The sequence below is a fragment of the Heterodontus francisci genome, chromosome 16 (assembly GCF_036365525.1).
Source record: "Heterodontus francisci isolate sHetFra1 chromosome 16, sHetFra1.hap1, whole genome shotgun sequence".
Lineage (NCBI taxonomy): Eukaryota > Metazoa > Chordata > Chondrichthyes > Heterodontiformes > Heterodontidae > Heterodontus > Heterodontus francisci.
Genome location: NC_090386.1, coordinates 9082623 through 9154711, shown reverse-complemented (window position 1 = coordinate 9154711; position 72089 = coordinate 9082623).

The window sequence follows — 72089 nt, the reverse complement described above, 5'->3', positions numbered from 1 at the left end:
CCTGTTTCCGGGGTAACTGACTGCCCTGTTTCCAGGATAACTGATCACCCTGTTTCCGGGGTAACTGACCACCCTGTTTCCAGGGTCACTGACCACCCTGTTTCCAGGATAACTGACTCCCCTGTTTCCAGGGTAACTGACTGCCCTGTTTCCGGGGTAACTGACCGCCCTGTTTCCAGGATAACTGACCTACCTGTTTCCGGGGTAACTGACCGCCCTGTTTCCAGGATAACTGACTGCCCTGTTTCCAGGTTAACTGACTGCCCTGTTTCCAGTGTAACTGACTGCCCGATTTCCAGGGGAACTGACTGCCCTGTTTCCTGGGTAGTTGACTGCCCTGCTTCCGGGGTAACTGACTGCCCTGTTTCCAGGTTAACTGACTGCCCAGTTTCCAGGGTAACTGATCACCCTTTTTCCGGGATAACTGACTGCCCTGTTTCCGGGATGACTGACTGCCCTGTTTCCAGGGTAACTGATCACCCAGTTTCCGGGATAACTGACTCCCCTGTTTCCAGGGTAACTGACTGCCCAGCTTCCAGGGTAACTGACTGCCCTGTTTCCGGGGTAACTGACTGCCCTGTTTCCAGGGTAACTGATCACCCTGATATCGGGATAAATGACTGCCCTGTTTCCGGGATAACTGACTGCCCTGTTTCCGGATAACTGACTGCCCTGTTTCCAGGATAACTGACCTACCTGTTTCCGGGGTAACTGACCTACCTGTTTCCGGGGTAACTGACTGCCCTGTTTCCAGGATAACTGATCACTCTGTTTCCGGGGTAACTGACCACCCTGTGTCCGGGGTAACTGACTAATCTGTTTCCAGGGTTACTGACCGCCCTGTTTCTGGGATAACTGATCACCCTGTTTCCGGGGTAACTGAGTAATCTGTTTCCAGGGTTACTGACTGCCCTGTTTCCAGGGTAACTGACTGCCCAGTTTCCAGCGTAACTGACTGCCCAGTTTCCAGGGTAACTGACTGCCCTGTTTCCGGGGTAACTGACTGCCCAGTTTCCAGGGTAACTGATCACCCTGTTTCCGGGATAACTGACTACCCTGTTTCCAGGGTAACTGACTGCCCAGTTTCCAGGGAAACTGACTGCCCTGTTTCCGGGGTAACTGACTGCACAGTTTCCAAAGTAACTGATCACCCTGTTTCCAGGGTAACTGTCTGCCCTGTTTCCAGGATAACTGATAACTCTGTTTCCGGGGTAACTGACCACCCTGTGTCCGGGATAACTGACTGCCCTGTTTCCAGGGTAACTGACTGCCCTGTTTCCGGGGTAACTGACTGCCCTGTTTCCAGGATAACTGATAACTCTGTTTCCGGGGTAACTGACCACCCTGTGTCCGGGGTAACTGACTAATCTGTTTCCAGGGTTACTGACCGCCCTGTTTCCAGGGTAACTGAGTGCCCTGTTTCCGGGGTAACTGACCGCCCTGTTTCCAGGATAACTGATCACCCTATTCCAGGGTAACTGACCATCCTGTTTCCAGGGTAACTGACTGCCCTGTTTCCAGGGTAACTGACCGCCCTGTTTCAGGGATAACTGCGTGCCCTGTTTCCAGGTTAAAAAACTGCCCTGTTTCCGGGGTAACTGACCGCCCTTTTTCCAGGATAACTGATCACCCTGTTTCCAGGGTAACTGAGTAATCTGTTTCCAGGGTTACTGACTGCCCTGTTTCCGGGGTAACTGACTGCCCAGTTTCCAGCCTAACTGACTGCCCTGTTTCCAGGGTAACTGACTGCCCTGTTTCCGGGGTAACTGACTGCCCAGTTACCAGGGTAACTGACTGCCCTGTTTCCGGGGTAACTGACTGCCCAGTTTCCAGGGTAACTGATCACCCTGTTTCCGGGATAACTGACTACCCTGTTTCCAGGGTAACTGACTGCCCAGTTTCCAGGGAAACTGACTGCCCTGTTTCCGGGGTAACTGACTGCCCAGTTTCCAGGGTAACTGATCACCCTGTTTCCGGGATAACTGACTGCCCTGTTTCCGGGATAACTGACTGCCTGTTTCCAGGGTAACTGACTGTCCTGTTTCCGGGGTAACTGATTGCCCTGTTTCCAGCGTAACTGATCACCCTGTTTCCGGGATAACTGACTGCCCTGTTTCCGGGATAACTGACTGCCCTGTTTCCAGGGTAACTGACTGCCCTGTTTCCGGGGTAACTGACTGCCCTGTTTACAGGATAACTGATCACTCTGTTTCCGGGGTCACTGACTACCCTGTGTCCGGGGTAACTGACTAATCTGTTTCCAGGGTTACTGACCGCCCTGTTTCTGGGGTAACTGAGTGCCCTGTTTCCGGGGTAACTGACCGCCCTGTTTCCAGGATAACTGATCACCCTGTTTCCAGGGTAACTGACCATCCTGTTTCCAGGGTAACTGACTGCCCAGTTTCCAGGGTAACTGACTGCCCTGTTTCCGGGGTAACAGATCTCCCTGTTTCCGGTGTAACTGACCGCCCTGTTTCCAGGATAACTGAACGCCCCATTTTCCAGGGTAACTGACTGCCCTGTTTCCGGGGTAACTGACTGCCCTGTTTCCAGGGTAACAGATCACCCTGTTTCCGGGATAACTGACTGCCCTGTTTCCGGGATAACTGACTGCCCTGTTTCCAGGGTAACTGACTGCCCTGTTTCCGGGCTAACTGACTGCCCTGTTTCCAGGCTAACTGACTGCCCTGTTTCCAGGATAACTGATCACCCTGTTTCCGGGGTAACTGACCACCCTGTTTCCAGGGTCACTGACCACCCTGTTTCCAGGATAACTGACTCCCCTGTTTCCAGGGTAACTGACTGCCCTGTTTCCGGGGTAACTGACCGCCCTGTTTCCAGGATAACTGACCTACCTGTTTCCGGGGTAACTGACCGCCCTGTTTCCAGGATAACTGACTGCCCTGTTTCCAGGTTAACTGACTGCCCTGTTTCCAGTGTAACTGACTGCCCTATTTCCAGGGGAACTGACTGCCCTGTTTCCTGGGTAGTTGACTGCCCTGCTTCCGGGGTAACTGACTGCCCTGTTTCCAGGTTAACTGACTGCCCAGTTTCCAGGGTAACTGATCACCCTTTTTCCGGGATAACTGACTGCCCTGTTTCCGGGATGACTGACTGCCCTGTTTCCAGGGTAACTGATCACCCAGTTTCCGGGATAACTGACTCCCCTGTTTCCAGGGTAACTGACTGCCCAGCTTCCAGGGTAACTGACTGCCCTGTTTCCGGGGTAACTGACTGCCCTGTTTCCAGGGTAACTGACTGCCCAGTTTCCAGGGTGACTGATCCCCCTGTTTCCGGGATAACTGACTGCCCTGTTTGCGGGAGAAATGACTGCCCTGTTTCCAGGGTAACTGACTGCCCTGTTTCCGGGGTAACTGACTGCCCTGTTTCCAGGGTAACTGATCACCCTGTTATCGGGATAAATGACTGCCCTGTTTCCGGGATAACTGACTGCCCTGTTTCCAGGATAACTGACTGCCCTGTTTCCGGATAACTGACTGCCCTGTTTCCAGGATAACTGATCACCCTGTTTCCGGGATAACTGACCTACCTGTTTCCGGGGTAACTGACTGCCCTGTTTCCAGGATAACTGATCACTCTGTTTCCGGGGTAACTGACCACCCTGTGTCCGGGGTAACTGACTAATCTGTTTCCAGGGTTACTGACCACCCTGTTTCTGGGATAACTGATCACCCTGTTTCCGGGGTAACTGAGTAATCTGTTTCCAGGGTTACTGACTGCCCTGTTTCCAGGGTAACTGACTGCCCAGTTTCCAGCGTAACTGACTGCCCTGTTTCCAGGGTAACTGACTGCCCTGTTTCCGGGGTAACTGACTGCCCAGTTTCCAGGGTAACTGACTGCCCTGTTTCCGGGGTAACTGACTGCCCAGTTTCCAGGGTAACTGATCACCCTGTTTCCGGGATAACTGACTACCCTGTTTCCAGGGTAACTGACTGCCCAGTTTCCAGGGAAACTGACTGCCCTGTTTCCGGGGTAACTGACTGCACAGTTTCCAAAGTAACTGATCACCCTGTTTCCGGGATAACTGACTGCCCTGTTTCCGGGATAACTGACTGCCTGTTTCCAGGGTAACTGACTGCCCTGTTTCCGGGGTAACTGATTGCCCTGTTTCCAGCGTAACTGATCACCCTGTTTCCGGGATAACTGACTGCCCTGTGTCCGGGGTAACTGACTAATCTGTTTCCAGGGTTACTGACCGCCCTGTTTCCAGGGTAACTGAGTGCCCTGTTTCCGGGGTAACTGACCGCCCTGTTTCCAGGATAACTGATCACCCTATTCCAGGGTAACTGACCATCCTGTTTCCAGGGTAACTGACTGCCCTGTTTCCAGGGTAACTGACCGCCCTGTTTCAGGGATAACTGCGTGCCCTGTTTCCAGGTTAAAAAACTGCCCTGTTTCCGGGGTAACTGACCGCCCTTTTTCCAGGATAACTGATCACCCTGTTTCCAGGGTAACTGAGTAATCTGTTTCCAGGGTTACTGACTGCCCTGTTTCCGGGGTAACTGACTGCCCAGTTTCCAGCCTAACTGACTGCCCTGTTTCCAGGGTAACTGACTGCCCTGTTTCCGGGGTAACTGACTGCCCAGTTACCAGGGTAACTGACTGCCCTGTTTCCGGGGTAACTGACTGCCCAGTTTCCAGGGTACATGATCACCCTGTTTCCGGGATAACTGACTACCCTGTTTCCAGGGTAACTGACTGCCCAGTTTCCAGGGAAACTGACTGCCCTGTTTCCGGGGTAACTGACTGCCCAGTTTCCAGGGTAACTGATCACCCTGTTTCCGGGATAACTGACTGCCCTGTTTCCGGGATAACTGACTGCCTGTTTCCAGGGTAACTGACTGCCCTGTTTCCGGGGTAACTGATTGCCCTGTTTCCAGCGTTACTGATCACCCTGTTTCCGGGATAACTGACTGCCCTGTTTCCGGGATAACTGACTGCCCTGTTTCCAGGGTAACTGACTGCCCTGTTTCCGGGGTAACTGACTGCCCTGTTTCCAGGATAACTGATCACTCTGTTTCCGGGGTAACTGACCACCCTGTGTCCGGGGTAACTGACTAATCTGTTTCCAGGGTTACTGACCTCCCTGTTTCTGGGGTAACTGAGTGCCCTGTTTCCGGGGTAACTGACCGCCCTGTTTCCAGGATAACTGATCACCCTGTTTCCAGGGTAACTGACCATCCTGTTTCCAGGGTAACTGACTGCCCAGTTTCCAGGGTAACTGACTGCCCTGTTTCCAGGGTAACAGATCTCCCTGTTTCCGGTGTAACTGACCGCCCTGTTTCCAGGATAACTGAACGTCCCATTTTCCAGGGTAACTGACTGCCCTGTTTCCGGGGTAACTGACTGCCCTGTTTCCAGGGTAACAGATCACCCTGTTTCCGGGATAACTGACTGCCCTGTTTCCGGGATAACTGACTGCCCTGTTTCCAGGGTAACTGACTGCCCTGTTTCCGGGGTAACTGACTGCCCTGTTTCCAGGCTAACTGACTGCCCTGTTTCCAGGATAACTGATCACCCTGTTTCCAGGGTAACTGACTGCCCTGTTTCCGGGGTAACTGACCGCACTGTTTCCAGGATAACTGATCACCCTGTTTCCGGGGTAACTGACCACCCTGTTTCCAGGGTCACTGACCACCCTGTTTCCAGGATAACTGACTCCCCTGTTTCCAGGGTAACTGACTGCCCTGTTTCCGGGGTAACTGACCGCCCTGTTTCCAGGATAACTGACTGCCCTGTTTCCAGGTTAACTGACTGCCCTGTTTCCAGTGTAACTGACTGCCCTATTTCCAGGGGAACTGACTGCCCTGTTTCGGGGGTAAATGATCACCCTGTTTCCGGGGTAACTGACTAACCAGTTTCCAGGGTACATGATCACCCTGTTTCCGGGATAACTGACTACCCTGTTTCCAGGGTAACTGACTGCCCATTTTCCAGGGAAACTGACTGCCCTGTTTCCGGGGTAACTGACTGCCCAGTTTCCAGGGTAACTGATCACCCTGTTTCCGGGATAACTGACTGCCCTGTTTCCGGGATAACTGACTGCCTGTTTCCAGGGTAACTGACTGCCCTGTTTCCGGGGTAACTGATTGCCCTGTTTCCAGCGTTACTGATCACCCTGTTTCCGGGATAACTGACTGCCCTGTTTCCGGGATAACTGACTGCCCTGTTTCCAGGGTAACTGACTGCCCTGTTTCCGGGGTAACTGACTGCCCTGTTTCCAGGATAACTGATCACTCTGTTTCCGGGGTAACTGACCACCCTGTGTCCGGGGTAACTGACTAATCTGTTTCCAGGGTTACTGACCGCCCTGTTTCTGGGGTAACTGAGTGCCCTGTTTCCGGGGTAACTGACCGCCCTGTTTCCAGGATAACTGATCACCCTGTTTCCAGGGTAACTGACCATCCTGTTTCCAGGGTAACTGACTGCCCAGTTTCCAGGGTAACTGACTGCCCTGTTTCCAGGGTAACAGATCTCCCTGTTTCCGGTGTAACTGACCGCCCTGTTTCCAGGATAACTGAACGTCCCATTTTCCAGGGTAACTGACTGCCCTGTTTCCGGGGTAACTGACTGCCCTGTTTCCAGGGTAACAGATCACCCTGTTTCCGGGATAACTGACTGCCCTGTTTCCGGGATAACTGACTGCCCTGTTTCCAGGGTAACTGACTGCCCTGTTTCCGGGGTAACTGACTGCCCTGTTTCCAGGCTAACTGACTGCCCTGTTTCCAGGATAACTGATCACCCTGTTTCCAGGGTAACTGACTGCCCTGTTTCCGGGGTAACTGACCGCACTGTTTCCAGGATAACTGATCACCCTGTTTCCGGGGTAACTGACCACCCTGTTTCCAGGGTCACTGACCACCCTGTTTCCAGGATAACTGACTCCCCTGTTTCCAGGGTAACTGACTGCCCTGTTTCCGGGGTAACTGACCGCCCTGTTTCCAGGATAACTGACCTACCTGTTTCCGGGGTAACTGACCGCCCTGTTTCCAGGATAACTGACTGCCCTGTTTCCAGGTTAACTGACTGCCCTGTTTCCAGTGTAACTGACTGCCCTATTTCCAGGGGAACTGACTGCCCTGTTTCCGGGGTAAATGATCACCCTGTTTCCGGGGTAACTGAGTAACCAGTTTCCAGGGTGACTGACTGCCCTGTTTCCAGGGTAACTGACTGCCCAGTTTCCGGGGTAACTGACTGCCCTGTTTCCTGGGTAGTTGACTGCCCTGCTTCCGGGGTAACTGACTCCCCTGTTTCCAGGGTAACTGACTGCCCTGTTTGCGGGGCAACTGACTGCCCTGTTTCCAGGGTAACTGATTGCCCAGTTTCCAGGGTAACTGATCACCCTGTTTCCAGGATAACTGACTGCCCTGTTTCCGGGGTAACTGACTGCCCTGTTTCCAGGGTAACTGACTGCCCTGTTTCCGGGGTAACTGACTGCCCTGTTTCCAGGGTAACTGATCACCCTGTTTCCGGGATAAATGACTGCCCTGTTTCCGGGATAACTGACTGCCCTGTTTCCAGGGTAACTGACTGCCCTGTTTCCGGGGTAACTGACTGCCCTGTTTCCAGGCTAACTGACTGCCCTGTTTCCAGGATAACTGATCACCCTGTTTCCGGGGTAAATGACTGCCCTGTTTCCGGGGTAACTGACCGCCCTGTTTCCAGGATAACTGATCACCCTGTTTCCGGGGTAACTGACTGCCCTGTTTCCAGGCTAACTGACTGCCCTGTTTCCAGGATAACTGATCACCCTGTTTCCGGGGTAACTGACTGCCCTGTTTCCGGGGTAACTGACCGCCCTGTTTCCAGGATAACTGATCACCCTGTTTCCGGGGTAACTGACCACCCTGTTTCCAGGATAACTGATCACCCTGTTTCCAGGGTCACTGAACACCCTGTTTCCAGGATAACTGACTCCCCTGTTTCCAGCGTAACTGATCACCCTGTTTCCAGGATAACTGACCATCCTATTTCCGGGGTAACTGACTGCCCTGTTTCCAGGGTAACTGACTGCCCAGTTTCCAGAGGAACTGAATAACCTGTTTCCAGGGTAACAGATCACCCTGTTTCCGGGATAACTGACTGCCCTGTTTCCAAGATAACTGACTGCCCTGTTTCCAGGGTAACTGACTGCCCTGTTTCCGGGGTAACTGACTGCCCTGTTTCCAGGCTAACTGACTGCCCTGTTTCCAGGATAACAGATCACCCTGTTTCCGGGGTAACTGACTGCCCTGTTTCCGGGGTAACTGACTGCCCTGTTTCCAGGATAACTGATCACCCTGTTTCCGGGGTAACTGACCACCCTGTTTCCGGGGTAAATGACTGCCCTGTTTCCGGGGTAACTGACCGCCCTGTTTCCAGGATAACTGATCACCCTGTTTCCGGGGTAACTGACTGCCCTGTTTCCAGGCTAACTGACTGCCCTGTTTCCAGGATAACTGATCACCCTGTTTCCGGGGTAACTGACTGCCCTGTTTCCGGGGTAACTGACCGCCCTGTTTCCAGGATAACTGATCACCCTGTTTCCGGGGTAACTGACCGCCCTGTTTCCAGGATAACTGATCACCCTGTTTCCAGGGTCACTGACCACCCTGTTTCCAGGATAACTGACTCCCCTGTTTCCAGCGTAACTGATCACCCTGTTTCCAGGATAACTGACCTACCTATTTCCGGGGTAACTGACTGCCCTGTTTCCAGGGTAACTGACTGCCCAGTTTCCAGAGGAACTGAATAACCTGTTTCCAGGGTAACAGATCACCCTGTTTCCGGGATAACTGACTGCCCTGTTTCCAAGATAACTGACTGCCCTGTTTCCAGGGTAACTGACTGCCCTGTTTCCGGGGTAACTGACTGCCCTGTTTCCAGGCTAACTGACTGCCCTGTTTCCAGGATAACTGATCACCCTGTTTCCGGGGTAACTGACTGCCCTGTTTCCGGGGTAACTGACCGCCCTGTTTCCAGGATAACTGATCACCCTGTTTCCGGGGTAACTGACCACCCTGTTTCCAGGGTCACTGACCACCCTGTTTCCAGGATAACTGACTCCCCTGTTTCCAGGGTAACTGACTGCCCTGTTTCCGGGGTAACTAATCTCCCTGTTTCCGGGGTTACTGACCGCCCTGTTTCCAGGATAACTGACCTACCTATTTCCAGGTTAACTGACTGCCCTGTTTCCAGGGTAACTGACTGCCCTGTTTCCAGGGGAACTGACTGCCCTGTTTCCGGGGTAACAGATCACCCTGTTTCCGGGGTAACTGACTAACCAGTTTCCAGGGTGACTGACTGCCCTGTTTCCAGGGTAACTGACTGCCCAGTTTCCGCGGTAACTGACTGTCCTGTTTCCTGGGTAACTGACTGCCCTGCTTCCGGGGTAACTGACTTCCCTGTTTCCAGGGTAACTGACTGCCCTGTTTCCGGGATAACTGACTGCCCTGTTTCCAGGGTAACTGATAACCCTGTTTCCGGGGTAACTGACTGCCCTGTTTCCAGGGTAACTGACTGCCCTGTTTCCAGGATAACTGATCACCCTGTTTCCGGGGTAACTGACTGCCCTGTTTCCGGGGTAACTGACCGCCCTGTTTCCAGGATAACTGATCTCCCTGTTTCCGGTGTAACTGACCGCCCTGTTTCCAGGATAACTGAACGCCCCATTTTCCAGGGTAACTGACTGCCCTGTTTCCGGGGTAACTGACTGCCCTGTTTCCAGGGTAACAGATCACCCTGTTTCCGGGATAACTGACTGCCCTGTTTCCGGGATAACTGACTGCCCTGTTTCCAGGGTAACTGACTGCCCTGTTTCCGGGCTAACTGACTGCCCTGTTTCCAGGCTAACTGACTGCCCTGTTTCCAGGATAACTGATCACCCTGTTTCCGGGGTAACTGACCACCCTGTTTCCAGGGTCACTGACCACCCTGTTTCCAGGATAACTGACTCCCCTGTTTCCAGGGTAACTGACTGCCCTGTTTCCGGGGTAACTGACCGCCCTGTTTCCAGGATAACTGACCTACCTGTTTCCGGGGTAACTGACCGCCCTGTTTCCAGGATAACTGACTGCCCTGTTTCCAGGTTAACTGACTGCCCTGTTTCCAGTGTAACTGACTGCCCTATTTCCAGGGGAACTGACTGCCCTGTTTCCTGGGTAGTTGACTGCCCTGCTTCCGGGGTAACTGACTGCCCTGTTTCCAGGTTAACTGACTGCCCAGTTTCCAGGGTAACTGATCACCCTTTTTCCGGGATAACTGACTGCCCTGTTTCCGGGATGACTGACTGCCCTGTTTCCAGGGTAACTGATCACCCAGTTTCCGGGATAACTGACTCCCCTGTTTCCAGGGTAACTGACTGCCCAGCTTCCAGGGTAACTGACTGCCCTGTTTCCGGGGTAACTGACTGCCCTGTTTCCAGGGTAACTGACTGCCCAGTTTCCAGGGTGACTGATCCCCCTGTTTCCGGGATAACTGACTGCCCTGTTTGCGGGAGAAATGACTGCCCTGTTTCCAGGATAACTGACTGCCCTGTTTCCAGGGTAACTGACTGCCCTGTTTCCGGGGTAACTGACTGCCCTGTTTCCAGGGTAACTGATCACCCTGTTATCGGGATAAATGACTGCCCTGTTTCCGGGATAACTGACTGCCCTGTTTCCAGGCTAACTGACTGCCCTGTTTCCGGGATAACTGATCACCCTGTTTCCGGGATAACTGACCTACCTGTTTCCGGGGTAACTGACTGCCCTGTTTCCAGGATAACTGATCACTCTGTTTCCGGGGTAACTGACCACCCTGTGTCCGGGGTAACTGACTAATCTGTTTCCAGGGTTACTGACCGCCCTGTTTCTGGGATAACTGATCACCCTGTTTCCGGGGTAACTGAGTAATCTGTTTCCAGGGTTACTGACTGCCCTGTTTCCAGGGTAACTGACTGCCCAGTTTCCAGCGTAACTGACTGCCCTGTTTCCAGGGTAACTGACTGCCCTGTTTCCGGGGTAACTGACTGCCCAGTTTCCAGGGTAACTGACTGCCCTGTTTCCGGGGTAACAGACTGCCCAGTTTCCAGGGTAACTGATCACCCTGTTTCCGGGATAACTGACTACCCTGTTTCCAGGGTAACTGACTGCCCAGTTTCCAGGGAAACTGACTGCCCTGTTTCCGGGGTAACTGACTGCACAGTTTCCAAAGTAACTGATCACCCTGTTTCCGGGATAACAGACTGCCCTGTTTCCGGGATAACTGACTGCCTGTTTCCAGGATAACTGACTCCCCTGTTTCCAGGGTAACTGACTGCCCTGTTTCCGGGGTAACTGACCGCCCTGTTTCCAGGATAACTGACCTACCTGTTTCCGGGGTAACTGACCGCCCTGTTTCCAGGATAACTGACTGCCCTGTTTCCAGGTTAACTGACCGCCCTGTTTCCGGGATAACTGACTGCCCTGTTTCCAGTGTAACTGACTGCCCTATTTCCAGGGGAACTGACTGCCCTGTTTCCTGGGTAGTTGACTGCCCTGCTTCCGGGGTAACTGACTGCCCTGTTTCCAGGTTAACTGACTGCCCAGTTTCCAGGGTAACTGATCACCCTTTTTCCGGGATAACTGACTGCCCTGTTTCCGGGATGACTGACTGCCCTGTTTCCAGGGTAACTGATCACCCAGTTTCCGGGATAACTGACTCCCCTGTTTCCAGGGTAACTGACTGCCCAGCTTCCAGGGTAACTGACTGCCCTGTTTCCGGGGTAACTGACTGCCCTGTTTCCAGGGTAACTGACTGCCCAGTTTCCAGGGTGACTGATCCCCCTGTTTCCGGGATAACTGACTGCCCTGTTTGCGGGAGAAATGACTGCCCTGTTTCCAGGGTAACTGACTGCCCTGTTTCCGGGGTAACTGACTGCCCTGTTTCCAGGGTAACTGATCACCCTGTTATCGGGATAAATGACTGCCCTGTTTCCGGGATAACTGACTGCCCTGTTTCCAGGATAACTGATCACTCTGTTTCCGGGGTAACTGACCACCCTGTGTCCGGGGTAACTGACTGCCCTGTTTCCGGATAACTGACTGCCCTGTTTCCAGGATAACTGACCTACCTGTTTCCGGGGTAACTGACTGCCCTGTTTCCAGGATAACTGATCACCCTGTTTCCGGGATAACTGACCTACCTGTTTCCGGGGTAACTGACTGCCCTGTTTCCAGGATAACTGATCACTCTGTTTCCGGGGTAACTGACCACCCTGTGTCCGGGGTAACTGACTGCCCTGTTTCCAGGATAACTGACCTACCTGTTTCCGGGGTAACTGACTGCCCTGTTTCCAGGATAACTGATCACCCTGTTTCCGGGATAACTGACCTACCTGTTTCCGGGGTAACTGACTGCCCTGTTTCCAGGATAACTGATCACTCTGTTTCCGGGGTAACTGACCACCCTGTGTCCGGGGTAACTGACTAATCTGTTTCCAGGGTTACTGACCACCCTGTTTCTGGGATAACTGATCACCCTGTTTCCGGGGTAACTGAGTAATCTGTTTCCAGGGTTACTGACTGCCCTGTTTCCAGGGTAACTGACTGCCCAGTTTCCAGCGTAACTGACTGCCCTGTTTCCAGGGTAACTGACTGCCCTGTTTCCGGGGTAACTGACTGCCCAGTTTCCAGGGTAACTGACTGCCCTGTTTCCGGGGTAACAGACTGCCCAGTTTCCAGGGTAACTGATCACCCTGTTTCCGGGATAACTGACTACCCTGTTTCCAGGGTAACTGACTGCCCAGTTTCCAGGGAAACTGACTGCCCTGTTTCCGGGGTAACTGACTGCACAGTTTCCAAAGTAACTGATCACCCTGTTTCCGGGATAACTGACTGCCCTGTTTCCGGGATAACTGACTGCCTGTTTCCAGGGTAACTGACTGCCCTGTTTCCGGGGTAACTGATTGCCCTGTTTCCAGCGTAACTGATCACCCTGTTTCCGGGATAACTGACTGCCCTGTGTCCGGGGGAACTGACTAATCTGTTTCCAGGGTTACTGACCGCCCTGTTTCCAGGGTAACTGAGTGCCCTGTTTCCGGGGTAACTGACCGCCCTGTTTCCAGAATAACTGATCACCCTATTCCAGGGTAACTGACCATCCTGTTTCCAGGGTAACTGACTGCCCTGTTTCCAGGGTAACTGACCGCCCTGTTTCAGGGATAACTGCGTGCCCTGTTTCCAGGTTAAAAAACTGCCCTGTTTCCGGGGTAACTGACCGCCCTTTTTCCAGGATAACTGATCACCCTGTTTCCAGGGTAACTGAGTAATCGGTTTCCAGGGTTACTGACTGCCCTGTTTCCGGGGTAACTGACTGCCCAGTTTCCAGCCTAACTGACTGCCCTGTTTCCAGGGTAACTGACTGCCCTGTTTCCGGGGTAACTGACTGCCCAGTTACCAGGGTAACTGACTGCCCTGTTTCCGGGGTAACTGACTGCCCAGTTTCCAGGGTACATGATCACCCTGTTTCCGGGATAACTGACTACCCTGTTTCCAGGGTAACTGACTGCCCAGTTTCCAGGGAAACTGACTGCCCTGTTTCCGGGGTAACTGACTGCCCAGTTTCCAGGGTAACTGATCACCCTGTTTCCGGGATAACTGACTGCCCTGTTTCCGGGATAACTGACTGCCTGTTTCCAGGGTAACTGACTGCCCTGTTTCCGGGGTAACTGATTGCCCTGTTTCCAGCGTTACTGATCACCCTGTTTCCGGGATAACTGACTGCCCTGTTTCCGGGATAACTGACTGCCCTGTTTCCAGGGTAACTGACTGCCCTGTTTCCGGGGTAACTGACTGCCCTGTTTCCAGGATAACTGATCACTCTGTTTCCGTGGTAACTGACCACCCTGTGTCCGGGGTAACTGACTAATCTGTTTCCAGGGTTACTGACCGCCCTGTTTCTGGGGTAACTGAGTGCCCTGTTTCCGGGGTAACTGACCGCCCTGTTTCCAGGATAACTGATCACCCTGTTTCCAGGGTAACTGACCATCCTGTTTCCAGGGTAACTGACTGCCCAGTTTCCAGGGTAACTGACTGCCCTGTTTCCAGGGTAACAGATCTCCCTGTTTCCGGTGTAACTGACCGCCCTGTTTCCAGGATAACTGAACGTCCCATTTTCCAGGGTAACTGACTGCCCTGTTTCCGGGGTAACTGACTGCCCTGTTTCCAGGGTAACAGATCACCCTGTTTCCGGGATAACTGACTGCCCTGTTTCCGGGATAACTGACTGCCCTGTTTCCAGGGTAACTGACTGCCCTGATTCCGGGGTAACTGACTGCCCTGTTTCCAGGCTAACTGACTGCCCTGTTTCCAGGATAACTGATCACCCTGTTTCCAGGGTAACTGACTGCCCTGTTTCCGGGGTAACTGACCGCACTGTTTCCAGGATAACTGATCACCCTGTTTCCGGGGTAACTGACCACCCTGTTTCCAGGGTCACTGACCACCCTGTTTCCAGGATAACTGACTCCCCTGTTTCCAGGGTAACTGACTGCCCTGTTTCCGGGGTAACTGACCGCCCTGTTTCCAGGATAACTGACCTACCTGTTTCCGGGGTAACTGACCGCCCTGTTTCCAGGATAACTGACTGCCCTGTTTCCCGGTTAACTGACTGCCCTGTTTCCAGTGTAACTGACTGCCCTATTTCCAGGGGAACTGACTGCCCTGTTTCCGGGGTAAATGATCACCCTGTTTCCGGGGTAACTGACTAACCAGTTTCCAGGGTGACTGACTGCCCTGTTTCCAGGGTAACTGACTGCCCAGTTTCCGGGGTAACTGACTGCCCTGTTTCCTGGGTAGTTGACTGCCCTGCTTCCGGGGTAACTGACTCCCCTGTTTCCAGGGTAACTGACTGCCCTGTTTGCGGGGCAACTGACTGCCCTGTTTCCAGGGTAACTGATTGCCCAGTTTCCAGGGTAACTGATCACCCTGTTTCCGGGATAACTGACTGCCCTGTTTCCGGGGTAACTGACTGCCCTGTTTCCAGGGTAACTGACTGCCCTGTTTCCGGGGTAACTGACTGCCCTGTTTCCAGGGTAACTGATCACCCTGTTTCCGGGATAAATGACTGCCCTGTTTCCGGGATAACTGACTGCCCTGTTTCCAGGGTAACTGACTGCCCTGTTTCCGGGGTAACTGACTGCCCTGTTTCCAGGCTAACTGACTGCCCTGTTTCCAGGATAACTGATCACCCTGTTTCCGGGGTAAATGACTGCCCTGTTTCCGGGGTAACTGACCGCCCTGTTTCCAGGATCACTGATCACCCTGTTTCCGGGGTAACTGACTGCCCTGTTTCCAGGCTAATTGACTGCCCTGTTTCCAGGATAACTGATCACCCTGTTTCCGGGGTAACTGACTGCCCTGTTTCCGGGGTAACTGACCGCCCTGTTTCCAGGATAACTGATCACCCTGTTTCCGGGGTAACTGACGGCCCTGTTTCCAGGATAACTGATCACCCTGTTTCCAGGGTCACTGACCACCCTGTTTCCAGGATAACTGACTCCCCTGTTTCCAGCGTAACTGATCACCCTGTTTCCAGGATAACTGACCATCCTATTTCCGGGGTAACTGACTGCCCTGTTTCCAGGGTAACTGACTGCCCAGTTTCCAGAGGAACTGAATAACCTGTTTCCAGGGTAACAGATCACCCTGTTTCCGGGATAACTGACTGCCCTGTTTCCAAGATAACTGACTGCCCTGTTTCCAGGGTAACTGACTGCCCTGTTTCCGGGGTAACTGACTGCCCTGTTTCCAGGCTAACTGACTGCCCTGTTTCCAGGATAACAGATCACCCTGTTTCCGGGGTAACTGACTGCCCTGTTTCCGGGGTAACTGACCGCCCTGTTTCCAGGATAACTGATCACCCTGTTTCCGGGGTAACTGACCACCCTGTTTCCGGGGTAACTGACTGCCCTGTTTCCAGGCTAACTGACTGCCCTGTTTCCAGGATAACTGATCACCCTGTTTCCGGGGTAACTGACTGCCCTGTTTCCGGGGTAACTGACCGCCCTGTTTCCAGGATAACTGATCACCCTGTTTCCGGGGTAACTGACCGCCCTGTTAAAAGGATAACTGATCACCCTGTTTCCAGGGTCACTGACAACCCTGTATCCAGGATAACTGACTCCCCTGTTTCCAGCGTAACTGATCACCCTGTTTCCAGGATAACTGACCTACCTATTTCCGGGGTAACTGACTGCCCTGTTTCCAGGGTAACTGACTGCCCAGTTTCCAGAGGAACTGAATAACCTGTTTCCAGGGTAACAGATCACCCTGTTTCCGGGATAACTGACTGCCCTGTTTCCAAGATAACTGACTGCCCTGTTTCCAGGGTAACTGACTGCCCTGTTTCCGGGGTAACTGACTGCCCTGTTTCCAGGCTAACTGACTGCCCTGTTTCCAGGATAACTGATCACCCTGTTTCCGGGGTAACTGACTGACCTGTTTCCGGGGTAACTGACCGCCCTGTTTCCAGGATAACTGATCACCCTGTTTCCGGGGTAACTGACCACCCTGTTTCCAGGGTCACTGACCACCCTGTTTCCAGGATAACTGACTCCCCTGTTTCCAGGGTAACTGACTGCCCTGTTTCCGGGGTAACTAATCTCCCTGTTTCCGGGGTTACTGACCGCCCTGTTTCCAGGATAACTGACCTACCTATTTCCAGGTTAACTGACTGCCCTGTTTCCAGGGTAACTGACTGCCCTGTTTCCAGGGGAACTGACTGCCCTGTTTCCGGGGTAACAGATCACCCTGTTTCCGGGGTAACTGACTAACCAGTTTCCAGGGTGACTGACTGCCCTGTTTCCAGGGTAACTGACTGCCCAGTTTCCGGGGTAACTGACTGTCCTGTTTCCTGGGTAACTGACTGCCCTGCTTCCGGGGTAACTGACTTCCCTGTTTCCAGGGTAAATGACTGCCCTGTTTCCGGGATAACTGACTGCCCTGTTTCCAGGGTAACTGATAACCCTGTTTCCGGGGTAACTGACTGCCCTGTTTCCAGGGTAACTGACTGCCCTGTTTCCAGGATAACTGATCACCCTGTTTCCGGGGTAACTGACTGCCCTGTTTCCGGGGTAACTGACCGCCCTGTTTCCAGGATAACTGATCACCCTGTTTCCGGGGTAACTGACCACCCTGTTTCCAGGGTCACTGACCACCCTGTTTCCAGGATAACTGACCCCCCTGTTTCCAGGGTAACTGACTGCCCTGTTTCCAGGGTAACTGACTGCCCTGTTTCCGGGGTAACTGACTGCCCTGTTTCCAGGATATCTGATCACTCTGTTTCCGGGGTAACTGATCACTCTGTTTCCGGGGTAACTGACCACCCTGTTTCCGGGGTAACTGACTAATCTGTTTCCAGGGTTACTGACAGCCCTGTTTCTGGGGTAACTGACAGCCCTGTTTCCGGGGTAACTGACCGCCCTGTTTCCAGGATAACTGATCACCCTGTTTCCAGTGTAACTGACCATCCTGTTTCCAGGGCAACTGACTGCCCAGTTTCCAGGGTAACTGACTGCCCTGTTTCCGGGGTAACAGATCTGCCTGTTTCCGGGGTAACTGACCGTCCTGTTTCCAGGATAACTGACCGCCCTATTTCCGGGGTAACTGACTGCCCTGTTTCCAGGATAACTGACTGCCCTGTTTCCGGGATAACTGACTGCCCTGTTTGCTGGATAACTGACCACCCTGTTTCCAGGTTAACTGACTGCCCTGTTTCCGGGGTAACTGACTGCCCTGTTTCCAGGGTAACTGACTGCCCAGTTTCCAGAGTAACTGAATACCCTGTTTCCAGGGTAACTGACTGCCCTGTTTCCGGGATAACTGACTGCCCTGTTTCCAGGGTAACTGACTGCCCTGTTTCCGGGGCAACTGACTGCCCAGTTTCCAGGGTAACTGACTGCCCTGTTTCCGGTGTAACAGATCTGCCTGTTTCCGGGGTAACTGACCGCCCTGTTTCCAGGATAACTGACCGCCCTATTTCCGGGATAACTGACTGCCCTGTTTCCAGGGTAACGGACTGCCCTGTTTCCGGGGTAACTGACTGCCCTGTTTCCAGGCTAACTGACTGCCCTGTTTCCAGGATAACTGATCACCCTGTTTCCGGGATAACTGACTCCCCTGTTTCCACGGTAACTGACTGCCCTGTTTCCGGGGTAACTGACCGCCCTGTTTCCAGGATAACTGACTGCCCTGTTTCCAGGTTAACTGACAGCCCTGTTTCCAGGGTAACTGACTGCCCTGTTTCCAGGGGAACTGACTGCCCTGTTTCCGGGGTAAATGATCACCCTGTTTCCGGGGTAACTGACTGCCCATTTTCCGGGGTAACTGACTGCCCTGTTTCCTGTGTAATTGACTGCCCAGTTTCCAGGTTAACTGACTGCCCAGTTTCCAGTTTAACTGATCATCCTTTTTCCGGGATAACTGACTGCCCTGTTTCCGGGATAACTGACTGCCCTGTTTCCAAATAACTGATCACCCTGTTTCCGGGATAACTGACTCCCCTGTTTCCAGGGTAACTGACTGCCCAGTTTCCGGGGTAACTGACTGCCCTGTTTCCTGAGTAACTGACTGCCCTGCTTCCGGGGTAACTGACTGCCCTGTTTCCAGGGTAACTGACTGCCCAGTTTCCAGGGTAACTGATCACCCTTTTTCCGTGATAACTGACTGCCCTGTTTCCGGGATTACTGACTGCCCTGTTTCCGGGGTAACTGATCACCCTGTTTCCGGGGTAACTGTCTAACCAGTTTCCAGGGTGACTGACTGCCCTGTTTCCAGGGTAACTGAGTGCCCAGTTTCCGGGTTAACTGACTGCCCTGTTTCCTGGGTAACTGTCTGCCCTGCTTCCGGGGTAACTGACTGCCCTGTTTCCAGGGTAACTGACTGCCCAGTTTCCAGGGTAACTGATCACCCTTTTTCCGGGATAACTGACTGCCCTGTTTCCGGGATAACTGACTGCCCTGTTTCCAGTGTAACTGATCACCCTGTTTCCGGGATAACTGTCTGCCCTGTTTCCGGGATAACTGACTGCCCAGTTTCCAGGGTAACTGACTGCCCTGTTTCCGGGGTAACTGACTGCCCTGTTTCCAGGGTAACTGACTGCCCAGTTTCCAGGGTAACTGATCACCCTGTTTCCGGGAGAACTGACTGCCCTGTTTCTGGGAGAAATGACTGCCCTGTTTCCAGGGTAACTGACTGCCCTGCTTCCGGGGTAACTGACCGCCCTGTTTCCAGGGTCACTGACCACCCTGTTTCCAGGATAACTGAAAGCCCTATTTCCAGGGTAACTGATCTCCCTGTTTCCGGGGTAACTGATCACCCTGTTTCCGGGTAACTGACTGCCCTGTTTCCGGGGTAACTGACTGCCCTGTTTCCAGGGTAACTGATCTCCCTGTTTCCAGTGCAACGGATCACCATGTTTCCGGGGTAACTGACTGCCCTGTTTCCAGGGCAACTGACCGCCCTGTTTCCGGGGGAACTGACTGCCCAGTTTCCAGGGTAACTGACTGCCCAGTTTCCAGGGGAACTAACTGCCCTGTTTCCGGGGTAACTGACTGCCCAGTTTCCAGGGGAACTGACTGCTCTGTTTCCAGGGTAACTGACAGCCCACCTTCCAGTGTAACTGATCACCCTGTTTCAAGGTTAATTGACTGCCCTGTTTCCAGGGTAACTGACCGCCCTGTTTCCAGGGTAACTGACTGCCCAGTTTCCAGGGTAAATTATCACCCTGTTTCCGGGATAACTAACTGCCCTGTTTCCGGGATAACTGACTGCCCTGTTTCCGGGGTAACTGATCACCCTGTTTCCGGGGTAACTGACTGCCCAGTTTCCGGGGTAACTGACATCCCTGTTTCCAGGGTAACTGACTGCCCTGTTTCCGGGATAACTGACTGCCCTGTTTCCAGGGTAACTGATAACCCTGTTTCCGGGATAACTGACTGCCCTGTTTCCAGGGTAACTGACTGCCCAGTTTCCAGAGTAACTGAATAACCTGTTTCCAGGGTAACAGATCACCCTGTTTCCGGGATAACTGACTGCCCTGTTTCCAGGGTAAGTGACTGCCCTGTTTCCAGGGGAACTGACTGCCCTGTTTCCGGGGTAACTGATCACCCTGTTTCCGGGGTAACTGACTAACCAGTTTCCAGGGAGACTGACTGCCCTTTTTCCAGGGTAACTGACTGCCCAGTTTCCGGGGTAACTGACCGACCTGTTTCCTGGGTAACTCACTGCCCTGCTTCCGGGGTAACTGACTGCCCTGTTTCCAGGTTAACTGACTGCCCTGTTTCCAGCGTAACTGATCTCCCTGTTTCCGGGATAACTGACTCCCCTGTTTCCAGGGTAACTGACTGCCCAGTTTCCAGGGTAACTGACTGCCCTGTTTCCGGGGTAACTGACTGCCCTGTTTCCAGGGTAACGGACTGCCCAGTTTCCAGGGTAACTGATCACCCTGTTTCCGGGATAACTGACTGCCCTGTCTCCGGGAGAAATGACTGCCCTGTTTCCAGGGTAACTGACTGCCCTGTTTCCGGGGTAACTGACTGCCCTATTTCCAGGCTAACTGTCTGCCCTGTTTGCAGGATAACTGATCACCCTGTTTCCGGGGTAACTGACTGCCCTGTTTCAGGGGTAACTGACCGCCCTGTTTCCTGGATAACTGATCACCCTGTTTCCCGGGTAACAGACCACCCTGTTTCCTGGGTCACTGACCACCCTGTTTCCAGGATAACTGAAAGCCCTGTTTCCAGGATAACTGATCTCCCTGTTTCCGGCGTAACTGATCACCCTGTTTCCGGGTAACTGACTGCCCTGTTTCCAGGGTAACTGATCTCCCTGTTTCCAGGGTAACTGATCACCCTGTTTCAGGGGTAACTGACTGCCCTGTTTCCGGGGTAACTGACTGCCCTGTTTCCGGGGTAACTGACTGCCCTGTTTTCAGGATAACTGATCACTCTGTTTCCGGGGTAACTGACCACCCAGTTTCCGGGGCAAATGACTAATCTGTTTCCAGGGTTACTGACCACCCTGTTTCAGGGGTAACTGACTGCCCTGTTTCCAGGGTAACTGACTGCCCTGTTTCCGGGGTAACTGACTGCCCTGTTTCCAGGATAACTGATCACCCTGTTTCCAGTGTAACTGACCATCCTGTTTCCAGGGTAACTGACTGCCCAGTTTCCAGGGTAACTGACTGCCCTGTTTCCGGTGTATATGATCTCCCTGTTTCCAGGTTAACTAACTGCCCTATTTCCGGGATAACTGACTGCCCTGTTTCCGGGATAACTGACTGCCCTGTTTCCAGGGTAACTGACTGCCCTGTTTTCGGGGTAACTGACTGCCCTGTTTCCAGGCTAACTGACTGCCCTGTTTCCAGGATAACTGATCACCCTGTTTCTGGGGTAACTGACTGCCCTGTTTCCGGGGTAACTGACCGCCCTGTTTCCAGGATAACTGATCACCCACCTTCCGGGGGAACTGACTGCCCTGTTTCCAGGATAACTGACTGCTCTGTTTCCAGGTTAACTGACTGCCCTGTTTCCAGTGTAACTAACTGCCCTGTTTCCGGGGTAACTGATCACCCTGTTTCCGGGATAACTGAATACCCTGTTTCCAGGGCAACTGACTGCCCACTTTCCAGCGTAACTGATCACCCTGTATCCGGGATAACTGAATACCCTGTTTGCAGGGCAACTGACCGCCCAGTTTCCAGGGTAACTGACTGCCCTGTTTCCAGGGCAAGTGACCGCCCTGTTTCCAGGGTAACTGACTGCCCAGTTTCAAGGGTAACTGTTCACCCTGTTTCCGGGGTAACGGATCACACTGTTTCCGGGATAACTGACTGCCCTGTTTCCAGGGTAACTGAGTGCCCTGTTTCCAGGGTAAAAAACTGCCCAGTTTCCAGGGTAACTGACTGCCCTGTTTCCAGGGTAACTGACTGCCCAGTTTCCAGCGTAACTGACTGCCCTGTTTCCAGGGTAACTGACTGCCCTGTTTCCGGGGTAACTGACTGCCCAGTTTCCAGGGTAACTGACTGCCCTGTTTCCGGGGTAACTGACTGCCCAGTTTCCAGGGTAACTGATCACCCTGTTTCCGGGATAACTGACTACCCTGTTTCCAGGGTAACTGACTGCCCAGTTTCCAGGGAAACTGACTGCCCTGTTTCCGGGGTAACTGACTGCACAGATTCCAAAGTAACTGATCACCCTGTTTCAGCATAACTGACTGCCCTGTTTCCGAGATAACTGACTGCCTGTTTCCAGGGTAACTGACTGCCCTGTTTCCAGGGGAACTGACTGCCCTGTTTCCGGGGTAACAGATCACCCTGTTTCCGGGGTAACTGACTAACCAGTTTCCAGGGTGACTGACTGCCCTGTTTCCAGGGTAACTGACTGCCCAGTTTCCGGGGTAACTGACTGTCCTGTTTCCTGGGTAACTGACTGCCCTGCTTCCGGGGTAACTGACTTCCCTGTTTCCAGGGTAACTGACTGCCCTGTTTCCGGGATAACTGACTGCCCTGTTTCCAGGGTAACTGATAACCCTGTTTCTGGGGTAACTGACTGCCCTGTTTCCAGGGTAACTGACTGCCCTGTTTCCAGGATAACTGATCACCCTGTTTCCGGGGTAACTGACTGCCCTGTTTCCGGGGTAACTGACCGCCCTGTTTCCAGGATAACTGATCACCCTGTTTCCGGGGTAACTGACCACCCTGTTTCCAGGGTCACTGACCACCCTGTTTCCAGGATAACTGACTCCCCTGTTTCCAGGGTAACTGACTGCCCTGTTTCCAGGGTAACTGACTGCCCTGTTTCCGGGGTAACTGACTGCCCTGTTTCCAGGATATCTGATCACTCTGTTTCCGGGGTAACTGATCACTCTGTTTCCGGGGTAACTGACCACCCTGTTTCCGGGGTAACTGACTAATCTGTTTCCAGGGTTACTGACAGCCCTGTTTCAGGGGTAACTGACTGCCCTGTTTCCGGGGTAACTGACCGCCCTGTTTCCAGGATAACTGATCACCCTGTTTCCAGTGTAACTGACCATCCTGTTTCCAGGGCAACTGACTGCCCAGTTTCCAGGGTAACTGACTGCCCTGTTTCCGGGGTAACAGATCTGCCTGTTTCCGGGGTAACTGACCGCCCTGTTTCCAGGATAACTGACCGCCCTATTTCCGGGGTAACTGACTGCCCTGTTTCCAGGATAACTGACTGCCCTGTTTCCGGGATAACTGACTGCCCTGTTTACTGGATAACTGACCACCCTGTTTCCAGGTTAACTGACTGCCCTGTTTCCGGGGTAACTGACTGCCCTGTTTCCAGGGTAACTGACTGCCCAGTTTCCAGAGTAACTGAATACCCTGTTTCCAGGGTAACTGACTGCCCTGTTTCCGGGATAACTGACTGCCCTGTTTCCAGGGTAACTGACTGCCCTGTTTCCGGGGCAACTGACTGCCCAGTTTCCAGGGTAGCTGACTGCCCTGTTTCCGGGGTAAAAGATCTGCCTGTTTCCGGGGTAACTGACCGCCCTGTTTCCAGGATAACTGACCGCCCTAGTTCCGGGATAACTGACTGCCCTGTTTCCAGGGTAACTGACTGCCCTGTTTCCAGGCTAACTGACTGCCCTGTTTCCAGGATAACTGATCACCCTGTTTCCGGGATAACTGACTCCCCTGTTTCCACGGTAACTGACTGCCCTGTTTCCGGGGTAACTGACCGCCCTGTTTCCAGGATAACTGACTGCCCTGTTTCCAGGTTAACTGACAGCCCTGTTTCCAGGGTAACTGACTGCCCTGTTTCCAGGGGAACTGACTGCCCTGTTTCCGGGGTAAATGATCACCCTGTTTCCGGGGTAACTGACTGCCCATTTTCCGGGGTAACTGACTGCCCTGTTTCCTGTGTAATTGACTGCCCAGTTTCCAGGTTAACTGACTGCCCAGTTTCCAGGGTAACTGATCATCCTTTTTCCGGGATAACTGACTGCCCTGTTTCCGGGATAACTGACTGCCCTGTTTCCAGGGTAACTGATCACCCTGTTTCCGGGATAACTGACTCCCCTGTTTCCAGGGTAACTGACTGCCCAGTTTCCGGGGTAACTGACTGCCCTGTTTCCTGAGTAACTGACTGCCCTGCTTCCGGGTTAACTGACTGCCCTGTTTCCAGGGTAACTGACTGCCCAGTTTCCAGGGTAACTGATCACCCTTTTTCCGTGATAACTGACTGCCCTGTTTCCGGGATTACTGACTGCCCTGTTTCCGGGGTAACTGATCACCCTGTTTCCGGGGTAACTGTCTAACCAGTTTCCAGGGTGACTGACTGCCCTGTTTCCAGGGTAACTGAGTGCCCAGTTTCCGGGTTAACTGACTGCCCTGTTTCCTGGGTAACTGTCTGCCCTGCTTCCGGGGTAACTGACTGCCCTGTTTCCAGGGTAACTGACTGCCCAGTTTCCAGGGTAACTGATCACCCTTTTTCCGGGATAACTGACTGCCCTGTTTCCGGGATAACTGACTGCCCTGTTTCCAGTGTAACTGATCACCCTGTTTCCGGGATAACTGTCTGCCCTGTTTCCGGGATAACTGACTGCCCAGTTTCCAGGGTAACTGACTGCCCTGTTTCCGGGGTAACTGACTGCCCTGTTTCCAGGGTAACTGACTGCCCAGTTTCCAGGGTAACTGATCACCCTGTTTCCGGGAGAACTGACTGCCCTGTTTCTGGGAGAAATGACTGCCCTGTTTCCAGGGTAACTGACTGCCCTGCTTCCGGGGTAACTGACCGCCCTGTTTCCAGGGTCACTGACCACCCTGTTTCCAGGATAACTGAAAGCCCTATTTCCAGGGTAACTGATCTCCCTGTTTCCGGGGTAACTGATCACCCTGTTTCCGGGTAACTGACTGCCCTGTTTCCGGGGTAACTGACTGCCCTGTTTCCAGGGTAACTGATCTCCCTGTTTCCAGTGCAACGGATCACCATGTTTCCGGGGTAACTGACTGCCCTGTTTCCAGGGCAACTGACCGCCCTGTTTCCGGGGGAACTGACTGCCCAGTTTCCAGGGTAACTGACTGCCCAGTTTCCAGGGGAACTAACTGCCCTGTTTCCGGGGTAACTGACTGCCCAGTTTCCAGGGGAACTGACTGCTCTGTTTCCAGGGTAACTGACAGCCCACCTTCCAGTGTAACTGATCACCCTGTTTCAAGGTTAATTGACTGCCCTGTTTCCAGGGTAACTGACCGCCCTGTTTCCAGGGTAACTGACTGCCCAGTTTCCAGGGTAAATTATCACCCTGTTTCCGGGATAACTAACTGCCCTGTTTCCGGGATAACTGACTGCCCTGTTTCCGGGGTAACTGATCACCCTGTTTCCGGGGTAACTGACTGCCCAGTTTCCGGGGTAACTGACATCCCTGTTTCCAGGGTAACTGACTGCCCTGTTTCCGGGATAACTGACTGCCCTGTTTCCAGGGTAACTGATAACCCTGTTTCCGGGATAACTGACTGCCCTGTTTCCAGGGTAACTGACTGCCCAGTTTCCAGAGTAACTGAATAACCTGTTTCCAGGGTAACAGATCACCCTGTTTCCGGGATAACTGACTGCCCTGTTTCCAGGGTAAGTGACTGCCCTGTTTCCAGGGGAACTGACTGCCCTGTTTCCGGGGTAACTGATCACCCTGTTTCCGGGGTAACTGACTAACCAGTTTCCAGGGAGACTGACTGCCCTTTTTCCAGGGTAACTGACTGCCCAGTTTCCGGGGTAACTGACCGACCTGTTTCCTGGGTAACTCACTGCCCTGCTTCCGGGGTAACTGACTGCCCTGTTTCCAGGGTCACTGACCACCCTGTTTCCAGGATAACTGAAAGCCCTATTTCCAGGGTAACTGATCTCCCTGTTTCCGGGGTAACTGATCACCCTGTTTCCGGGTAACTGACTGCCCTGTTTCCGGGGTAACTGACTGCCCTGTTTCCAGGGTAACTGATCTCCCTGTTTCCAGTGCAACGGATCACCATGTTTCCGGGGTAACTGACTGCCCTGTTTCCAGGGCAACTGACCGCCCTGTTTCCGGGGGAACTGACTGCCCAGTTTCCAGGGTAACTGACTGCCCAGTTTCCAGGGGAACTAACTGCCCTGTTTCCGGGGTAACTGACTGCCCAGTTTCCAGGGGAACTGATTGCTCTGTTTCCACGGTAACTGACAGCCCACCTTCCAGTGTAACTGATCACCCTGTTTCCAGGATAATTGACTGCCCTGTTTCCAGGGTAACTGACCGCCCTGTTTCCAGGATAACTGACTGCCCAGTTTCCAGGGTAAATTATCACCCTGTTTCCGGGATAACTGACTGCCCTGTTTCCGGGGTAACTGATCACCCTGTTTCCGGGGTAACTGACTGCCCAGTTTCCGGGGTAACTGACATCCCTGTTTCCAGGGTAACTGACTGCCCTGTTTCCGGGATAACTGACTGCCCTGTTTCCAGGGTAACTGATAACCCTGTTTCCGGGATAACTGACTGCCCTGTTTCCAGGGTAACTGACTGCCCAGTTTCCAGAGTAACTGAATAACCTGTTTCCAGGGTAACAGATCACCCTGTTTCCGGGATAACTGACTGCCCTGTTTCCAGGGTAAGTGACTGCCCTGTTTCCAGGGGAACTGACTGCCCTGTTTCCGGGGTAACTGATCACCCTGTTTCCGGGGTAACTGACTAACCAGTTTCCAGGGAGACTGACTGCCCTTTTTCCAGGGTAACTGACTGCCCAGTTTCCGGGGTAACTGACCGACCTGTTTCCTGGGTAACTCACTGCCCTGCTTCCGGGGTAACTGACTGCCCTGTTTCCAGGTTAACTGACTGCCCTGTTTCCAGCGTAACTGATCTCCCTGTTTCCGGGATAACTGACTCCCCTGTTTCCAGGGTAACTGACTGCCCAGTTTCCAGGGTAACTGACTGCCCTGTTTCCGGGGTAACTGACTGCCCTGTTTCCAGGGTAAAGGACTGCCCAGTTTCCAGGGTAACTGATCACCCTGTTTCCGGGATAACTGACTGCCCTGTCTCCGGGAGAAATGACTGCCCTGTTTCCAGGGTAACTGACTGCCCTGTTTCCGGGGTAACTGACTGCCCTATTTCCAGGCTAACTGTCTGCCCTGTTTGCAGGATAACTGATCACCCTGTTTCCGGGGTAACTGACTGCCCTGTTTCAGGGGTAACTGACCGCCCTGTTTCCTGGATAACTGATCACCCTGTTTCCCGGGTAACAGACCACCCTGTTTCCTGGGTCACTGACCACCCTGTTTCCAGGATAACTGAAAGCCCTGTTTCCAGGATAACTGATCTCCCTGTTTCCGGCGTAACTGATCACCCTGTTTCCGGGTAACTGACTGCCCTGTTTCCAGGGTAACTGATCTCCCTGTTTCCAGGGTAACTGATCACCCTGTTTCTGGGGTAACTGACTGCCCTGTTTCCGGGGTAACTGACTGCCCTGTTTCCGGGGTAACTGACTGCCCTGTTTTCAGGATAACTGATCACTCTGTTTCCGGGGTAACTGACCACCCAGTTTCCGGGGCAAATGACTAATCTGTTTCCAGGGTTACTGACCACCCTGTTTCAGGGGTAACTGACTGCCCTGTTTCCAGGGTAACTGACTGCCCTGTTTCCGGGGTAACTGACTGCCCTGTTTCCAGGATAACTGATCACCCTGTTTCCAGTGTAACTGACGATCCTGTTTCCAGGGTAACTGACTGCCCAGTTTCCAGGGTAACTGACTGCCCTGTTTCCGGGGTATGTGATCTCCCTGTTTCCGGGGTAACTGACCGCCCTGTTTCCAGGATAACTAACTGCCCTATTTCCGGGATAACTGACTGCCCTGTTTCCGGGATAACTGACTGCCCTGTTTCCAGGGTAACTGACTGCCCTGTTTTCGGGGTAACTGACTGCCCTGTTTCCAGGCTAACTGACTGCCCTGTTTCCAGGATAACTGATCACCCTGTTTCTGGGGTAACTGACTGCCCTGTTTCCGGGGTAACTGACCGCCCTGTTTCCAGGGTAACTGACTGCCCTGTTTTCAGGATAACTGATCACCCTGTTTCCAGTGTAACTGACCATCCTGTTTCCAGGGCAACTGACTGCCCAGTTTCCAGGGTAACTGACTGCCCTGTTTCCGGGGTAACAGATCTGCCTGTTTCCGGGGTAACTGACCGCCCTGTTTCCAGGATAACTGACCGCCCTATTTCCGGGGTAACTGACTGCCCTGTTTCCAGGATAACTCACTGCCCTGCTTCCGGGGTAACTGACTGCCCTGTTTCCAGGTTAACTGACTGCCCTGTTTCCAGCGTAACTGATCTCCCTGTTTCCGGGATAACTGACTCCCCTGTTTCCAGGGTAACTGACTGCCCAGTTTCCAGGGTAACTGACTGCCCTGTTTCCGGGGTAACTGACTGCCCTGTTTCCAGGGTAAAGGACTGCCCAGTTTCCAGGGTAACTGATCACCCTGTTTCCGGGATAACTGACTGCCCTGTCTCCGGGAGAAATGACTGCCCTGTTTCCAGGGTAACTGACTGCCCTGTTTCCGGGGTAACTGACTGCCCTATTTCCAGGCTAACTGTCTGCCCTGTTTGCAGGATAACTGATCACCCTGTTTCCGGGGTAACTGACTGCCCTGTTTCAGGGGTAACTGACCGCCCTATTTCCTGGATAACTGATCACCCTGTTTCCCGGGTAACAGACCACCCTGTTTCCTGGGTCACTGACCACCCTGTTTCCAGGATAACTGAAAGCCCTGTTTCCAGGATAACTGATCTCCCTGTTTCCGGCGTAACTGATCACCCTGTTTCCGGGTAACTGACTGCCCTGTTTCCAGGGTAACTGATCTCCCTGTTTCCAGGGTAACTGATCACCCTGTTTCAGGGGTAACTGACTGCCCTGTTTCCGGGGTAACTGACTGCCCTGTTTCCGGGGTAACTGACTGCCCTGTTTTCAGGATAACTGATCACTCTGTTTCCGGGGTAACTGACCACCCAGTTTCCGGGGCAAATGACTAATCTGTTTCCAGGGTTACTGACCACCCTGTTTCAGGGGTAACTGACTGCCCTGTTTCCAGGGTAACTGACTGCCCTGTTTCCGGGGTAACTGACTGCCCTGTTTCCAGGATAACTGATCACCCTGTTTCCAGTGTAACTGACGATCCTGTTTCCAGGGTAACTGACTGCCCAGTTTCCAGGGTAACTGACTGCCCTGTTTCCGGGGTATATGATCTCCCTGTTTCCGGGGTAACTGACCGCCCTGTTTCCAGGATAACTAACTGCCCTATTTCCGGGATAACTGACTGCCCTGTTTCCGGGATAACTGACTGCCCTGTTTCCAGGGTAACTGACTGCCCTGTTTTCGGGGTAACTGACTGCCCTGTTTCCAGGCTAACTGACTGCCCTGTTTCCAGGATAACTGATCACCCTGTTTCTGGGGTAACTGACTGCCCTGTTTCCGGGGTAACTGACCGCCCTGTTTCCAGGGTAACTGACTGCCCTGTTTTCAGGATAACTGATCACCCTGTTTCCAGTGTAACTGACCATCCTGTTTCCAGGGCAACTGACTGCCCAGTTTCCAGGGTAACTGACTGCCCTGTTTCCGGGGTAACAGATCTGCCTGTTTCCGGGGTAACTGACCGCCCTGTTTCCAGGATAACTGACCGCCCTATTTCCGGGGTAACTGACTGCCCTGTTTCCAGGATAACTGACTGCCCTGTTTCCGGGATAACTGACTGCCCTGTTTACTGGATAACTGACCGCCCTGTTTCCAGGTTAACTGATCACCCTGTTTCAGGGGTAACTGACTGCCCTGTTTCCGGGGTAACTGACTGCCCTGTTTCCGGGGTAACTGACTGCCCTGTTTTCAGGATAACTGATCACTCTGTTTCCGGGGTAACTGACCACCCAGTTTCCGGGGCAAATGACTAATCTGTTTCCAGGGTTACTGACCACCCTGTTTCAGGGGTAACTGACTGCCCTGTTTCCAGGGTAACTGACTGCCCTGTTTCCGGGGTAACTGACTGCCCTGTTTCCAGGATAACTGATCACCCTGTTTCCAGTGTAACTGACCATCCTGTTTCCAGGGTAACTGACTGCCCAGTTTCCAGGGTAACTGACTGCCCTGTTTCCGGGGTATATGATCTCCCTGTTTCCGGGGTAACTGACCGCCCTGTTTCCAGGATAACTAACTGCCCTATTTCCGGGATAACTGACTGCCCTGTTTCCGGGATAACTGACTGCCCTGTTTCCAGGGTAACTGACTGCCCTGTTTTCGGGGTAACTGACTGCCCTGTTTCCAGGCTAACTGACTGCCCTGTTTCCAGGATAACTGATCACCCTGTTTCTGGGGTAACTGACTGCCCTGTTTCCGGGGTAACTGACCGCCCTGTTTCCAGGATAACTGATCACCCACCTTCCGGGGGAACTGACTGCCCTGTTTCCAGGATAACTGACTGCTCTGTTTCCAGGTTAACTGACTGCCCTGTTTCCAGTGTAACTAACTGCCCTGTTTCCGGGGTAACTGATCACCCTGTTTCCGGGATAACTGAATACCCTGTTTCCAGGGCAACTGACTGCCCACTTTCCAGCGTAACTGATCACCCTGTATCCGGGATAACTGAATACCCTGTTTGCAGGGCAACTGACCGCCCAGTTTCCAGGGTAACTGACTGCCCTGTTTCCAGGGCAAGTGACCGCCCTGTTTCCGCGGTAACAGACTGCCCAGTTTCCAGGGTAACTGTTCACCCTGTTTCCGGGGTAACGGATCACACTGTTTCCGGGATAACTGACTGCCCTGTTTCCAGGGTAACTGAGTGCCCTGTTTCCAGGGTAAAAAACTGCCCAGTTTCCAGGGTAACTGACTGCCCTGTTTCCAGGGTAACTGACTGCCCAGTTTCCAGCGTAACTGACTGCCCTGTTTCCAGGGTAACTGACTGCCCTGTTTCCGGGGTAACTGACTGCCCAGTTTCCAGGGTAACTGACTGCCCTGTTTCCGGGGTAACTGACTGCCCAGTTTCCAGGGTAACTGATCACCCTGTTTCCGGGATAACTGACTACTCTGTTTCCAGGGTAACTGACTGCCCAGTTTCCAGGGAAACTGACTGCCCTGTTTCCGAGATAACTGACTGCCTGTTTCCAGGGTAACTGACTGCCCTGTTTCCGGGGTAACTGATTGCCCTGTTTCCAGCGTAACTGATCACCGTCTTTCCGGGATAACTGACTGCCCTGTTTCCGGGATAACTGACTGCCCTGTTTCCAGGGTAACTGACTGCCCTGTTTCCGGGGTAACTGACTGCCCTGTTTCCAGGGTAACTGATCACCCTGTTTCCGGGATAACTGACCACCCTGTGTCCGGGGTAACTGACTAATCTGTTTCCAGGGTTACTGACCGCCCTGTTTCTGGGGTAACTGAGTGCCCTGTTTCCGGGGGAACTGACCGCCCTGTTTCCAGGATAACTGATCACCCTATTCCAGGGTAACTGACCATCCTGTTTCCAGGGTAACTGACTGCCCTGTTTCCAGGGTAACTGACTGCCCTGTTTCCGGGGTATATGATCTCCCTGTTTCCGGGGTAACTGACCGCCCTGTTTCCAGGATAACTGACCGCCCTGTTTCCGGGATAACTGACTGCCCTGTTTACTGGATAACTGACCGCCCTGTTTCCAGGTTAACTAACTGCCCTATTTCCGGGATAACTGACTGCCCTGTTTCCAGGGTAACTGACTGCCCTGTTTCCGGGATAACTGACTGCCCTATTTCCAGGGTAACTGAGAACACTGTTTCCGGGATAACTGACTGCCCTGTTTCCAGGGTAACTGACTGCCCAGTTTCCAGGGTAACTGACTGCCCTGTTTCCGGGGTAACTGACTGCCCTGTTTCCAGGGTAACTGACTGCCCAGTTTCCAGAGTAACTGAATACCCTGTTTCCAGGGTAACTGACTGCCCTGTTTCCGGGGTAACTGACTGCCCTGTTTCCAGGGTAACTGATCACCCTGTTTCCGGGATAACTGACTGCCCTGTTTCCGGGATAACTGACTGCCCTGTTTCCAGGGTAACTGACTGCCCTGTTTCCGGGGTAACTGACTGCCCTGTTTCCAGGCTAACTGACTGCCCTGTTTCCAGGATAACTGATCACCCTGTTTCTGGGGTAACTGACTGCCCTGTTTCCGGGGTAGCTGACCGCCCTGTTTCCAGGATAACTGATCACCCACTTTCAGGGGGAACTGACTGCCCTGTTTCCGGGGTAACTGACTGCCCTGTTTCCAGGATAACTGACTGCTCTGTTTCCAGGTTAACTGACTGCCCTGTTTCCAGTGTAACTAACTGCCCTGTTTCCAGGTTAACTGACTGCCCTGTTTACGGGATAACTGAATACCCTGTTTCCAGGGCAACTGACTGCCCACTTTCCAGGGTAACTGATCACCCTGTATCCGGGATAACTGAATACCCTGTTTGCAGGGCAACTGACAGCCCAGTTTCCAGGGTAACTGACTGCCCTGTTTCCAGGGTAACTGTTCACCCTGTTTCCGGGGTAACGGATCACCCTGTTTCCGGGGTAAATGACGGCCCTGTTTACAGGGTAACTGACCGCCCTGTTTCAGGGATAACTGTGTGCCCTGTATCCAGGGTAAAAAACTGCCCTGTTTCCGGGGTAACTGACCGCCCTGTTTCCAGGATAACTGATCACCCTGTTTCCGGGGTAACTGAGTAATCTGTTTCCAGGGTTACTGACTGCCCTGTTTCCAGGGTAACTGACTGCCCAGTTTCCAGCGTAACTGACTGCCCTGTTTCCAGGGTAACTGACTGCCCTGTTTCCGGGTTAACTGACTGCCCAGTTTCCAGGGTAACTGACTGCCCTGTTTCCGGGGTAACTGACTGCCCAGTTTCCAGGGTAACTGATCACCCTGTTTCCGGGATAACTGACTACACTGTTTCCAGGGTAACTGACTGCCCAGTTTCCAGGGAAACTGACTGCCCTGTTTCCGGGGTAACTGACTGCACAGTTTCCAAAGTAACTGATCACCCTGTTTCCGGGATAACTGACTGCCCTGTTTCCGGGATAACTGACTGCCTGTTTCCAGGGTAACTGACTGCCCTGTTTCCGGGGTAACTGATTGCCCTGTTTCCAGCGTAACTGATCACCCTGTTTCCGGGATAACTGACTGCCCTGTTTCCGGGATAACTGACTGCCCTGTTTCCAGGGTAACTGACTGCCCTGTTTCCGGGGTAATTGACTGCCCTGTTTCCAGGATAACTGATCACTCTGTTTCCGGGGTAACTGACCACCCTGTGTCCGGGGTAACTGACTAATCTGTTTCCAGGGTTACTGACCGCCCTGTTTCTGGGATAACTGATCACCCTGTTTCCGGGGTAACTGAGTAATCTGTTTCCAGGGTTACTGACTGCCCTGTTTCCAGGGTAACTGACTGCCCAGTTTCCAGCGTAACTGACTGCCCTGTTTCCAGGGTAACTGACTGCCCTGTTTCCGGGGTAACTGACTGCCCAGTTTCCAGGGTAACTGACTGCCCTGTTTCCGGGGTAACTGACTGCCCAGTTTCCAGGGTAACTGATCACCCTGTTTCCGGGATAACTGACTACCCTGTTTCCAGGGTAACTGACTGCCCAGTTTCCAGGGAAACTGACTGCCCTGTTTCCGGGGTAACTGACTGCACAGTTTCCAAAGTAACTGATCACCCTGTTTCCGGGATAACTGACTGCCCTGTTTCCGGGATAACTGACTGCTTGTTTCCAGGGTAACTGACTGCCCTGTTTCCGGGGTAACTGATGGCCCTGTTTCCAGCGTAACTGATCACCGTGTTTCCGGGATAACTGACTGCCCTGTTTCCGGGATAACTGACTGCCCTGTTTCCAGGGTAACTGACTGCCCTGTTTCCGGGGTAACTGACTGCCCTGTTTCCAGGATAACTTATCACTCTGTTTCCGGGGTAACTGACCACCCTGTGTCCGGGGTAACTGACTAATCTGTTTCCAGGGTTACTGACCGCCCTGTTTCCAGGGTAACTGAGTGCCCTGTTTCCGGGGTAACTGACTGCCCTGTTTCCAGGGTAACTGATCTCCCTGTTTCCAGTGCAACGGATCACCATGTTTCCGGGGTAACTGACTGCCCTGTTTCCAGGGCAACTGACCGCCCTGTTTCCGGGGGAACTGACTGCCCAGTTTCCAGGGTAACTGACTGCCCAGTTTCCAGGGGAACTAACTGCCCTGTTTCCGGGGTAACTGACTGCCCAGTTTCCAGGGGAACTGATTGCTCTGTTTCCACGGTAACTGACAGCCCACCTTCCAGTGTAACTGATCACCCTGTTTCCAGGATAATTGACTGCCCTGTTTCCAGGGTAACTGACCGCCCTGTTTCCAGGGTAACTGACTGCCCAGTTTCCAGGGTAAATTATCACCCTGTTTCCGGGATAACTAACTGCCCTGTTTCCGGGATAACTGACTGCCCTGTTTCCGGGGTAACTGATCACCCTGTTTCCGGGGTAACTGACTGCCCAGTTTCCGGGGTAACTGACATCCCTGTTTCCAGGGTAACTGACTGCCCTGTTTCCGGGATAACTGACTGCCCTGTTTCCAGGGTAACTGATAACCCTGTTTCCGGGATAACTGACTGCCCTGTTTCCAGGGTAACTGACTGCCCAGTTTCCAGAGTAACTGAATAACCTGTTTCCAGGGTAACAGATCACCCTGTTTCCGGGATAACTGACTGCCCTGTTTCCAGGGTAAGTGACTGCCCTGTTTCCAGGGGAACTGACTGCCCTGTTTCCGGGGTAACTGATCACCCTGTTTCCGGGGTAACTGACTAACCAGTTTCCAGGGAGACTGACTGCCCTTTTTCCAGGGTAACTGACTGCCCAGTTTCCGGGGTAACTGACCGACCTGTTTCCTGGGTAACTCACTGCCCTGCTTCCGGGGTAACTGACTGCCCTGTTTCCAGGTTAACTGACTGCCCTGTTTCCAGCGTAACTGATCTCCCTGTTTCCGGGATAACTGACTCCCCTGTTTCCAGGGTAACTGACTGCCCAGTTTCCAGGGTAACTGACTGCCCTGTTTCCGGGGTAACTGACTGCCCTGTTTCCAGGGTAAAGGACTGCCCAGTTTCCAGGGTAACTGATCACCCTGTTTCCGGGATAACTGACTGCCCTGTCTCCGGGAGAAATGACTGCCCTGTTTCCAGGGTAACTGACTGCCCTGTTTCCGGGGTAACTGACTGCCCTATTTCCAGGCTAACTGTCTGCCCTGTTTGCAGGATAACTGATCACCCTGTTTCCGGGGTAACTGACTGCCCTGTTTCAGGGGTAACTGACCGCCCTGTTTCCTGGATAACTGATCACCCTGTTTCCCGGGTAACAGACCACCCTGTTTCCTGGGTCACTGACCACCCTGTTTCCAGGATAACTGAAAGCCCTGTTTCCAGGATAACTGATCTCCCTGTTTCCGGCGTAACTGATCACCCTGTTTCCGGGTAACTGACTGCCCTGTTTCCAGGGTAACTGATCTCCCTGTTTCCAGGGTAACTGATCACCCTGTTTCAGGGGTAACTGACTGCCCTGTTTCCGGGGTAACTGACTGCCCTGTTTCCGGGGTAACTGACTGCCCTGTTTTCAGGATAACTGATCACTCTGTTTCCGGGGTAACTGACCACCCAGTTTCCGGGGCAAATGACTAATCTGTTTCCAGGGTTACTGACCACCCTGTTTCAGGGGTAACTGACTGCCCTGTTTCCAGGGTAACTGACTGCCCTGTTTCCGGGGTAACTGACTGCCCTGTTTCCAGGATAACTGATCACCCTGTTTCCAGTGTAACTGACGATCCTGTTTCCAGGGTAACTGACTGCCCAGTTTCCAGGGTAACTGACTGCCCTGTTTCCGGGGTATATGATCTCCCTGTTTCCGGGGTAACTGACCGCCCTGTTTCCAGGATAACTAACTGCCCTATTTCCGGGATAACTGACTGCCCTGTTTCCGGGATAACTGACTGCCCTGTTTCCAGGGTAACTGACTGCCCTGTTTTCGGGGTAACTGACTGCCCTGTTTCCAGGCTAACTGACTGCCCTGTTTCCAGGATAACTGATCACCCTGTTTCTGGGGTAACTGACTGCCCTGTTTCCGGGGTAACTGACCGCCCTGTTTCCAGGGTAACTGACTGCCCTGTTTTCAGGATAACTGATCACCCTGTTTCCAGTGTAACTGACCATCCTGTTTCCAGGGCAACTGACTGCCCAGTTTCCAGGGTAACTGACTGCCCTGTTTCCGGGGTAACAGATCTGCCTGTTTCCGGGGTAACTGACCGCCCTGTTTCCAGGATAACTGACCGCCCTATTTCCGGGGTAACTGACTGCCCTGTTTCCAGGATAACTGACTGCCCTGTTTCCGGGATAACTGACTGCCCTGTTTACTGGATAACTGACCGCCCTGTTTCCAGGTTAACTGATCACCCTGTTTCAGGGGTAACTGACTGCCCTGTTTCCGGGGTAACTGACTGCCCTGTTTCCGGGGTAACTGACTGCCCTGTTTTCAGGATAACTGATCACTCTGTTTCCGGGGTAACTGACCACCCAGTTTCCGGGGCAAATGACTAATCTGTTTCCAGGGTTACTGACCACCCTGTTTCAGGGGTAACTGACTGCCCTGTTTCCAGGGTAACTGACTGCCCTGTTTCCGGGGTAACTGACTGCCCTGTTTCCAGGATAACTGATCACCCTGTTTCCAGTGTAACTGACCATCCTGTTTCCAGGGTAACTGACTGCCCAGTTTCCAGGGTAACTGACTGCCCTGTTTCCGGGGTATATGATCTCCCTGTTTCCGGGGTAACTGACCGCCCTGTTTCCAGGATAACTAACTGCCCTATTTCCGGGATAACTGACTGCCCTGTTTCCGGGATAACTGACTGCCCTGTTTCCAGGGTAACTGACTGCCCTGTTTTCGGGGTAACTGACTGCCCTGTTTCCAGGCTAACTGACTGCCCTGTTTCCAGGATAACTGATCACCCTGTTTCTGGGGTAACTGACTGCCCTGTTTCCGGGGTAACTGACCGCCCTGTTTCCAGGATAACTGATCACCCACCTTCCGGGGGAACTGACTGCCCTGTTTCCAGGATAACTGACTGCTCTGTTTCCAGGTTAACTGACTGCCCTGTTTCCAGTGTAACTAACTGCCCTGTTTCCGGGGTAACAGATCACCCTGTTTCCGGGATAACTGAATACCCTGTTTCCAGGGCAACTGACTGCCCACTTTCCAGCGTAACTGATCACCCTGTATCCGGGATAACTGAATACCCTGTTTGCAGGGCAACTGACCGCCCAGTTTCCAGGGTAACTGACTGCCCTGTTTCCAGGGCAAGTGACCGCCCTGTTTCCGCGGTAACAGACTGCCCAGTTTCCAGGGTAACTGTTCACCCTGTTTCCGGGGTAACGGATCACACTGTTTCCGGGATAACTGACTGCCCTGTTTCCAGGGTAACTGAGTGCCCTGTTTCCAGGGTAAAAAACTGCCCAGTTTCCAGGGTAACTGACTGCCCTGTTTCCAGGGTAACTGACTGCCCAGTTTCCAGCGTAACAGACTGCCCTGTTTCCAGGGTAACTGACTGCCCTGTTTCCGGGGTAACTGACTGCCCAGTTTCCAGGGTAACTGACTGCCCTGTTTCCGGGGTAACTGACTGCCCAGTTTCCAGGGTAACTGATCACCCTGTTTCCGGGATAACTGACTACTCTGTTTCCAGGGTAACTGACTGCCCAGTTTCCAGGGAAACTGACTGCCCTGTTTCCGGGGTAACTGACTGCACAGTTTCCAAAGTAACTGATCACCCTGTTTCCGGCATAACTGACTACCCTGTTTCCGAGATAACTGACTGCCTGTTTCCAGGGTAACTGACTGCCCTGTTTCCGGGGTAACTGATTGCCCTGTTTCCAGCGTAACTGATCACCGTCTTTCCGGGATAACTGACTGCCCTGTTTCCGGGATAACTGACTGCCCTGTTTCCAGGGTAACTGACTGCCCTGTTTCCGGGGTAACTGACTGCCCTGTTTCCAGGGTAACTGATCACCCTGTTTCCGGGATAACTGACCACCCTGTGTCCGGGGTAACTGACTAATCTGTTTCCAGGGTTACTGACCGCCCTGTTTCTGGGGTAACTGAGTGCCCTGTTTCCGGGGGAACTGACCGCCCTGTTTCCAGGATAACTGATCACCCTATTCCAGGGTAACTGACCATCCTGTTTCCAGGGTAACTGACTGCCCTGTTTCCAGGGTAACTGACTGCCCTGTTTCCGGGGTATATGATCTCCCTGTTTCCGGGGTAACTGACCGCCCTGTTTCCAGGATAACTGACCGCCCTGTTTCCGGGATAACTGACTGCCCTGTTTACTGGATAACTGACCGCCCTGTTTCCAGGTTAACTAACTGCCCTATTTCCGGGATAACTGACTGCCCTGTTTCCAGGGTAACTGACTGCCCTGTTTCCGGGATAACTGACTGCCCTATTTCCAGGGTAACTGAGAACACTGTTTCCGGGATAACTGACTGCCCTGTTTCCAGGGTAACTGACTGCCCAGTTTCCAGGGTAACTGACTGCCCTGTTTCCGGGGTAACTGACTGCCCTGTTTCCAGGGTAACTGACTGCCCAGTTTCCAGAGTAACTGAATACCCTGTTTCCAGGGTAACTGACTGCCCTGTTTCCGGGGTAACTGACTGCCCTGTTTCCAGGGTAACTGATCACCCTGTTTCCGGGATAACTGACTGCCCTGTTTCCGGGATAACTGACTGCCCTGTTTCCAGGGTAACTGACTGCCCTGTTTCCGGGGTAACTGACTGCCCTGTTTCCAGGCTAACTGACTGCCCTGTTTCCAGGATAACTGATCACCCTGTTTCTGGGGTAACTGACTGCCCTGTTTCCGGGGTAGCTGACCGCCCTGTTTCCAGGATAACTGATCACCCACTTTCAGGGGGAACTGACTGCCCTGTTTCCGGGGTAACTGACTGCCCTGTTTCCAGGATAACTGACTGCTCTGTTTCCAGGTTAACTGACTGCCCTGTTTCCAGTGTAACTAACTGCCCTGTTTCCAGGTTAACTGACTGCCCTGTTTACGGGATAACTGAATACCCTGTTTCCAGGGCAACTGACTGCCCACTTTCCAGGGTAACTGATCACCCTGTATCCGGGATAACTGAATACCCTGTTTGCAGGGCAACTGACAGCCCAGTTTCCAGGGTAACTGACTGCCCTGTTTCCAGGGTAACTGTTCACCCTGTTTCCGGGGTAACGGATCACCCTGTTTCCGGGGTAAATGACGGCCCTGTTTACAGGGTAACTGACCGCCCTGTTTCAGGGATAACTGTGTGCCCTGTATCCAGGGTAAAAAACTGCCCTGTTTCCGGGGTAACTGACCGCCCTGTTTCCAGGATAACTGATCACCCTGTTTCCGGGGTAACTGAGTAATCTGTTTCCAGGGTTACTGACTGCCCTGTTTCCAGGGTAACTGACTGCCCAGTTTCCAGCGTAACTGACTGCCCTGTTTCCAGGGTAACTGACTGCCCTGTTTCCGGGTTAACTGACTGCCCAGTTTCCAGGGTAACTGACTGCCCTGTTTCCGGGGTAACTGACTGCCCAGTTTCCAGGGTAACTGATCACCCTGTTTCCGGGATAACTGACTACACTGTTTCCAGGGTAACTGACTGCCCAGTTTCCAGGGAAACTGACTGCCCTGTTTCCGGGGTAACTGACTGCACAGTTTCCAAAGTAACTGATCACCCTGTTTCCGGGATAACTGACTGCCCTGTTTCCGGGATAACTGACTGCCTGTTTCCAGGGTAACTGACTGCCCTGTTTCCGGGGTAACTGATTGCCCTGTTTCCAGCGTAACTGATCACCCTGTTTCCGGGATAACTGACTGCCCTGTTTCCGGGATAACTGACTGCCCTGTTTCCAGGGTAACTGACTGCCCTGTTTCCGGGGTAATTGACTGCCCTGTTTCCAGGATAACTGATCACTCTGTTTCCGGGGTAACTGACCACCCTGTGTCCGGGGTAACTGACTAATCTGTTTCCAGGGTTACTGACCGCCCTGTTTCTGGGATAACTGATCACCCTGTTTCCGGGGTAACTGAGTAATCTGTTTCCAGGGTTACTGACTGCCCTGTTTCCAGGGTAACTGACTGCCCAGTTTCCAGCGTAACTGACTGCCCTGTTTCCAGGGTAACTGACTGCCCTGTTTCCGGGGTAACTGACTGCCCAGTTTCCAGGGTAACTGACTGCCCTGTTTCCGGGGTAACTGACTGCCCAGTTTCCAGGGTAACTGATCACCCTGTTTCCGGGATAACTGACTACCCTGTTTCCAGGGTAACTGACTGCCCAGTTTCCAGGGAAACTGACTGCCCTGTTTCCGGGGTAACTGACTGCACAGTTTCCAAAGTAACTGATCACCCTGTTTCCGGGATAACTGACTGCCCTGTTTCCGGGATAACTGACTGCTTGTTTCCAGGGTAACTGACTGCCCTGTTTCCGGGGTAACTGATGGCCCTGTTTCCAGCGTAACTGATCACCGTGTTTCCGGGATAACTGACTGCCCTGTTTCCGGGATAACTGACTGCCCTGTTTCCAGGGTAACTGACTGCCCTGTTTCCGGGGTAACTGACTGCCCTGTTTCCAGGATAACTTATCACTCTGTTTCCGGGGTAACTGACCACCCTGTGTCCGGGGTAACTGACTAATCTGTTTCCAGGGTTACTGACCGCCCTGTTTCCAGGGTAACTGAGTGCCCTGTTTCCGGGGTAACTGACCGCCCTGTTTCCAGGATAACTGATCACCCTATTCCAGGGTAACTGACCATCCTGTTTCCAGGGTAACTGACTGCCCTGTTTCCAGGGTAACTGACCGCCCTGTTTCAGGGATAACTGCGTGCCCTGTTTCCAGGTTAAAAAACTGCCCTGTTTCCGGGGTAACTGACCGCCCTTTTTCCAGGATAACTGATCACCCTGTTTCCAGGGTAACTGAGTAATCTGTTTCCAGGGTTACTGACTGCCCTGTTTCCGGGGTAACTGACTGCCCAGTTTCCAGCCTAACTGACTGCCCTGTTTCCAGGGTAACTGACTGCCCTGTTTCCGGGGTAACTGACTGCCCAGTTACCAGGGTAACTGACTGCCCTGTTTCCGGGGTAACTGACTGCCCAGTTTCCAGGGTAACTGATCACCCTGTTTCCGGGATAACTGACTACCCTGTTTCCAGGGTAACTGACTGCCCAGTTTCCAGGGAAACTGACTGCCCTGTTTCCGGGGTAACTGACTGCCCAGTTTCCAGGGTAACTGATCACCCTGTTTCCGGGATAACTGACTGCCCTGTTTCCGGGATAACTGACTGCCTGTTTCCAGGGTAACTGACTGCCCTGTTTCCGGGGTAACTGATTGCCCTGTTTCCAGCGTAACTGATCACCCTGTTTCCGGGATAACTGACTGCCCTGTTTCCGGGATAACTGACTGCCCTGTTTCCAGGGTAACTGACTGCCCTGTTTCCGGGGTAACTGACTGCCCTGTTTCCAGGATAACTGATCACTCTGTTTCCGGGGTAACTGACCACCCTGTGTCCGGGGTAACTGACTAATCTGTTTCCAGGGTTACTGACCGCCCTGTTTCTGGGGTAACTGAGTGCCCTGTTTCCGGGGTAACTGACCGCCCTGTTTCCAGGATAACTGATCACCCTGTTTCCAGGGTAACTGACCATCCTGTTTCCTGGGTAACTGACTGCCCAGTTTCCAGGGTAACTGACTGCCCTGTTTCCGGGGTAACAGATCTCCCTGTTTCCGGTGTAACTGACCGCCCTGTTTCCAGGATAACTGAACGCCCCATTTTCCAGGGTAACTGACTGCCCTGTTTCCGGGGTAACTGACTGCCCTGTTTCCAGGGTAACAGATCACCCTGTTTCCGGGATAACTGACTGCCCTGTTTCCGGGATAACTGACTGCCCTGTTTCCAGGGTAACTGACTGCCCTGTTTCCGGGCTAACTGACTGCCCTGTTTCCAGGCTAACTGACTGCCCTGTTTCCAGGATAACTGATCACCCTGTTTCCGGGGTAACTGACCACCCTGTTTCCAGGGTCACTGACCACCCTGTTTCCAGGATAACTGACTCCCCTGTTTCCAGGGTAACTGACTGCCCTATTTCCAGGGTAACTGACTGCCCTATTTCCAGGGGAACTGACTGCCCTGTTTCCTGGGTAGTTGACTGCCCTGCTTCCGGGATAACTGACTGCCCTGTTTCCAGGTTAACTGACTGCCCAGTTTCCAGGGTAACTGATCACCCTTTTTCCGGGATAACTGACTGCCCTGTTTCCGGGATGACTGACTGCCCTGTTTCCAGGGTAACTGATCACCCAGTTTCCGGGATAACTGACTCCCCTGTTTCCAGGGTAACTGACTGCCCAGCTTCCAGGGTAACTGACTGCCCTGTTTCCGGGGTAACTGACTGCCCTGTTTCCAGGGTAACTGACTGCCCAGTTTCCAGGGTGACTGATCCCCCTGTTTCCGGGATAACTGACTGCCCTGTTTGCGGGAGAAATGACTGCCCTGTTTCCAGGGTAACTGACTGCCCTGTTTCCGGGGTAACTGACTGCCCTGTTTCCAGGGTAACTGATCACCCTGTTATCGGGATAAATGACTGCCCTGTTTCCGGGATAACTGACTGCCCTGTTTCCAGGATAACTGACTGCCCTGTTTCCGGGGTAACTGACTGCCCTGTTTCCAGGCTAACTGACTGCCCTGTTTCCAGGATAACTGATCACCCTGTTTCCGGGATAACTGACCTACCAGTTTCCGGGGTAACTGACTGCCCTGTTTCCAGGATAACTGATCACTCTGTTTCCGGGGTAACTGACCACCCTGTGTCCGGGGTAACTGACTAATCTGTTTCCAGGGTTACTGACCGCCCTGTTTCTGGGATAACTGATCACCCTGTTTCCGGGGTAACTGAGTAATCTGTTTCCAGGGTTACTGACTGCCCTGTTTCCAGGGTAACTGACTGCCCAGTTTCCAGCGTAACTGACTGCCCTGTTTCCAGGGTAACTGACTGCCCTGTTTCCGGGGTAACTGACTGCCCAGTTTCCAGGGTAACTGACTGCCCTGTTTCCGGGGTAACTGACTGCCCAGTTTCCAGGGTAACTGATCACCCTGTTTCCGGGATAACTGACTACCCTGTTTCCAGGGTAACTGACTGCCCAGTTTCCAGGGAAACTGACTGCCCTGTTTCTGGGGTAACTGACTGCACAGTTTCCAAAGTAACTGATCACCCTGTTTCCGGGATAACTGACTGCCCTGTTTCCGGGATAACTGACTGCCTGTTTCCAGGGTAACTGACTGCCCTGTTTCCGGGGTAACTGATTGCCCTGTTTCCAGCGTAACTGATCACCCTGTTTCCGGGATAACTGACTGCCCTGTTTCCGGGATAACTGACTGCCCTGTTTCCAGGGTAACTGACTGCCCTGTTTCCGGGGTAACTGACTGCCCTGTTTCCAGGATAACTGATAACTCTGTTTCCGGGGTAACTGACCACCCTGTGTCCGGGGTAACTGACTAATCTGTTTCCAGGGTTACTGACCGCCCTGTTTCCAGGGTAACTGAGTGCCCTGTTTCCGGGGTAACTGACCGCCCTGTTTCCAGGATAACTGATCACCCTATTCCAGGGGAACTGACCATCCTGTTTCCAGGGTAACTGACTGCCCTGTTTCCAGGGTAACTGACCGCCCTGTTTCAGGGATAACTGCGTGCCCTGTTTCCAGGTTAAAAAACTGCCCTGTTTCCGGGGTAACTGACCGCCCTTTTTCCAGGATAACTGATCACCTGTTTCCAGGGTAACTGAGTAATCTGTTTCCAGGGTTACTGACTGCCCTGTTTCCGGGGTAACTGACTGCCCAGTTTCCAGCCTAACTGACTGCCCTGTTTCCAGGGTAACTGACTGCCCTGTTTCCGGGGTAACTGACTGCCCAGTTACCAGGGTAACTGACTGCCCTGTTTCCGGGGTAACTGACTGCCCAGTTTCCAGGGTAACTGATCACCCTGTTTCCGGGATAACTGACTACCCTGTTTCCAGGGTAACTGACTGCTCAGTTTCCATGGAAACTGCCTGCCCTGTTTACGGGGTAACTGTCTGCCCAGTTTCCAGGGTAACTGATCACCCTGTTTCCGGGATAACTGACTGCCCTGTTTCCGGGATAACTGACTGCCTGTTTCCAGGGTAACTGACTGCCCTGTTTCCGGGGTAACTGATTGCCCTGTTTCCAGCGTTACTGATCACCCTGTTTCCGGGATAACTGACTGCCCTGTTTCCGGGATAACTGACTGCCCTGTTTCCAGGGTAACTGACTGCCCTGTTTCCGGGGTAACTGACTGCCTTGTTTCCAGGATAACTGATCACTCTGTTTCCGTGGTAACTGACCACCCTGTGTCCGGGGTAACTGACTAATCTGTTTCCAGGGTTACTGACCGCCCTGTTTCTGGGGTAACTGAGTGCCCTGTTTCCGGGGTAACTGACCGCCCTGTTTCCAGGATAACTGATCACCCTGTTTCCAGGGTAACTGACCATCCTGTTTCCAGGGTAACTGACTGCCCAGTTTCCAGGGTAACTGACTGCCCTGTTTCCAGGGTAACAGATCTCCCTGTTTCCGGTGCAACTGACCGCCCTGTTTCCAGGATAACTGAACGCCCCATTTTCCAGGGTAACTGACTGCCCTGTTTCCGGGGTAACTGACTGCCCTGTTTCCAGGGTAACAGATCACCCTGTTTCCGGGATAACTGACTGCCCTGTTTCCGGGATAACTGACTGCCCTGTTTCCAGGGTAACTGACTGCCCTGTTTCCGGGGTAACTGACTGCCCTGTTTCCAGGCTAACTGACTGCCCTGTTTCCAGGATAACTGATCACCCTGTTTCCAGGGTAACTGACTGCCCTGTTTCCGGGGTAACTGACCGCACTGTTTCCAGGATAAGTGATCACCCTGTTTCCGGGGTAACTGACCACCCTGTTTCCAGGGTCACTGACCACCCTGTTTCCAGGATAACTGACTCCCCTGTTTCCAGGGTAACTGACTGCCCTGTTTCCGGGGTAACTGACCGCCCTGTTTCCAGGATAACTGACCTACCTGTTTCCGGGGTAACTGACCGCCCTGTTTCCAGGATAACTGACTGCCCTGTTTCCAGGTTAACTGACTGCCCTGTTTCCAGTGTAACTGACTGCCCTATTTCCAGGGGAACTGACTGCCCTGTTTCCGGGGTAAATGATCACCCTGTTTCCGGGGTAACTGACTAACCAGTTTCCAGGGTGACTGACTGCCCTGTTTCCAGGGTAACTGACTGCCCAGTTTCCGGGGTAACTGACTGCCCTGTTTCCTGGGTGGTTGACTGCCCTGCTTCCGGGGTAACTGACTGCCCTGTTTCCAGGTTAACTGACTGCCCAGTTTCCAGGGTAACTGATCACCCTTTTTCCGGGATAGCTGACTGCCCTGTTTCCGGGATGACTGACTGCCCTGTTTCCAGGGTAACTGATCACCCAGTTTCCGGGATAACTGACTCCCCTGTTTCCAGGGTAACTGACTGCCCAGCTTCCAGGGTAACTGACTGCCCTGTTTCCGGGGTAACTGACTGCCCTGTTTCCAGGGTAACTGACTGCCCAGTTTCCAGGGTGACTGATCCCCCTGTTTCCAGGATAACTGACTGCCCTGTTTGCGGGAGAAATGACTGCCCTGTTTCCAGGGTAACTGACTGCCCTGTTTCCGGGGTAACTGACTGCCCTGTTTCCAGGGTAACTGATCACCCTGTTATCGGGATAAATGACTGCCCTGTTTCCGGGATAATTGACTGCCCTGTTTCCAGGATAACTGACTGCCCTGTTTCCGGGGGAACTGACTGCCCTGTTTCCAGGCTAACTGACTGCCCTGTTTCCAGGATAACTGATCACCCTGTTTCCGGGATAACTGACTGCCCTGTTTCCGGGGTAACTGACCGCCCTGTTTCCAGGATAACTGATCACCCTGTTTCCGGGGTAACTGACCACCCTGTTTCCAGGGTCACTGACCACCCTGTTTCCAGGATAACTGAAAGCCCTGTTTCCAGGGTAACTGATCTCCCTGTTTCCGGGGTAACTGATCACCCTGTTTCCGGGTAACTGACTGCCCTGTTTCCAGGGTAACTGACCGCCCTGTTTCAGGGATAACTGTGAGCCCTATTTCCAGGGTAAAAAACTGCCCTGTTTCCAGGGTAACTGACCGCCCTGTTTCCAGTATAACTGATCACCCTGTTTCCGGAGTAACTGAGTAATCTGTTTCCAGGGTTACTGACTGCCCTGTTTCCGGGGTAACTGACTGCCCAGTTTCCAGCGTAACTGACTGCCCAGTTTCCAGGGTAACTGACTGCTCTGTTTCCGGGGTAACTGATCACCCTGTTTCCGGGATAACTGAATACCCTGTTTCCAGGGCAACTGACTGCCCAGTTTCCAGGGTAACTGATCACCCTGTTTCTGGGATAACTGACTGCCCTGTTTCCAGGGCAACTGACTGCCCAGTTTCCAGGGTAACTGACTGCCCTGTTTCCGGGGTAACAGATAACCCTGTTTCCGGGGTAACTGACTAACCAGTTTCCAGGGTGACTGACTGCCCTGTTTCCAGGGTAAAAAACTGCCCTGTTTCCGGGGTAACTGACCGCCCTGTTTCCAGGATAACTGATCTCCCTGTTTCCGGGGAAACTGACTGCCCAGTTTCCAGCGTAACTGACTGCCCTGTTTCCAGGGTAACTGACTGCCCTGTTTCTGGGGTAACTGACTGCCCAGTTTGCAGGGTAACTGATCACCCTGTTTCCGGAATAACTGACTACCCTGTTTCCAGGGTAACTGACTGCCCAGTTTCCAGGGAAACTGACTGCCCTGTTTCCGGGGTAACTGACTGCCCAGTTTCCAGGGTAACTGCTCAGCCCGTTTCCGGGATAACTGACTGCCCTGTTTCCGGGATAACTGATCACCCTGTTTCCGGGGTAACTGATTGCCCTGTTTCCAGCGTAACTGATCACCCTGTTTCCGGGCTAACTGACTGCCCTGTTTCCGGGATAACTGACTGCCCTGTTTCCAGGGTAACTGACTGCCCTGTTTCCGGGGTAACTGACTGCCCTGTTTCCAGGATAACTGATCACTCTGTTTCCGGGGTAACTGACCACCCTGTGTCCGGGGTAACTGACTAATCTGTTTCCAGGGTTACTGACCGCCCTGTTTCTGGGGTAACTGAGTGCCCTGTTTCCGGGGTAACTGACCGCCCTGTGTCCAGGATAACTGATCACCCTGTTTCCAGGGTAACTGAACATCCTGTTTCCAGGGTAACTGACTGCCCAGTTTCCAGGGTAAATGACTGCCCTGTTTCCGGGGTAACAGATCTCCCTGTTTCCGGGGTAACAGACCACCCTGTTTCCAGGATAACTGACCGCCCTATTTCCGGGGTAACTGACCGCTCTGCTTCCAGGATAACTGACTGCCCCATTATCCGGGGTAACTGACTGCCCTGTTTCCGGGATAACTGACTGCCCTGTTTACTGGATAACTGACCGCCCTGTTTCCAGGTTAACTGACTGCCCTGTTTCCGGGATAACTGACTGCCCTGTTTCCAGGGTAACTGACTGCCCTGTTTCCGGGATAACTGACTGCCCTATTTCCAGGGTAATTGACTGCCCGGTTTCCAGGGTAACTGACTGCCCTGTATCCGGGGTAACTGACTGCCCTGTTTCCAGAGTAACTGAATACCCTGTTTCCAGGGTAACTGACTGCCCTGTTTCCGGGATAACTGACTGCCCTGTTTCCAGGGTAACTGACTGCCCTGTTTCCGGGGGAACTGACTGCCCTGTTTCCAGGGTAACTGACTGCCCTGTTTCCAGGGCAACGGATCACCATGTTTCCTGGGTAACTGACTGCACTGTTTCCAGGGCAAGTGACCGCCCTGTTTCCGGGGTAACAGACTGCCCAGTTTCCAGGGTAACTGTTCACCCTGTTTCCGGGGTAACGGATCACCCTGTTTCCGGGGTAAATGACGGCCCTGTTTCCTGGGTAACTGACCGCCCTGTTTCAGGGATAACTGTGTGCCCTGTTTCCAGGGTAAAAAACTGCCCTGTTTCCGGGGTAACTGACCGCCCTGTTTCCAGGATAACTGATCACCCTGTTTCCGGGGTAACTGACTGCCCAGTTTCCAGCGTAACTGACTGCCCTGTTTCCAGGGTAACTGACTGCCCTGTTTCCGGGGTAACTGACTGCCCAGTTTCCTGGGTAACTGACTGCCCTGTTTCCGGGGTAACTGACTGCCCAGTTTCCAGGGTAACTGATCACCCCGTTTCCGGGATAACTGACTGCCCTATTTCCGGGATAACTGACTGCCCTGTTTCCAGGGTAACTGACTGCCCCATTATCCGGGGTAACTGACTGCCCTGTTTCCGGGATAACTGACTGCCCTGCTTCCGGGGTAACTGACTGGCCTGTTTCCAGGGTAACTGACTGCCCAGTTTCCAGGGTAACTGATCACCCTTTTTCCGGGATAACTGATCACCCTGTTTCCAGGATAACTGACTCCCCTGTTTCCAGTGTAACTGACTGACCTGTTTCCGGGGTAACTGACCGCCCTGTTTCCAGGATAACTGACTGCCCTGTTTCCAGGTTAACTGACTGCCCTGTTTCCAGGGTAACTGACTGCCCTGTTTCCGGGGTAACTGACCGCCCTGTTTCCAGGATAACAGATCACTCTGTTTCCGGAGTAACTGACCATCCTGTTTCCAGGGTCACTGACCACCCTGTTTCCAGGATAACTGAAAGCCCTGTTTCCAGGGTAACTGACTGCCCTGTTACCGGGAAAACTGTCTGCCCTGTTTCCTGGGTAACTGACTGCCCTGCTTCCGGGGTAACTGACTGGCCTTTTTCCAGGGTAGCTGACTGCCCAGTTTCCAGGGTAACTGATCACCCTTTTTCCGGGATAACTGACTGCCCTGTTTCCGGGATAACTGACTGCCCTGTTTCCAGGGTAACTGATCACCCTGTTTCCAGGGTAACTGACTGCCCTGTTTCCGGGATAACTGACTGCCCTGTTTCCAGGCTAACTGACGGCCCTGTTTCCAGGATAACTGATCACCCTGTTTCCAGGATAACTGACTCCCCTGTTTCCAGTGTAACTGACTGACCTGTTTCCGGGGTAACTGACCGCCCTGTTTCCAGGATAACTGACCTATCTATTTCCGGGGTAACTGACCGCCCTGTTTCCAGGATAACTGACTGCCCTGTTTCCAGGTTAACTGACTGCCCTGTTTCCAGGGTAACTGACTGCCCTGTTTCCGGGGTGACTGACCACCCTGTTTCCAGGATAACAGATCACCCTGTTTCCGGAGTAACTGACCATCCTGTTTCCAGGGTCACTGACCACCCTGTTTCCAGGATAACTGAAAGCCCTGTTTCCAGGGTAACTGACTGCCCTGTTTCCGGGAAAACTGTCTGCCCTGTTTCCTGGGTAACTGACTGCCCTGCTTCCGGGGTAACTGACTGGCTTGTTTCCAGGGTAACTGACTGCCCAGTTTCCAGGGTAACTGATCACCCTTTTTCCGGGATAACTGACTGCCCTGTTTCCGGGATAACTGACTGCCCTGTTTCCAGGGTAACTGATCACCCTGTTTCCGGGATAACTGTCTACCCTGTTTCCGGGATAACTGACTGCCCAGTTTCCAGGGTAACAGACTGCCCTGTTTCCGGGGTAACTGACTGCCCTGTTTCCAGGGTAACTGACTGCCCAGTTTCCAGGGTAACTGATCACCCTGTTTCCGGGAGAACTGACTGCCCTGTTTCCGGGAGAAATGACTGCCCTGTTTCCAGGGTAACTGACTGCCCTGCTTCCGGGGTAACTGACTGCCCTGTTTCCAGGGTAACTGATCACCCTGTTTCCGTGATAACTGACTGCCCTGTTTCCGGGATAACTGACTGCCCTGTTTCCAGGATAACTGACTTACCCTGTTTGCGGGGTAACTGACTGCCCTGTTTCCAGGCTAACTGACTGCCCTGTTTCCAGGATAACTGGTCACCCTGTTTCCGGGGTAACTGACTGCCCTGTTTCCGGGGTAACTGACCGCCCTGTTTCCAGGGTCACTGACCACCCTGTTTCCAGGATAACTGAAAGTGCTGTTTCCAGGGTAACTGATCTCCCCGTTTCCGGGGTAACTGATCACCCTGTTTCCGGGTAACTGACTGCCCTGTTTCCAGCGTAACTGACTGCCCTGCTTCCGGGGTAACTGACTGCCCTGTTTCCAGGCTAACTGACTGCCCTGTTTCCAGGATAACTGATCACCCTGTTTCCGGGGTAACTGACTGCCCTGTTTCCGGGGTAACTGACCGCCCTGTTTCCAGGATAACTGATCACCCTGTTTCCGGGGTAACTGACCACCCTGTTTCCAGGGTCACTGACCACCCTGTTTCCAGGATAACTGAAAGCCCTGTTTCCAGGGTAACTGATCTCCCCGTTTCCGGGTAGCTGAATGCCCTGTTTCCAGGGTAACTGATCTCCCTGTTTCCAGGGTAACTGATCACCCTGTTTCCGGGGTAACTGACTGCCCTGTTTCCAGGGTAACTGACTGCCCTGTTTCCGGGGTAACTGACTGCCCTGTTTCCAGGATAACTGATCACTCTGTTTCCGGCGTAACTGACCACCCTGTTTCCGGGGTAACTGACTAATCTGTTCCCAGGGTTACTGACCGCCCTGTTTCTGGGGTAACTGACTGCCCTGTTTCCGGGGTAACTGACCGCCCTGTTTCCAGGATAACTGATCACCCTGTTTCCAGTGTAACTGACCATCCTGTTTCCAGGGTAACTGACTGCCCTGTTTCCAGGGTAACTGACTACCCTGTTTCCGGGGTAACAGATGTCCCTGTTTCCGGGGTAACTGACCGCCCTGTTTCCAGGATAACTGACCGCCCTATTTCCGGGATAACTGACTGCCCTGTTTACTGGATAACTGACCGCCCTGTTTCCGGGATAACTGACTGCCCTGTTTCCAGGGTAACTGATAACCCCGATTCCGGGATAACTGACTGCGCTGTTTCCAGGGTAACTGACTGCCCTGTTTCCGGGGTAACTGACTGCCCTATTTCCAGGGTAACTGACTGCCCAGTTTCCAGAGTAACTGAACACCCTGTTTCCAGGGTAAGTGACTGCCCTGTTTCCAGGATAACTGACTGCCCTGTTTCCAGGGTAACTGACTGCCCTGTTTCCGGGATAACTGACTACCCTGTTTCCGGGATAACTGACTGCCCTGTTTCCAGGGTAACTGACTGCCCTGTTTCCGGGGTAACTGACTGCCCTGTTTCCAGGCTAACTGACGGCCCTGTTTCCAGGATAACTGATCACCCTGTTTCCAGGATAACTGACTCCCCTGTTTCCAGTGTAACTGACTGACCTGTTTCCGGGGTAACTGACCGCCCTGTTTCCAGGATAACTGACCTATCTATTTCCGGGGTAACTGACCGCCCTGTTTCCAGGATAACTGACTGCCCTGTTTCCAGGTTAACTGACTGCCCTGTTTCCAGGGTAACTGACTGCCCTGTTTCCGGGGTAACTGACCGCCCTGTTTCCAGGATAACAGATCACCCTGTTTTCGGAGTAACTGACCATCCTGTTTCCAGGGTCACTGACCACCCTGTTTCCAGGATAACTGAAAGCCCTGTTTCCAGGGTAACTGACTGCCCTGTTTCCGGGAAAACTGTCTGCCCTGTTTCCTGGGTAACTGACTGCCCTGCTTCCGGGGTAACTGACTGCCCTGTTTCCAGGGTAACTGATCACCCTGTTTCCGGGATAACTGTCTGCCCTGTTTCCGGGATAACTGACTGCCCAGTTTCCAGGGTAACAGACTGCCCTGTTTCCGGGGTAACTGACTGCCCTGTTACCAGGGTAACTGACTGCCCAGTTTCCAGGGTAGCTGATCACCCTGTTTCCGGGAGAACTGACTGCCCTGTTGCCAGGAGAAATGACTGCCCTGTTTCCAGGGTAACTGACTGCCCTGCTTCCGGGGTAACTGACTGCCCTGTTTCCAGGGTAACTGACTGCCCAGTTTCCAGGGTAACTGATCACCCTTTTTCCGTGATAACTGACTGCCCTGTTTCCGGGATAACTGACTGCCCTGTTTCCAGGGTAACTGATCACCCTGTTTCCGGGATAACTGTCTGCCCTGTTTCCGGGATAACTGACTGCCCAGTTTCCAGGGTAACAGACTGCCCTGTTTCCGGGGTAACTGACTGCCCTATTTCCAGGGTAACTGACTGCACAGTTTCCAGGGTAACTGATCACCCTTTTTCCGGGAGAACTGACTGCCCTGTTTCCGGGAGAAATGACTGCCCTGTTTCCAGGGTAACTGACTGCCCTGCTTCCGGGGTAACTGACTGCCCTGTTTCCAGGGTAACTGATCACCCTGTTTCCGGGATAACTGACTGCACTGTTTCCGGGATAACTGACTGCCCTGTTTCCAGGGTAACTGACTTACCCTGTTTGCGGGGTAACTGACTGCCCTGTTTCCAGGCTAACTGACTGCCCTGTTTCCAGGATAACTGGTCACCCTGTTTCCGGGGTAACTGACTGCCCTGTTTCCGGGGTAACTGACCGCCCTGTTTCCAGGGTCACTGACCACCCTGTTTCCGGGATAACTGACTGCCCTGTTTCCGGGATAACTGATCACCCTGTTTCCGGGGTAACTGATTGCCCTGTTTCCAGCGTAACTGATCACCCTGTTTCCGGGCTAACTGACTGCCCTGTTTCCGGGATAACTGACTGCCCTGTTTCCAGGGTAACTGACTGCCCTGTTTCCGGGGTAACTGACTGCCCTGTTTCCAGGATAACTGATCACTCTGTTTCCGGGGTAACTGACCACCCTGTGTCCGGGGTAACTGACTAATCTGTTTCCAGGGTTACTGACCGCCCTGTTTCTGGGGTAACTGAGTGCCCTGTTTCCGGGGTAACTGACCGCCCTGTGTCCAGGATAACTGATCACCCTGTTTCCAGGGTAACTGACCATCCTGTTTCCAGGGTAACTGACTGCCCAGTTTCCAGGGTAAACGACTGCCCTGTTTCCGGGGTAACAGATCTCCCTGTTTCCGGGGTAACAGACCGCCCTGTTTCCAGGATAACTGACCGCCCTATTTCCGGGGTAACTGACCGCTCTGCTTCCAGGATAACTGACTGCCCCATTATCCGGGGTAACTGACTGCCCTGTTTCCGGGATAACTGACTGCCCTGTTTACTGGATAACTGACCGCCCTGTTTCCAGGTTAACTGACTGCCCTGTTTCCGGGATAACTGACTGCCCTGTTTCCAGGGTAACTGACTGCCCTGTTTCCGGGATAACTGACTGCCCTGTTTCCAGGGTAATTGACTGCCCGGTTTCCAGGGTAACTGACTGCCCTGTATCCGGGGTAACTGACTGCCCTGTTTCCAGGGTAACTGACTGCCCTGTTTCCGGGGGAACTGACTGCCCTGTTTCCAGGGTAACTGACTGCCCTGTTTCCAGGGCAACGGATCACCATGTTTCCTGGGTAACTGACTGCACTGTTTCCAGGGCAAGTGACCGCCCTGTTTCCGGGGTAACAGACTGCCCAGTTTCCAGGGTAACTGTTCACCCTGTTTCCGGGGTAACGGATCACCCTGTTTCCGGGGTAAATGACGGCCCTGTTTCCTGGGTAACTGACCGCCCTGTTTCAGGGATAACTGTGTGCCCTGTTTCCAGGGTAAAAAACTGCCCTGTTTCTGGGGTAACTGACCGCCCTGTTTCCAGGATAACTGATCACCCTGTTTCCGGGGTAACTGACTGCCCAGTTTCCAGCGTAACTGACTGCCCTGTTTCCAGGGTAACTGACTGCCCTGTTTCCGGGGTAACTGACTGCCCAGTTTCCAGGGTAACTGACTGCCCTGTTTCCGGGGTAACTGACTGCCCAGTTTCCAGGGTAACTGATCACCCTGTTTCCGGGATAACTGACTACCCTGTTTCCAGGGTAACTGACTGCCCAGTTTCCAGGGAAACTGACTGCCCTGTTTCCGGGGTAACTGACTGCCCAGTTTCCAGGGTAACTGATCAGCCCGTTTCCGGGATAACTGACTGCCCTATTTCCGGGATAACTGACTGCCCTGTTTCCAGGGGAACTGACTGCCCCATTATCCGGGGTAACTGACTGCCCTGTTTCCGGGATAACTGACTGCCCTGCTTCCGGGGTAACTGACTGGCCTGTTTCCAGGGTAACTGACTGCCCAGTTTCCAGGGTAACTGATCACCCTTTTTCCGGGATAACTGATCACCCTGTTTCCAGGATAACTGACTCCCCTGTTTCCAGTGTAACTGACTGACCTGTTTCCGGGGTAACTGACCGCCCTGTTTCCAGGATAACTGACTGCCCTGTTTCCAGGTTAACTGACTGCCCTGTTTCCAGGGTAACTGACTGCCCTGTTTCCGGGGTAACTGACCATCCTGTTTCCAGGGTCACTGACCACCCTGTTTCCAAGATAACTGAAAGCCCTGTTTCCAGGGTAACTGACTGCCCTGTTTCCGGGAAAACTGTCTGCCCTGTTTCCTGGGTAACTGACTGCCCTGCTTCCGGGGTAACTGACTGGCCTGTTTCCAGGGTAACTGACTGCCCAGTTTCCAGGGTAACTGATCACCCTGTTTCAGGGATAACTGACTGCCATGTTTCCGGGATAACTGACTGCCCTCTTTCCAGGGTAACTGATCACCCTGTTTCCAGGGTAACTGACTGCCATGTTTCCGGGATAACTGACTGCCCTGTTTCCAGGCTAACTGACGGCCCTGTTTCCAGGATAACTGATCACCCTGTTTCCAGGATAACTGACTCCCCTGTTTCCAGTGTAACTGACTGACCTGTTTCCGGGGTAACTGACCGCCCTGTTTCCAGGATAACTGACCTATCTATTTCCGGGGTAACTGACCGCCCTGTTTCCAGGATAACTGACTGCCCTGTTTCCAGGTTAACTGACTGCCCTGTTTCCAGGGTAACTGACTGCCCTGTTTCCGGGGTAACTGACCGCCCTGTTTCCAGGATAACAGATCACCCTGCTTCCGGAGTAACTGACCATCCTGTTTCCAGGGTCACTGACCACCCTGTTTCCAGGATAACTGAAAGCCCAGTTTCCAGGGTAACTGATCACCCTTTTTCCGGGATAACTGACTGCCCTGTTTCCGGGATAACTGACTGCCCTGTTTCCAGGGTAACTGATCACCCTGTTTCCGGGTTAACTGTCTGCCCTGTTTCCGGGATAACTGACTGCCCAGTTTCCAGGGTAACAGCCTGCCCTGTTTCCGGGGTAACTGACTGCCCTGTTTCCAGGGTAACTGACTGCCCAGTTTCCAGGGTAACTGATCACCCTGTTTCCGGGAGAACTGACTGCCCTGTTTCCGGGAGAAATGACAGCCCTGTTTCCAGGGTAACTGACTGCCCTGCTTCCGGGGTAACTGACTGCCCTGTTTCCAGGGTAACTGATCACCCTGTTTCCGGGATAACTGACTGCCCTGTTTCCGGGATAACTGACTGCCCTGTTTCCAGGGTAACTGACTTACCCTGTTTGCGGGGTAACTGACTGCCCTGTTTCCAGGCTAACTGACTGCCCTGTTTCCAGGATAACTGGTCACCCTGTTTCCGGGGTAACTGACTGCCCTGTTTCCGGGGTAACTGACCGCCCTGTTTCCAGGGTCACTGACCACCCTGTTTCCAGGGTAACTGACTGCCCTGTTTCCAGGGTAACTGACTACCCTGTTTCCGGGGTAACAGATGTCCCTGTTTCCGGGGTAACTGACCGCCCTGTTTCCAGGATAACTGACCGCCCTATTTCCGGGATAACTGACTGCCCTGTTTCCAGGGTAACTGATAACCCCGATTCCGGGATAACTGACTGCGCTGTTTCCAGGGTAACTGACTGCCCAGTTTCCAGGGTAACTGACTGCCCTGTTTCCGGGGTAACTGACTGCCCTATTTCCAGGGTAACTGACTGCCCAGTTTCCAGAGTAACTGAACACCCTGTTTCCAGGGTAACTGACTGCCCTGTTTCCGGGATAGCTGACTGCCCTGTTTCCAGGGTAACTGACTGCCCTGTTTCCGGGATAACTGACTACCCTGTTTCCGGGATAACTGACTGCCCTGTTTCCAGGGTAACTGACTGCCCTGTTTCCGGGGTAACTGACTGCCCTGTTTCCAGGCTAACTGACGGCCCTGTTTCCAGGATAACTGATCACCCTGTTTCCAGGATAACTGACTCCCCTGTTTCCAGTGTAACTGACTGACCTGTTTCCGGGGTAACTGACCGCCCTGTTTCCAGTATAACTGACCTATCTATTTCCGGGGTAACTGACCGCCCTGTTTCCAGGATAACTGACTGCCCTGTTTCCAGGTTAACTGACTGCCCTGTTTCCAGGGTAACTGACTGCCCTGTTTCCGGGGTAACTGACCGCCCTGTTTCCAGGATAACAGATCACCCTGTTTCCGGAGTAACTGACCATCCTGTTTCCAGGGTCACTGGCCACCCTGTTTCCAGGATAACTGAAAGCCCTGTTTCCAGGGTAACTGACTGCCCTGTTTCCGGGAAAACTGTCTGCCCTGTTTCCTGGGTAACTGACTGCCCTGCTTCCAGGGTAACTGACTGCCCTGTTTCCAGGGTAACTGATCACCCTGTTTCCGGGATAGCTGTCTGCCCTGTTTCCGGGATAACTGACTGCCCAGTTTCCAGGGTAACAGACTGCCCTGTTTCCGGGGTAACTGACTGCCCTGTTTCCAGGGTAACTGACTGCCCAGTTTCCAGGGTAGCTGATCACCCTGTTTCCGGGAGAACTGACTGCCCTGTTTCCGGGAGAAATGACTGCCCTGTTTCCAGGGTAACTGACTGCCCTGCTTCCGGGGTAACTGACTGCCCTGTTTCCAGGGTAACTGACTGCCCAGTTTCCAGGGTAACTGATCACCCTTTTTCCGGGATAACTGACTGCCCTGTTTCCGGGATAACTGACTGCCCTGTCTCCAGGGTAACTGATCACCCTGTTTCCGGGATAACTGTCTGCCCTGTTTCCGGGATAACTGACTGCCCAGTTTCCAGGGTAACAGACTGCCCTGTTTCCGGGGTAACTGACTGCCCTGTTTCCGGGAGAACTGACTGCCCTGTTTCCGGGAGAAATGACTGCCCTGTTTCCAGGGTAACTGACTGCCCTGCTTCCGGGGTAACTGACTGCCCTGTTTCCAGGGTAACTGATCACCCTGTTTCCGGGATAACTGACTGCACTGTTTCCGGGATAACTGACTGCCCTGTTTCCAGGGTAACTGACTTACCCTGTTTGCGGGGTAACTGACTGCCCTGTTTCCAGGCTAACTGACTGCCCTGTTTCCAGGATAACTGGTCACCCTGTTTCCGGGGTAACTGACTGCCCTGTTTCCGGGGTAACTGAACGCCCTGTTTCCAGGGTCACTGACCACCCTGTTTCCAGGATAACTGAAAGTGCTGTTTCCAGGGTAACTGATCTCCCTGTTTCCGGGGTAAATGATCACCCTGTTTCCGGGATAACTGTCTGCCCTGTTTCCGGGATAACTGACTGCCCAGTTTCCAGGGTAACAGACCGCCCTGTTTCCAGGATAACTGACCGCCCTATTTCCGGGGTAACTGACCGCTCTGCTTCCAGGATAACTGACTGCCCCATTATCCGGGGTAACTGACTGCCCTGTTTCCGGGATAACTGACTGCCCTGTTTACTGGATAACTGACCGCCCTGTTTCCAGGTTAACTGACTGCCCTGTTTCCGGGATAACTGACTGCCCTGTTTCCAGGGTAACTGACTGCCCTGTTTCCGGGATAACTGACTGCCCTGTTTCCAGGGTAATTGACTGCCCGGTTTCCAGGGTAACTGACTGCCCTGTATCCGGGGTAACTGACTGCCCTGTTTCCAGAGTAACTGAATACCCTGTTTCCAGGGTAACTGACTGCCCTGTTTCCGGGATAACTGACTGCCCTGTTTCCAGGGTAACTGACTGCCCTGTTTCCGGGGGAACTGACTGCCCTGTTTCCAGGGTAACTGACTGCCCTGTTTCCAGGGCAACGGATCACCATGTTTCCTGGGTAACTGACTGCACTGTTTCCAGGGCAAGTGACCGCCCTGTTTCCGGGGTAACAGACTGCCCAGTTTCCAGGGTAACTGTTCACCCTGTTTCCGGGGTAACGGATCACCCTGTTTCCGGGGTAAATGACGGCCCTGTTTCCTGGGTAACTGACCGCCCTGTTTCAGGGATAACTGTGTGCCCTGTTTCCAGGGTAAAAAACTGCCCTGTTTCCGGGGTAACTGACCGCCCTGTTTCCAGGATAACTGATCACCCTGTTTCCGGGGTAACTGACTGCCCAGTTTCCAGCGTAACTGACTGCCCTGTTTCCAGGGTAACTGACTGCCCTGTTTCCGGGGTAACTGACTGCCCAGTTTCCAGGGTAACTGACTGCCCTGTTTCCGGGGTAACTGACTGCCCAGTTTCCAGGGTAACTGATCACCCTGTTTCCGGGATAACTGACTACCCTGTTTCCAGGGTAACTGACTGCCCAGTATCCAGGGAAACTGACTGCCCTGTTTCCGGGGTAACTGACTGCCCATTTTCCAGGGTAACTGATCAGCCCGTTTCCGGGATAACTGACTGCCCTATTTCCGGGATAACTGACTGCCCTGTTTCCAGGGTAACTGACTGCCCCATTATCCGGGGTAACTGACTGCCCTGTTTCCGGGATAACTGACTGCCCTGCTTCCGGGGTAACTGACTGGCCTGTTTCCAGGGTAACTGACTGCCCAGTTTCCAGGGTAACTGATCACCCTTTTTCCGGGATAACTGATCACCCTGTTTCCAGGATAACTGACTCCCCTGTTTCCAGTGTAACTGACTGACCTGTTTCCGGGGTAACTGACCGCCCTGTTTCCAGGATAACTGACTGCCCTGTTTCCAGGTTAACTGACTGCCCTGTTTCCAGGGTAACTGACTGCCCTGTTTCCGGGGTAACTGACCGCCCTGTTTCCAGGATAACAGATCACCCTGTTTCCGGAGTAACTGACCATCCTGTTTCCAGGGTCACTGACCACCCTGTTTCCAAGATAACTGAAAGCCCTGTTTCCAGGGTAACTGACTGCCCAGTTTCCGGGAAAACTGTCTGCCCTGTTTCCTGGGTAACTGACTGCCCTGCTTCCGGGGTAACTGACTGCCCTGTTTCCAGGGTAACTGACTGCCCAGTTTCCAGGGTAACTGATCACCCTTTTTCCGGGATAACTGACTGCCCTGTTTCCGGGATAACTGACTGCCCTGTTTCCAGGGTAACTGATCACCCTGTTTCCAGGGTAACTGACTGCCCTGTTTCCGGGATAACTGACTGCCCTGTTTCCAGGCTAACTGACGGCCCTGTTTCCAGGATAACTGATCACCCTGTTTCCAGGATAACTGACTCCCCTGTTTCCAGTGTAACTGACTGACCTGTTTCCGGGGTAACTGACCGCCCTGTTTCCAGGATAACTGACCTATCTATTTCCGGGGTAACTGACCGCCCTGTTTCCAGGATAACTGACTGCCCTGTTTCCAGGTTAACTGACTGCCCTGTTTCCAGGGTAACTGACTGCCCTGTTTCCGGGGTAACTGACCGCCCTGTTTCCAGGATAACAGATCACCCTGTTTCCGGAGTAACTGACCATCCTGTTTCCAGGGTCACTGACCACCCTGTTTCCAGGATAACTGAAAGCCCTGTTTCCTGGGTAACTGACTGCCCTGTTTCCGGGATAACTGACTGCCCTGTTTCCTGGGTAACTGACTGCCCTGTTTCCAGGATAACTGATCACTCTGTTTCCGGGGTAACTGACCACCCTGTTTCCGGGGTAACTGACTAATCTGTTCCCAGGGTTACTGACCGCCCTGTTTCTGGGGTAACTGACTGCCCTGTTTCCGGGGTAACTGACCGCCCTGTTTCCAGGATAACTGATCACCCTGTTTCCAGTGTTACTGACCATCCTGTTTCCAGGGTAACTGACTGCCCTGTTTCCAGGGTAACTGACTACCCTGTTTCCGGGGTAACAGATGTCCCTGTTTCCGGCGTAACTGACCGCCCTGTTTCCAGGATAACTGACCGCCCTATTTCCGGGATAACTGACTGCCCTGTTTCCAGGGTAACTGATAACCCCGATTCCGGGATAACTGACTGCGCTGTTTCCAGGGTAACTGACTGCCCAGTTTCCAGGGTAACTGACTGCCCTGTTTCCGGGGTAACTGACTGCCCTATTTCCAGGGTAACTGACTGCCCAGTTTCCAGAGTAACTGAACACCCTGTTTCCAGGGTAACTGACTGCCCTGTTTCCGGGATAGCTGACTGCCCTGTTTCCAGGGTAACTGACTGCCCTGTTTCCGGGATAACTGACTACCCTGTTTCCGGGATAACTGACTGCCCTGTTTCCAGGATAACTGATCACCCTTTTTCCAGGATAACTGACTCCCCTGTTTCCAGTGTAACTGACTGACCTGTTTCCGGGGTAACTGACCGCCCTGTTTCCAGGATAACTGACCTATCTATTTCCGGGGTAACTGACCGCCCTGTTTCCAGGATAACTGACTGCCCTGTTTCCAGGTTAACTGACTGCCCTGTTTCCAGGGTAACTGACTGCCCTGTTTCCGGGGTAACTGACCGCCCTGTTTCCAGGATAACAGATCACCCTGTTTCCGGAGTAACTGACCATCCTGTTTCCAGGGTCACTGGCCACCCTGTTTCCAGGATAACTGAAAGCCCTGTTTCCAGGGTAACTGACTGCCCTGTTTCCGGGAAAACTGTCTGCCCTGTTTCCTGGGTAACTGACTGCCCTGCTTCCAGGGTAACTGACTGCCCTGTTTCCAGGGTAACTGATCACCCTGTTTCCGGGATAGCTGTCTGCCCTGTTTCCGGGATAACTGACTGCCCAGTTTCCAGGGTAACAGACTGCCCTGTTTCCGGGGTAACTGACTGCCCTTTTTTTAGGGTAACTGACTGCCCAGTTTCCAGGGTAGCTGATCACCCTGTTTCCGGGAGAACTGACTGCCCTGTTTCCGGGAGAAATGACTGCCCTGTTTCCAGGGTAACTGACTGCCCTGCTTCCGGGGTAACTGACTGCCCTGTTTCCAGGGTAACTGACTGCCCAGTTTCCAGGGTAACTGATCACCCTTTTTCCGGGATAACTGACTGCCCTGTTTCCGGGATAACTGACTGCCCTGTTTCCAGGGTAACTGATCACCCTGTTTCCGGGATAACTGTCTGCCCTGTTTCCGGGATAACTGACTGCCCAGTTTCCAGGGTAACAGACTGCCCTGTTTCCGGGGTAACTGACTGCCCTGTTTCCAGGGTAACTGACTGCCCAGTTTCCAGGGTAACTGATCACCCTGTTTCCGGGAGAACTGACTGCCCTGTTTCCGGGAGAAATGACTGCCCTGTTTCCAGGGTAACTGACTGCCCTGCTTCCGGGGTCACGGACTGCCCTGTTTCCAGGGTAACTGATCACCCTGTTTCCGGGATAACTGACTGCACTGTTTCCGGGGTAACTGACTGCCCTGTTTCCAGGGTAACTGACTACCCCAAGGCCTTTTACGCGTATGTCAGAAATATGAGGATGACTAGGGGGACCATAGGTCCGGTCAAGGACAATAGCGGGAGACTGTGTGTTGAGCCGGAAGAGATAAGTGAGGTTTTGAATGAGTACTTCTCTTCGGTATTTACGAATGAGAAGGGGTGTATTACTGAAGAGGACGGTGGGAAGCAGACTGGTAAGCTCGAGGAAGTGCTCGTTAGGAGGGAAGATGTGTTGGGGCTTTTGAATAACTTGAAGATAGACAAGTCTCCCGGGCCTGACGGGGTATATCCAAGGATGTTATGGGAAGCAAGGGATGAAATTGCAGAGCCGCTGGCAATGATCTTTTCATCTTCTCTGCTGACGGGGGTGGTACCAGGTGATTGGAGGGTGGCAAATGTTGTGCCCCTGTTCAAGAAAGGGAATAGGAACAACCCTGGGAATTACAGGCCAGTTAGTCTTACTTCGGTGGTAGGCAAGTTGATGGAAAAGGTGCTGAGGGATAGGATTTCTGAGCATCTGGAAAGACACTGCTTGATTCGGGACAGTCAGCACGGTTTTGTGAGGGGTAGGTCTTGCCTCACAAGCCTGATTGAATTCTTTGAGCAGGTGACCAAGCAAGTGGATGAGGGTAAACCAGTGGATGTGGTGTACATGGATTTTAGTAAGGCATTTGATAAGGTCCCCCATGGTAGACTTATGGAGAAAGTCAGGAGGCATGGGATAGTGGGGAATGTGGCCAGTTGGATTAAGAATTGGCTAACTGATAGAAGGCAGAGAGTGGTCTTAGATGGTAAATACTCAGCCTGGAGCCCAGTTACCAGTGGCGTGCCGCAGGGATCAGTTCTGGGTCCTCTCCTGTTTGTGATTTTTATTAACGACTTGGATGAGGAAGTCGAAGGGTGGGTCAGTAAATTTGCAGATGATACAAAGGTTGGTGGAGTTGTGGATACCGAGGAGGGCTATTGTCGTCTGCAAAGGGACTTGGATAGGTTGCAGTGCTGGGCTGAAAAGTGGCAGATGGAGTTTAACCCTGAAAAGTGTGAGGTCGTCCATTTTGGAAGGACAAACATGAATGCAAAATACTGGGTTAACGGTAGGGTTCTTGGGCATGTGGAGGAGCAGAGAGACCTTGGGGTCTATGTGCATAGATCATTGAAAGTTGCAACTCAAGTGGATAGGGCTGTGAAGAAGGCATATGGGGTGTTAGCGTTCATTAGCAGAGGGATTGAATTTAAGAGCCGTGAGGTGATGATGCAGCTGTACAGGACCTTGGTAAGGCCTCATTTGGAGTACTGTGTGCAGTTCTGGTCGCCTCATTTTAGGAAGGATGTGGAAGCCTTGGAGAGGGTGCAGAGGAGATTTACCAGGATGTTGCCTGGAATGGAGAATAAGTCTTACGAGGAAAGGCTGAACATTCTAGGCCTCTTCTCATTAGAAAGGAGAAGGATGAGGGGTGACATGATAGAGGTTTATAAGATGATCAGGGGAATAGATAGGGTAGACAGTCAGAAACTTTTTCCCCGGGTGGAGCAAAGCGTTACAAGGGGTCATAAATTTAAGGTGAAGGGTGGGAGATATAAGGGGGATGTCAGGGGAAGGTTCTTTACCCAGAGAGTGGTCGAGGCATGGAATGCCTTGCCCGGGGAAGTTGTTGAGTCAGAAACTTTAGGGACTTTCAAAAGGCTTTTGGATAGGTATATGGATAAAGGAGAATGATGGGGTATAGATTAAATTGTCCTTGACAGAGGACAAAGGATCGGCACAACATTGTGGGCCGAAGGGCCTGTTCTGTGCTGTATGTTCTATGTTCTATGTTCTATGTTCTATATAACTGACTGCCCTGTTTCCAGGGTAACTGACTTACCCTGTTTGCGGGGTAACTGACTGCCCTGTTTCCAGGCTAACTGACTGCCCTGTTTCCAGGATAACTGGTCACCCTGTTTCCGGGGTAACTGACTGCCCTGTTTCCGGGGTAACTGAACGCCCTGTTTCCAGGGTCACTGACCACCCTGTTTCCAGGATAACTGAAAGTGCTGTTTCCAGGGTAACTGATCTCCCTGTTTCCGGGGTAAATGATCACCCTGTTTCCGGGATAACTGTCTGCCCTGTTTCCGGGATAACTGACTGCCCAGTTTCCAGGGTAACAGACCGCCCTGTTTCCAGGATAACTGACCGCCCTATTTCCGGGGCAACTGACCGCTCTGCTTCCAGGATAACTGACTGCCCCATTATCCGGGGTAACTGACTGCCCTGTTTCCGGGATAACTGACTGCCCTGTTTACTGGATAACTGACCGCCCTGTTTCCAGGTTAACTGACTGCCCTGTTTCCGGGATAACTGACTGCCCTGTTTCCAGGGTAACTGACTGCCCTGTTTCCGGGATAACTGACTGCCCTGTTTCCAGGGTAATTGACTGCCCGGTTTCCAGGGTAACTGACTGCCCTGTATCCGGGGTAACTGACTGCCCTGTTTCCAGAGTAACTGAATACCCTGTTTCCAGGGTAACTGACTGCCCTGTTTCCGGGATAACTGACTGCCCTGTTTCCAGGGTAACTGACTGCCCTGTTTCCGGGGGAACTGACTGCCCTGTTTCCAGGGTAACTGACTGCCCTGTTTCCAGGGCAACGGATCACCATGTTTCCTGGGTAACTGACTGCACTGTTTCCAGGGCAAGTGACCGCCCTGTTTCCGGGGTAACAGACTGCCCAGTTTCCAGGGTAACTGTTCACCCTGTTTCCGGGGTAACGGATCACCCTGTTTCCGGGGTAAATGACGGCCCTGTTTCCTGGGTAACTGACCGCCCTGTTTCAGGGATAACTGTGTGCCCTGTTTCCAGGGTAAAAAACTGCCCTGTTTCCGGGGTAACTGACCGCCCTGTTTCCAGGATAACTGATCACCCTGTTTCCGGGGTAACTGACTGCCCAGTTTCCAGCGTAACTGACTGCCCTGTTTCCAGGGTAACTGACTGCCCTGTTTCCGGGGTAACTGACTGCCCAGTTTCCAGGGTAACTGACTGCCCTGTTTCCGGGGTAACTGACTGCCCAGTTTCCAGGGTAACTGATCACCCTGTTTCCGGGATAACTGACTACCCTGTTTCCAGGGTAACTGACTGCCCAGTATCCAGGGAAACTGACTGCCCTGTTTCCGGGGTAACTGACTGCCCAGTTTCCAGGGTAACTGATCAGCCCGTTTCTGGGATAACTGACTGCCCTATTTCCGGGATAACTGACTGCCCTGTTTCCAGGGTAACTGACTGCCCCATTATCCGGGGTAACTGACTGCCCTGTTTCCGGGATAACTGACTGCCCTGCTTCCGGGGTAACTGACTGGCCTGTTTCCAGGGTAACTGACTGCCCAGTTTCCAGGGTAACTGATCACCCTTTTTCCGGGATAACTGATCACCCTGTTTCCAGGATAACTGACTCCCCTGTTTCCAGTGTAACTGACTGACCTGTTTCCGGGGTAACTGACCGCCCTGTTTCCAGGATAACTGACTGCCCTGTTTCCAGGTTAACTGACTGCCCTGTTTCCAGGGTAACTGACTGCCCTGTTTCCGGGGTAACTGACCGCCCTGTTTCCAGGATAACAGATCACCCTGTTTCCGGAGTAACTGACCATCCTGTTTCCAGGGTCACTGACCACCCTGTTTCCAAGATAACTGAAAGCCCTGTTTCCAGGGTAACTGACTGCCCTGTTTCCGGGAAAACTGTCTGCCCTGTTTCCTGGGTAACTGACTGCCCTGCTTCCGGGGGAACTGACTGGCCTGTTTCCAGGGTAAGTGACTGCCCTGTTTCCAGGGTAACTGATCACCCTGTTTCCAGGGTAACTGACTGCCCTGTTTCCGGGATAACTGACTGCCCTGTTTCCAGGCTAACTGACGGCCCTGTTTCCAGGATAACTGATCACCCTGTTTCCAGGATAACTGACTCCCCTGTTTCCAGTGTAACTGACTGACCTGTTTCCGGGGTAACTGACCGCCCTGTTTCCAGGATAACTGACCTATCTATTTCCGGGGTAACTGACCGCCCTGTTTCCAGGATAACTGACTGCCCTGTTTCCAGGTTAACTGACTGCCCTGTTTCCAGGGTAACTGACTGCCCTGTTTCCGGGGTAACTGACCGCCCTGTTTCCAGGATAACAGATCACCCTGTTTCCGGAGTAACTGACCATCCTGTTTCCAGGGTCACTGACCACCCTGTTTCCAGGATAACTGAAAGCCCTGTTTCCAGGGTAACTGACTGCCCTGTTTCCGGGAAAACTGTCTGCCTTGTTTCCTGGGTAACTGACTGCCCTGCTTCCGGGGTAACTGACTGGCTTGTTTCCAGGGTAACTGACTGCCCAGTTTCCAGGGTAACTGATCACCCTTTTTCCGGGATAACTGACTGCCCTGTTTCCGGGATAACTGACTGCCCTGTTTCCAGGGTAACTGATCACCCTGTTTCCGGGTTAACTGTCTGCCCTGTTTCCGGGATAACTGACTGCCCAGTTTCCAGGGTAACAGACTGCCCTGTTTCCGGGGTAACTGACTGCCCTGTTTCCAGGGTAACTGACTGCCCAGTTTCCAGGGTAACTGATCACCCTGTTTCCGGGAGAACTGACTGCCCTGTTTCCGGGAGAAATGACAGCCCTGTTTCCAGGGTAACTGACTGCCCTGCTTCCGGGGTAACTGACTGCCCTGTTTCCAGGGTAACTGATCACCCTGTTTCCGGGATAACTGACTGCCCTGTTTCCGGGATAACTGACTGCCCTGTTTCCAGGGTAACTGACTTACCCTGTTTGCGGGGTAACTGACTGCCCTGTTTCCAGGCTAACTGACTGCCCTGTTTCCAGGATAACTGGTCACCCTGTTTCCGGGGTAACTGACTGCCCTGTTTCCGGGGTAACTGACCGCCCTGTTTCCAGGGTCACTGACCACCCTGTTTCCAGGATAACTGAAAGTGCTGTTTCCAGGGTAACTGATCTCCCCGTTTCCGGGGTAACTGATCACCCTGTTTCCGGGTAACTGACTGCCCTGTTTCCAGGGTAACTGACTGCCCTGCTTCCGGGGTAACTGACTGCCCTGTTTCCAGGCTAACTGACTGCCCTGTTTCCAGGATAACTGATCACCCTGTTTCCGGGGTAACTGACTGCCCTGTTTCCGGGGTAACTGACCGCCCTGTTTCCAGGATAACTGATCACCCTGTTTCCGGGGTAACTGACCACCCTGTTTCCAGGGTCACTGACCACCCTGTTTCCAGGATAACTGAAAGCCCTGTTTCCAGGGTAACTGATCTCCCCATTTCCGGGTAGCTGAATGCCCTGTTTCCAGGGTAACTGACTGCCCTGTTTCCGGGGTAACTGACTGCCCTGTTTCCAGGATAACTGATCACTCTGTTTCCGGGGTAACTGACCACCCTGTTTCCGGGGTAACTGACTAATCTGTTCCCAGGGTTACTGACCGCCCTGTTTCTGGGGTAACTGACTGCCCTGTTTCCGGGGTAACTGACCGCCCTGTTTCCAGGATAACTGATCACCCTGTTTCCAGTGTAACTGACCATCCTGTTTCCAGGGTAACTGACTGCCCTGTTTCCAGGGTAACTGACTACCCTGTTTCCGGGGTAACAGATGTCCCTGTTTCCGGGGTAACTGACCGCCCTGTTTCCAGGATAACTGACCGCCCTATTTCCGGGATAACTGACTGCCCTGTTTCCAGGGTAACTGATAACCCCGATTCCGGGATAACTGACTGCGCTGTTTCCAGGGTAACTGACTGCCCAGTTTCCAGGGTAACTGACTGCCCTGTTTCCGGGGTAACTGACTGCCCTATTTCCAGGGTAACTGACTGCCCAGTTTCCAGAGTAACTGAACACCCTGTTTCCAGGGTAACTGACTGCCCTGTTTCCGGGATAACTGACTGCCCTGTTTCCAGGGTAACTGACTGCCCTGTTTCCGGGATAACTGACTACCCTGTTTCCGGGATAACTGACTGCCCTGTTTCCAGGGTAACTGACTGCCCTGTTTCCGGGGTAACTGACTGCCCTGTTTCCAGGCTAACTGACGGCCCTGTTTCCAGGATAACTGATCACCCTGTTTCCAGGATAACTGACTCCCCTGTTTCCAGTGTAACTGACTGACCTGTTTCCGGGGTAACTGACCGCCCTGTTTCCAGGATAACTGACCTATCTATTTCCGGGGTAACTGACCGCCCTGTTTCCAGGATAACTGACTGCCCTGTTTCCAGGTTAACTGACTGCCCTGTTTCCAGGGTAACTGACTGCCCTGTTTCCGGGGTAACTGACCGCCCTGTTTCCAGGATAACAGATCACCCTGTTTCCGGAGTAACTGACCATCCTGTTTCCAGGGTCACTGACCACCCTGTTTCCAGGATAACTGAAAGCCCTGTTTCCAGGGTAACTGACTGCCCTGTTTCCGGGAAAACTGTCTGCCCTGTTTCCTGGGTAACTGACTGCCCTGCTTCCAGGGTAACTGACTGCCCTGTTTCCAGGGTAACTTATCACCCTGTTTCCGGGATAGCTGTCTGCCCTGTTTCCGGGATAACTGACTGCCCAGTTTCCAGGGTAACAGACTGCCCTGTTTCCGGGGTAACTGACTGCCCTGTTTCCAGGGTAACTGACTGCCCAGTTTCCAGGGTAGCTGATCACCCTGTTTCCGGGAGAACTGACTGCCCTGTTTCCGGGAGAAATGACTGCCCTGTTTCCAGGGTAACTGACTGCCCTGCTTCCGGGGTAACTGACTGCCCTGTTTCCAGGGTAACTGACTGCCCAGTTTCCAGGGTAACTGATCACCCTTTTTCCGGGATAACTGACTGCCCTGTTTCCGGGATAACTGACTGCCCTGTTTCCAGGGTAACTGATCACCCTGTTTCCGGGATAACTGTCTGCCCTGTTTCCGGGATAACTGACTGCCCAGTTTCCAGGGTAACAGACTGCCCTGTTTCCGGGGTAACTGACTGCCCTGTTTCCAGGGTAACTGACTGCCCAGTTTCCAGGGTAACTGATCACCCTGTTTCCGGGAGAACGGACTGCCCTGTTTCCGGGAGAAATGACTGCCCTGTTTCCAGGGTAACTGACTGCCCTGCTTCCGGGGTAACTGACTGCCCTGTTTCCAGGGTAACTGATCACCCTGTTTCCGGGATAACTGACTGCACTGTTTCCGGGATAACTGACTGCCCTGTTTCCAGGGTAACTGACTTACCCTGTTTGCGGGGTAACTGACTGCCCTGTTTCCAGGCTAACTGACTGCCCTGTTTCCAGGATAACTGGTCACCCTGTTTCCGGGGTAACTGACTGCCCTGTTTCCGGGGTAACTGAACGCCCTGTTTCCAGGGTCACTGACCACCCTGTTTCCAGGATAACTGAAAGTGCTGTTTCCAGGGGAACTGATCTCCCTGTTTCCGGGGTAAATGATCACCCTGTTTCCGGGTAACTGACTGCCCTGTTTCCAGGGTAACTGATCTCCCTGTTTCCAGTGCAACGGATCACCATGTTTCCGGGGTAACTGACTGCCCTGTTTCCAGGGCAACTGACTGCCCAGTTTCCAGGGCAACTGATCACCCTGCTTCCAGGGTAACTGACCATCCTGTTTCCAGGGTAACTGACTGCCCAGTTTCCAGGGTAACTGACTGCCCTTTTTCCGGGGTAACAGATCTCCTGTTTCCAGGGTAACTGACCGCCCTGTTTCCAGGGTAACTGATAACCCTGATTCCGGGATAACTGACTGCGCTGTTTCCAGGGTAACTGACTGCCCAGTTTCCAGGGTAACTGACTGCCCTGTTTCCGGGGTAACTGACTGCCCTGTTTCCAGGGTAACTGACTGCCCTGTTTCCGGGATAACTGACTACCCTGTTTCCGGGATAACTGACTGCCCTGTTTCCAGGATAACTGATCACCCTGTTTCCAGGATAACTGACTCCCCTGTTTCCAGTGTAACTGACTGACCTGTTTCCGGGGTAACTGACCGCCCTGTTTCCAGGATAACTGACTGCCCTGTTTCCAGGTTAACTGACTGCCCTGTTTCCAGGGTAACTGACTGCCCTGTTTCCGGGGTAACTGACCGCCCTGTTTCCAGGATAACAGATCACCCTGTTTCCGGAGTAACTGACCATCCTGTTTCCAGGGTCACTGACCACCCTGTTTCCAGGATAACTGAAAGCCCTGTTTCCAGGGTAACTGACTGCACTGTTTCCGGGAAAACTGTCTGCCCTGTTTCCTGGGTAAGTGACTGCCCTGCTTCCGGGGTAACTGACTGGCCTGTTTCAAGGGTAACTGACTGCCCAGTTTCCAGGGTAACTGATCACCCTTTTTCCGGGATAACTGACTGCCCTGTTTCCGGGATAACTGACTGCCCTGTTTCCAGGGTAACTGATCACCCTGTTTCCGGGATAACTGTCTGCCCTGTTTCCGGGATAACTGACTGCCCAGTTTCCAGGGTAACAGACTGCCCTGTTTCCGGGGTAACTGACTGCCCTGTTTCCAGGGTAACTGACTGCCCAGTTTCCAGGGTAACTGATCACCCTGTTTCCGGGAGAACTGACTGCCCTGTTTCCGGGAGAAATGACTGCCCTGTTTCCAGGGTAACTGACTGCCCTGCTTCCGGGGTAACTGACTGCCCTGTTTCCAGGGTAACTGATCACCCTGTTTCCGGGATAACTGACTGCCCTGTTTCCGGGATAACTGACTGCCCTGTTTCCAGGCTAACTGACTGCCCTGTTTCCAGGATAACTGTTCACCCTGTTTCCGGGGTAACTGACTGCCCTGTTTCCGGGGTAACTGACCGCCCTGTTTCGAGGGTCACTGACCACCCTGTTTCCAGGATAACTGAAAGTGCTGTTTCCAAGGTAACTGATCTCCCTGTTTCCGGGGTAACTGATCACCCTGTTTCCGGGTAACTGACAGCCCTGTTTCCGGGGTAACTGACTGCCCTGTTTCCAGGGTAACTGATCTCCCTGTTTCCAGTGCAACGGATCACCATGTTTCCGGGGTAACTGACTGCCTTGTTTCCAGTGCAACTGACCGCCCTGTTTCCGGGGGAACTGACTGCCCAGTTTCCAGGGTAACTGATCACCCTGCTTCCAGGGTAACTGACCATCCTGTTTCCAGGGTAACTGACGGCCCAGTTTCCAGGCTAACTGACTGCCCTGCTTCCGGGGTATCAGATCTCCTGTTTCCAGGGTAACTGACCGCCCTGTTTCCAGGATAACTGACCGCCCTATTTCCGGGGTAACTGAATGCCCTGTTTCCAGGATAACTGACTGCCCTGTTTCCGGGATAACTGACTGCCCTGTTTACTGGATAACTGACCGCCCTGTTTCCAGGTTAACTGACTGCCCTGTTTCCGGGGTAACTGACTGCCCTGTTTCCAGGGTAACTGACTGCCCAGTTTCCAGGATAACTGATCACCCTGCTTCCGGGGTAACTGACTGCCTTGTTTCCGGGGTAACTGACCGCCCTGTTTCCAGGGTCACTGACCACCCTGTTTCCAGGATAACTGAAAGTGCTGTTTCCAGGGTAACTGATCTCCCTGTTTCCAGGGTAACTGATCACCCTTTTTCCGGGATAACTGACTGCCCTGTTTCCGGGATAACTGACTGCCCTGTTTCCAGGGTAACTGATCACCCTGTTTCCGGGATAACTGTCTGCCCTGTTTCCGGGATAACTGACTGCCCAGTTTCCAGGGTAACAGACTGCCCGGTTTCCGGGGTAACTGACTGCCCTGTTTCCAGGGTAACTGACTGCCCAGTTTCCAGGGTAACTGATCACCGTGTTTCCGGGATAACTGACTGCCCTGTTTCCGGGTAACTGACAGCCCTGTTTCCGGGGTAACTGACTGCCCTGTTTCCAGGGTAACTGACTGCCCTGCTTCCGGGTAACTGACAGCCCTGTTTCCGGGGTAACTGACTGCCCTGTTTCCAGGGTAACTGACTGCCCTGTTTCCAGGGTAACTGACTGCCCTGTTTCCGGGATAACTGACTGCCCTGTTTCCGGGTAACTGACAGCCCTGTTTCCGGGGTAACTGACTGCCCTGTTTCCAGGGTAACTGATCTCCCTGTTTCCAGTGCAACGGATCACCATGTTTCCGGGGTAACTGACTGCCCTGTTTCCAGGGCAACTGACCGCCCTGTTTCCGGGGGAACTGACTGCCCAGTTTCCAGGGTAACTGATCACCCTGCTTCCAGGGTAACTGACCATCCTGTTTCCAGGGTAACTGACTGCCCAGTTTCCAGGGTAACTGACTGCCCTGTTTCCGGGGTATCAGATCTCCTGTTTCCAGGGTAACTGACCGCCCTGTTTCCAGGATAACTGACCGCCCTATTTCCGGGGTAACTGAATGCCCTGTTTCCAGGATAACTGACTGCCCTGTTTCCGGGATAACTGACTGCCCTGTTTACTGGATAACTGACCGCCCTGTTTCCAGGTTAACTGACTGCCCTGTTTCCGGGGTAACTGACTGCCCTGTTTCC